We start from the raw sequence: 69444 nt of genomic DNA on the forward strand, positions 1-69444 counted from the left end.
ACCCACCAGTTGTTGGCTTATAGTCATTCTATGAGATGCTTGCCAGACTGGACACCCCTCCCTCACCCCCCTCACTTGCTCCTATTTTCCTATAACAGTTCGGGGCTGCTCCGCCTTCCCTTCCTGTCCTGCTGTTCAGGGTTGGGTTGGGGGAGAGCCCAAGCCCAAACTTGTAATAAAGAGTCCTTAATGCTACAACATGGGAGACTGCTCCTTGGTGGATTTTGAGGGGTTCTAGTACGCCTAGCTTCCGGAAGGTGAGTGAAGCAGCGGTCGCGCATTATACACGTCATTTCCGCCTAAAACCCGGATAAAGAAGTACACAGATTACTGTCACTGCTCGTAGCCGCGGCACTACAGACAGACATGGCCTTGCCACCTTTCTTCGCCCAGAGCCGTCAGGGACCGCCGCCACCGCAGCCACCGCCTTCCGCTCCATTCAGCTGTCCGCCCCCGCCGCTGCCCTCTCCGGTTTTCCCGCCACCTCTTCCCCAGCGACCCGGCCCCTTCCCGGGGGCATCCGCCCCCTTCCTCCAGCCTCCGCTAGCTCTGCAGCCCCGCGCCCCAGCCGAAGCCTCCCGCGGCGGCGGCGGCGGCGGCGGTGGCGGGGCCTTCTTCCCGGTGCCACCCCCACCATTGCCGCCGCCGCCGCAGTGCCGGCCCTTCCCGGGGCCCGACGTCGTCGAGCGTCCACGGCCACCGCCTCCAGGCCCGGGGCCGCCCTGGAGCCCGCGCTGGGCTGAAGCGCCACCGCCGCCCGATGTGCTCGGAGACGCGGCCCTGCAGCGCCTGCGCGATCGGCAGTGGCTGGAGGCGGTGTTCGGGAACCCCCGGCGGCCGGTCGGCCCCAGGACCCCGCGCACACCCGCTGGGCCCAGCCTGGGCGAAGTGCGCGCGCGGTTGCGTGCCGCTTTGCGCCTGGTGCGGCGGCTACGCAGCCTGGGACAGTCCCTGCGCGAGGCCGAGGCCGACGGGGCGGCCTGGGTCTCCCTGCACGCTCAGGCGGCGCCACTGCGAGCGGAGCTAGCCGAGCGGCTGCAGCCGCTGGCCCAGGCCGCCTATATGGGCGAGGCGCGACGGAGGCTGGAGAGGGTCCGGCGCCGCCGGCTGCGGCTTCGCGAGAGGGCCCGGGAACGTGAGGCTGAGCGGGAGGCGGAGGCCGCGCAGGCTACCGAACGGGAGCAGGAGATTGACCGCTGGAGGATGAAGTGCGTGCAGGAAGTGGAGGAAAAGAAGCGGGTGAGAACCACTATGCACTCAGTGGTTGAAGCAGTGGTGACTGGAATTCGAATCTGCGTGCTAGTTATCTTGGATGCTTATCCGTGAAAACTCATTGCTGTTTCTGTGTTGACAATGTGTGGTGCATAAAACTCTAGAACTTGGACTATAGAGTCCCTTGAACACACGACAAGTTCACACTGGTGCATTTCTGGGAGGACACGCCTCCTGTGTCCTGCTTCAAAGTTGGACTCACTTACTGATGTGCAGTACTAACCCGTCTTCCATATATCCTTTATACTGTCCTAAACCATGCAAATTTAGAGGACTTGGACCACACCTAGAGACCTTTACAACCTAATTGGCTGATGAGGTTGATAAGAGTTCTCTCCGGGATTCATTTGTTTCTTAGTTTGATACTACGAATCCCAGTGTATCCGGTGGTGTGGGTCTGTATAGTTAGGTGTTTCCAGGTACTTGACCGCTTATTCAAATGATTGAAATAAGGGCTCACACAAAATTGCAAAAATACCTAGAAAACTTTATTCAAAAACAATGCAATACCAAGTGCAGAGTAGAAAGAAAAACACTTAACAGATTGGCAGCCACAAGGCCCATACGATACTTCGGTTATTTTTGGAGAATGTGCATAACCCAGGCCCACTGGCTTCTCGGATTGCTATGCTATTCTGTCCATGTCTGCCTCACCCCAGTTCAGCATTCATATCTATAGTAGACACTACACTAGTGTCCCACACAATCCTGAGGAATTCATTACCCTAATTTTACAGATTGAGACTTAAAGCAGTTAACTTGACAGCAGTCACACAAGTTTGTACCAATATTACTTCAGATTTAATCCCAAATTGTCTGATTTCAAAGCTTGTCTGTCTCACGTTCTTCAGTAGAACCAGGGAGAAATTAGGATTTGCCAAGTGTTGGTTGAAGGCACCCTCATTTCCTTTGAATGCTGTTATTCAGATTTATTCATTTTGGTTTTTGTGATTGTTCTGCCTGTATGTTTGTATGTGTACCACATATGTGCCTACTGCCTGTGGGGTCAGAAGAGGACATTGGATCCCCAGGAACTAGGGTTACAGATGGTGGTGAACCACTGTATGGGAGCTGGGAATTCAACCTTGGTCCTTTGTAAGAGTTACAAGTGCTCAACTGCAGAGCCATCTCTCCAGCCCCACTACGGCTTTGTGTGTGTGTGTTAGTTTTTGAAAATATAATTACATAATCCCCCCCAATCCCTCCAGCCTCTCCAGTGCATCTCCCTTGTTCTTTCTCAAATTCATGGCCTCTTTTCTTTACTTATTATTACATATATACCTGAAATACTTATATGTGTATGATTTCAGGGCTGACCACTGATAATGAATTGAGGTGCTTGTCCCTGGAGAAAACAGTTTCTCTTGCTCTCAGCATTTCCCAGTTGCCTGTAGTTGTCTAGGGCTGAGGATCTTGGAGCTTCCCCCTCCGTGCTAGCGTGTTTTTAATGCTGTTCAGATCTTGTTGAAGCAGTGCCAAGGGTCTTTTTGCCCCTCCTACTTTGTACAGTCGGCTAACACTCGTCTTACTTAGGGTTTCTGGTGCTCTGATGAAATGTCATAAGCAAAAGCAACTTGAAGTTAAAGGGTTCGTCTCACTTCCACATCCCAGTGTATCATTAAAGCCACTAAGGGTGGGGACCTGGAGGCAGAGCTGTTGCAGAGGCCATGGAGAAATGCTGTGTGCTAGCTTGCTGCTCTCCATGGCTTGCTCAGATGCTTTTTTTTTTTTTTTTTTTTTTTTTTTTTTTTTTTTTTTTTTTCGAGCTGGGGACCCGAACTCAGGGCCTTGGGCATGCTAGGCAAGCGCTCTACCACTGAGCTAAATCCCCAACCCCGCTCAGATGCTTTCTTATATACCTAGGACCACCTGCCCAAGAGTAGCACCACCCACAATTGTACTGGGCCCTCCCACATCAGTCATTAATTAAGAAAATGCACCACAGGCTTGCCCAGTGGCCTGTCTGGTGGTGGTGCAGGGGATGGCTTGAGTTCACTCTTCCCAAAGGACTCCAGCTTGTGTTAAGTTGACATGAAACACAGCACAGTCCCCCTTTCCCCGGTGTGTACCACTGCCCTGGAGGCCAACAGAGCATTGCTGGGGAGGGTATTGAGAGTAAGATCTAGCACTGTGCTCTCAGGAATGTCAGCACAAGGAGGCAGTACTTTAGTCTGAAAAATTTTGAGTCACTTCAGCAAACATTAAATAAGGGTCCATTAGGTGTCAGGTCTAGTGTCTGATAACAGGAATAGAGAGTAAAATACAGCTCTTACCTTTGATCTTAGAGCCTTGTAAGGGATCGTGTCAGTACAGCATGGTGTGTGTTAATTTTTCAACTGAGAATGGTATAAGGAGCTCAAGGATGGCCATCTAGTTCATTGGAGGAAGGCTTCCCAGAGAATCCAGTGACATCTGAACAGCCTTAAAGCAGTAGTTCCAGCCAAGGGTAGTTTTCCTAGCAGAACACTGAAAGGGGCACGGTCATTGGCTGTGATGGTGGAATTGCAGGCACTTATATAAAGCAGATGGGAGAGAGAACTAGGCAAGCAAGCAAGGATATGGAAGGCAAATCCCAGGAAGATTGACCTCCCATGTGTGAAAGATGGTTGTGTGGAAGCCATCTTTGGGAGCAGTGGAGGACAAACTTTGAGTCTTATTCTGAGGTATTGTGGAGTCCTAGGCTTTTCCAGTTCCATTCCTTATCCTCCTTGGGAGCAAGATCTTTGAGGTCTGTTAATCTGCATTTCTAGAGTTCCAGCTTGACAAGGTAAATTAGATTCAGGCATTCCCTGACCATACCTTAGGAAACACTGAGAAACAAGAGCGCAGTACAGATACTGGTGCTGCTGAGAAGAGAGGTTCTCCTTAAAGAAGTTTATATGGAGCCGGGTGGGATGGCTCACATCTGTATCCCAGTATTCAGGAGGCTGAGGCAGGTGGAGTGCTGCAGTTTGAAGCCTGCTTGGTCTACAGAGTGAGACCATCTCTCAGAAATAAATAAAACAAAATCAGAAAAAGGGGAAGACATCTGTATGATCAGCTGGGAGAGATAGATCACACCTGTGGGAGGCTGAAGTAAGATACCTCTCTTTTAGTCCAATAAAAGGTTCTTTCTCTTACATTAATAGAATATACAGGAAGAACAGTTACAAAAACTATCAGGTAAAATTACATTCACAGTGTCTAGTTCATATGTATTTAGCAACCTTGGAGAAAGTACTCTCCTATCTATCCTGTCTTGCTGAGTTCAAAGTTCTGTACTTAAATCACTTTCTATCATGACTTGCATTTACTAACCTATAAATATCTTTTCAGACCTTGAAACATTTTATTGAATCCTTAACAACTTGAGCTTAGGTATGAGACTATAACTATCTAGTCTGCAACCCCGTAAGAGACCTGAGAAGGAATAAAAATTACCTGAGTAAATAGGAAATTAAAATCTGGAAGCAAGCAGCTTCCAAAACTATAGAAATGTCAGCTACAGCTGGCTGCCTGGACAAACACCCAAGGTTCTGCAGCAACATGGAAGTATCTGTCTTTGGCCTTCTGGCCCAGCATTGGACAGACTTTTCTGTGAAGCAAGAATTATGAAGGACTTGCCTACCTTGTCCTTGCAAAGTCTGGCAGTTGGCTTTTCCATGTCCCGCTTGCCCACAGCAGCATGCTGTCTGCAGTTGAGGCAAGGGCAGGTTCCTGCCCAGTGGCAGCTTATAACAACTGAAGCAAACTCCATAAGGAGGTTCTCTGATGCTCATCATCTTCTTTGAAGTAGTGCTGCCAGGAAGAATCATGTTTCAATGTCAGGAAAAGCCTTTTATTAATGAAGCCTCTTAAGTGCCATATTCTGTAGATCTCTGAGGTTTTATAAAGACTGTCTGTCTGTCTAATATATCTGAATAGGGAATGTTGCTTGTTTCTAGCTAGATACTGTCTGTTCAACTTTGAGGAAAAATCTGCAGAAGGCAAAAGAAAGCTTATTTCTGTAGTAAACCAAACTAGTACCTGACACAACTGTAAGTTTGGTTGACTACTAATTACCCTAAACAGTTTTCAGTAATAGCTTACAAAGGACTAGCACTTTACACTGCATTTCCAAATGACTTGCATAGGTATAGTACCTTTAATGAGTTGAAATATATTTACAATATTTGTAGCAAAAATAGCCTTAAATTTGTATCAATATACAAAATCCATACCAAATGTAAAATATTTTGTCTTGTTAATGTTCTTTAGTCTAAAGGTAGATTCAGTCATCTATCCATTTACCATTTCATTCCTATATATCCCCTTTTTTCTTTTTATCCCTTCTTCCTACCTCTTCTGCAAATCTAGATAGGAGAGAAAGGATAGAGGAAGGAAAAAGAAAGAGAAAGAGATCCTTGAATCTAACTTCCTTTACTCTGTTTCCTCCCTGCTAAGCATTAACAACTTGTGACAACTTCAATGACAGCAAACATCCATCAGACCAGGAACAGCCAAAGCCCACCCAGCCCATTGGCTCCACTGGGGAATGGAGCATTCTCTTAAAATTTCTTCCCGATGTCTGGGGGGCAGTGCTTCTTTGGGGGGACCCTAAGAAAATTGGGATATTGGCCAAGTCCTAAGAAAGCTGGCAGTAACGTTAGTTGTCCAGTCTCTGTGTGATGGGAAAGTGCAGGGCTTAACTGAAGTCCTGGCTAGATGATCTTAGCTGTTTTGAAATTGTTTTTGAGGTAGATATTTGAGGAAACAGCTATTGAAGCAGTCTGTGAGGTTGGATCACCCGGGCTACTTGTCTTCTTTGGTGTCTGGTCCATTTGCTCTGTAAACATATAAACTTTTAAAAGTAATAGACATTTCCACATTAACACATGTAAGGAATATGAAGTATGCACAACTCAGCTAAGATTGTTTCAGGAGAACGGCATTTGTCAAAACTTATAAGTCTGTTTGGACTATATAGCCAAACTGTAATATAAATTCTCATCTGTGTGGGCTGGAGAGATGGCCCAGGAGTTTAGAGCACTGACTGCTCTTCCAGAGGTCCTGAGTTCAATTCCCAGCAACCACATGGTGGCTCATAACCATCTGTAATGGAATCTGATGCCCTCTTCTGGCATGTCTGAAGACAGTGACAGTGTACTCACATAAAATAAATAAATAAATCTTTAAAAGAAAGAAAAAGAAAGGGTGACATGTAATAATAATTCCTGAGGACTCTCTAGTCAACAAGATTTATTGGCCATGTAGAGACATTTCTCAGCCAATCTCAGAGCTGTTCCCATTTAGAGGGATCAGCATTCACTACCTGTTTTGTTCTTCTTAGTTTCTTTCTTCATGCAATCAGAATTTTCAGGAGGTCTCCCCGAAATCTGATCTTTATTAATTTTGATAGAATCTATAGCTTTTCTTCTGCTGTTGAAACAAAAGACAAAACCTCTTCCCTAATGCAACACACTTCCATTCTGAGGTCATCACATATATAGATAGGCTGGCTTAATTCCTCAGTCTTTTCTTAAATCCAGTGTTTTTCAATAGCTGTGCTATGTGTCTCATTGACGTTGACATTTTTAAAATCCAATAGAGTGTCATTTAATCTATCTTTGGGAGACCCTATATCTTCTGTTTTATGAGCCTCTCCTTTAAAGCATAGCTAGATCCTTTTAACAGTTGCCTGTATGATTGTAAGCTATATCTGTAACATGTTTTATGCTATAATGTCTAAAAACGTTTTGCATTCTACTGGATACATATGTACATATTTTACATTTTCAAACTCTACAAAATGAAACACATAAGCTATTGTATGACATTGCCCTAAGGTGGCTTCAAACAGAATCTGTACTCTTAATTCAGAATGTGGCATCTCTATGAGTTGCCTTTCTAATTCTTCAGGCTTTTGTGGATTTTTCTCATCTTGAATTACATTACTGTAGGTTCCAGATTGGATACTTCTGATGATTCTTTATTCTGGTTTAAAGAATCCTCTAATCTCTGTTCTGTGGCCTATAACCTAGAATCCCATCTTTCAGTCTTTTTCTAAGTCTGCTTTATTCTGATCTTTCTTTCTTTCTTTTTTTTTTCCTTCGGAGCTGGGGACCAAACCCAGGGCCTTGCGCTTGCTAGGCAAGTGCTCTACCACTGAGCTAAATCTCCAGCCCCCTTTCTTTCCTTTTAAGATTTATTTTATGTACATGAGTACACTGCAGCTGTCTTCAGACACACCAGAAGAGGGCATTAGATCCCATTACAGATGCTTGTGAGTCACCATGTGGCTGCTGGGAATTGAACTCAGGACCTCTGGAAGAGCAGCCAGTGCTGTTAACCACTGAGCCATCTCTCCAGCCCTATTCTGATCTTTCTTAAAGAGCATATATAAAATTACAACCACACTGAACATAAGATTATTTATTTGAATGCTGATAATGGAAACAAACTGTGTGGGCTCCAGATAACCTCTTGTCACCGTGTTTTCCATTTTTTAACACAGAAAATATTTTCCTTTTAATCTCTTAACTCCTTCCTTCAGAAACTTCATTTTATTATTTTCAAACTTTTTTCTGTGATTGTTGGTGCCCCATTGCTTTTCTCCAGCACTTTTTAGCACAGTGTCAAATATACTTACCTGATCAGAGCCTTGACTGTGCTTGGGATTTTACCTTCTCTGTTTGGCCTGCTTCTGTACACCTATAGCGGTTCTCTGACCATTCTTAAAGGGTGCTAACCGACCGCACAGGAAGGGGCAGTTCCCCTGTGCCATGAGTCATTCACCATATTTTCAGCCTTCCACCTGGCTCTGGCCTCAGCATGGCATACGCTCCTGCGGTCATCTTGGGCCCATGTGCCACCATGGGTGGGCTGCTGTTTGCCAGCTCACACTAAGCCTGCCACGAATCACTGTGACTTTAGCTCCACACTCCCAACCCCACAACTGCAGTTGTCAGGAAGTTGTTGCCACCTGCAGCTTGAGAGCAGCTTGAGGCTCTGGGGAGTCCTTGCCTTTGGGGCCCTGCCCTGACCCTCTTGTTCCTGCTCCCTACCAGCAGCTGCTTTGATATGAAGGCCAGGATGAGGGGGGTAGGGGAGTGTGTGTCTTAACCGAACCCCCCCCTTCCCCCGCTTTGATATGAAGGTGGGGGGGTCTTAAAGGAGCCACCTGTTCCTGTGGAGTGCTCCTTCAGCCTCCACCCAGGCCTTCTCTCAACTCTTAAGCTTGGATTTCTAGCCCCATGCTGGGTACCAGATGTAAAACTAAGGGATTTTCTATGTGTGCCCTTGCTTTGAATAACGACTCTGAGACCTTTATAATTATTAAAAGCTTCAGGCACTTTAGCTGGACTGATTCCGATCTAAGCCACCTATGCTGACCTGACCTACTTCCCAGCTGGGTGGCTCATAACCTGCCACCTTGTTCTCTTTGGCCTCCTTCAGCCATGTCCCAGTGTAACTTCCCAGGCCCCACCTGAGACTCTCTCCCTTTCTCTGGGCTCAGAAGTCCTGTGCAGCTCATTCTGACCAGTGAGAAGATGGTGGAGAACAATTTTTTATAAAACACTGAGTCACGAGATACTTCATAATAGTGACAGTGCCGAAGTCCAGCCCAGCCCAGATCTGTAGGTAGAAATCAGCGTTAGAAAACACGGTGGACAAAACACCCTCCAGAAAAGGTAGGGAGCTCGGCTTGGGTTGCAGAGGGGTAGCCTCTGCAACAAAGCAGCAACATAGTTGAATGATTGATCAGCAAAGGGAAAGAAGTCCTTGAGCAGAGCCATTGTAGCATGCTAGCCTACGCAGTTGACGTATAAACTCAGTAGACTGTGGTGTGCATGGCTTGATCCCCTGAAATCTTGCCTCCAGGAAGGTCTAATCTCTCAGGTGGTTCCTAAGACAAGTTCTTGTGGGCTTTCCCTCAGGAACAAGAACTCAAAGCAGCTGCTGATGGGGTCTTAGCTGAAGTAAGGAAAAAGCAATCAGACACCAAAAGAATGGTGGACATTCTGCGTGCGTTGGAGAAATTGAGAAAGCTGAGAAAAGAAGCTGCAGCAAGGAAAGGTAAGTACGTCTGTGTTATCACCAGGCGATTGGTCGGCCTTCAGTGTAGTTCAGATTCCTGTGACTTCACTGTGGCTTTGCCAGGGCACGTGTATGTAAGGGGGAAGATTAGTATTTGCTGTTTGAAGTTCTTTATCTTATGAAGAACAAGACAGAAGGCCTTCCCCTCTTTGTTGTTGTTTGTTTGTTTGTTTGTTTTATGGTGATTTCAAGGTTCTAGCCTGGTCTGCTAAATGAACAGTATGCCACTCTTACTGAGACGGAAGCAGGAGGAACAGTGTTGATTGTTCAGTTTTAAGGGACTTACAGTCTGTCCTGGATGAGAGTTGATCAGTAAAGGGTCGGGGAGGTGATTAGTGTGTAAGAGTACCTGAGTACCTGCACTTGAATCCCCAATGCCCGTGCAAAAGGCCAGATGTAGTTATATATACCCGTAGTCCCAGAATGATAGGAGGGTGGATGGGGCTTGCTGGACGCCAGCCTAGCTCCGGGTTCAGGGGGAGATCCTGGTTCTTCTTTTTTTTTTTTTTTTTTTTTTTTCCGTTTTGAGACAGGTCTTATCTTTCTGTGTTGCCCTGGCTGACCTGGAACTCACTGTGTAGACTAGACTGGCCTTGAACTCATAGAGACTCTCCTGCCTCTGTTTTTCTCCTGGCTACTGGGAAGCCTAATTGTACCCCCAACCCCTCAATGACTTATTTATTTGTATATGTGAATTGGTGTTTTCCCTGCATGTATGTCTGTATTAGAGTGTTAAATCCTCTAGAACTGGAGTTACAAATGTTGTGTCCAGATTGTAAAAACCCCAAAGAGACCTCCAGAAATCACAGCACTGATATAAACATGAGGGTCTTTAGCCAAGCCTGAGCTTGGGCCACCAACCTTCCTGATGGAACAGGGGGAAGAGTGCCCCAATCTAAGTGAAGGGAGTTTATAAAGAAAAAAATGCAAGTGAGGGTTTCCAAGCCTTGGCATTACATGAGAGGGTAAAGGAATGCTGGTCTTTCAGCTAATTGGTTTGCAGCATCTGGTTAAACTACAAGGAGGGAGCCTACATCAAAAAGGAGCACCTTGACCTGGGAAGACTTAGGTTTCCTTAGCCCACTCTGTTGTTATCAGCCAGCTGCAGCTGTCAGAGACATTCATGCTTTTTCTCAGACTTCAAGGGAAGGGACCATGCCTCTCTAAGGGCAAGTTAACTTAAAATGGAGTCTTAAGAACAAAATGGAGTTTATTTTGCTACCTCAGTCCTTCACAAACAGTTGTGTACTGCCGTGTGGGTGCTGGGAATTGAATCTGGATCCTCTGGAAAAAGTAGCCAATGGTTTTTGTTTTGTTTTGTTTTGTTTTTTGTAGCCAATGTTCTTAACTGCTGAGCCATTTCTCCAGCACTGAGAGACCCTGTTTCAAGGGACAAAAATAAAGAGCGATAGAACAGGACCCCTGTTGTCCTCTGATGTCTCACACTCCACACTGGTGTGCATGGATGCATACCTGTGCACATGCCCCCACGTCTCACACACACACACACACACACACACACACACACACACACACACACACACACACACACACACACAAACACACAAAATGAGTTAGTTCATTAGCAAGTAGCGTGAGCTGGAATGAGATGAGTGAGGGCCAGAAAGACAAACGTTTGGGAATGTCAAAGTGAAGGTCAGTAAAGAAACCAAAGTAGGCTGGAGAGAGAAGGAAAAGGTAGCCTCCTAGAGGAGGTGCAAATTCTGCTTCTTCTGGAATGTGGCAGGTTGTCCTCCCTGAGAACGTAGGTCACTCTGTGAAGCACATGGCAAGCACTCGCTCCGCCTCCTACTGCCAGGAGTGTAAGAGCAAAGGACCACCCATCTGCTTGTCTTTGTCCAGGGGTCTGTCCTCCTGCGGCAGCAGATGAGACCTTTGAGCACCACCTTCAGCGGCTGAGGAAGCTCATTAAAAAGCGCTCTGAATTGTATGAAGCTGAAGAGAGAGCCCTCCGAGTTATGCTAGAAGGAGAACAGGAGGAAGAGAGGAGAAGAGAACTGGAAAAGAAACAGAGAAAAGAGAAAGAGAAACTTCTACTTCAGAAACGTGAGATCGAGTCCAAGTTATTCGGGGATCCAGGTAAGTTTATCTTTGCCAGTAGAGACGAGGAAAGATCTAAGTTGAGAGTTCTTTTTTGAAAGTAACCCAACTTAAGCCAGAAGGAAGACCTGACTACAAGTTGAGATTCTGAACTGTGTGGTGAAAGTCAGGGCTACAGAGATGAGGGTGATCTTATTGTCATAATCAGTGGCTCAGTCACCTTGCCTTGAGAGTGCACTCTTAACAGCAAGCAAACATGGTGACATGTTGTGCCTTTCTCTTTCAGATGAGTTCCCACTCGCTCACCTCTTGGAGCCGTTCCGTCAGTATTACCTCCAGGCTGAGCACTCCTTGCCTGCGCTCATTCAGATAAGGTCAGAAGGGAAGCCTCTGCTCTCCCTTTTTCTTGGGTACAGGAAGCTCTTAATGAAGAGCTTCTACCATTGAGGTCTGTTGCTGTCTCTATTTTTAAAAGTTCCTTTTGGGTATGCAGTATTGCCAGGTTTCAAGGGTGCCACCTGTATTTTTAAAGTCCTCATTAATTCTTGGAAGTCAGTGTCTCCATTTGAACGGGTAAAGAAACTGAAATGTGGCTGATTGCCCTGTAGATCATGTCCTTGAATTCAGAGATCTACTTGCCTCCACCTCGATGCTGGGATTTAAGGACTGCACCAGCATAGCTGGCCTTGTTTTCTTAATTCTCTTTTAGTGCTGAGTCAATCCAGGAAAAGAAACAATTTTTCCTGAATGGTTGCCCATGGAGGCGAAGGCCCATGCTGACCCCTGTGTGCCTGCAGTTTGAGCATAATGCTCTCAACTGAACTAGCTACTTAGGAGTTGGGTGATTCTCAACAGCTGCTTTTCCACATGCAGTCTTTTGAGAAGTCAATGACTGGATGTCCCATGCAGTGTAAACTTGTTGCCTAGAAGCATTTCTTTGTTTTTTAGGCTCCAACATCTTAGGGGTCTAGAAAAATGACTTGAAATACTAGAGACTTCTTCCACATTCCAGCAATTTCTAAATCTTGGGAAGGAGTTTTCTGGCATATCACATTTATTTTCAGGAAAGGTTTTAACTTCACTGCACAAGTTTTAACCTTTAAACATCTTATTGATGGTAGGTAGGTTCTGTCAAATTACTGTGAATATCGAGTCACAGAATATTGGACATAGCATTGCTCCTGATGGAGATAGGGCCAGGTAGACAACCAAGCATGATTCTCTCTTTTTTTTTTCTTTTGATGTGATTTGGGTGTTTTGAATGTGTGTATGTGTATCATGCCTGGTGCTCATGGAAGCCAGAAGAGGCTTCAGGTTCTCTGAACTGGATAGTTCAGATAGTTGTGAGCCACCATGCAGATGCTCAACACCAAGCCAGATCGTCTGTAGCAGTAGCTGGTATCGTAACCACCGAGCCATCCCTTGGCCTTTGTCTACTGTTATTAGCTGACGCTGCCTTGTTTCGCGTGTCAGCTTGAAGGTGCCTGATTTCATGGATGCTGTGGGTATGAGCATCACATTAGAGCCAACTGTACTATAATCTAAGTCTAACGGAGCTTGTCTAGAGTACAAACCTCACAACTCTCACATGCATGACACTGACACTTCACCAGCACACGTGGGTACCATTTAAAGAGTAAAGTCACCAGTAAGAAGCACGAAACTGAAGGGCATGGCGGAGAGCAGACAGGAAAGGATGCGGATTTACACCATAAGAGCTGAGAAGAAAGTAGAGGGCTTTCAGCTGAGAGTGTGTATTTTGGGGACAGATTTTTTTTCTCTCTCTACGTTTTTGGTTTTCCATGAAATGCCACATGGGATGATTTAAATTTGTTACTGTAGCCAAGTGTGCTGGCTCATGCCTGTAGCCCTGTACTTGGGAGGTGGAGGCAGGAGGATAAGGAGTTCAAGGCCAGCCCCAGCCCTGTCTCAGAAAGAGAGAGAAATTATGAACACAAAATACGCAAATACTGAGGATCAATGTGACCATTGGCATACTTTCTGTAAACCCACTCTTTAGCAAGTTGGTACATCTATCATTTCATATCCTAGATATGAAATATAGTTTCTGAATATTTTGCTTGGAGAAAACCAGAGACAAACATTGTTCTGTAACCTTCTTATTAAGGCATGATTGGGATCAGTACCTGGTGCCGTCTGATCATCCTAAAGGCAATTCCATTCCCCAAGGATGGGTCCTTCCTCCGCTCCCCAGCAACGACATCTGGGCAACTGCCGTTCAGCTGCATTAAGCCCTCCAGGAGTGTGGTCCAGCGGGCAAGCACTGTCTCTCTAGATATTGGAGATGCTGTCTTCTCAGCTGTAGTCTTCTGCACAGCTTAAACTCTATGCGGCATTGTTGTAGCTGGAAAGCCTGCTTCTTTTGTTCTCTGCCCTGGGCAGGGGTACCTCTGGAGCCAGGAGATTCATAAGGTTCTTCCAGAAAGGGCCTAGATGAACTGAGGTTATTAGCGTGGGCTGTGGCCCTGGCTCACTGAAATCTGCCTCTGTTTTGAGGGGCTTGGTTCAATGTGGCCTGCTCATTTGCTCCAGGTCTGTTGTATGCTGCTGGGTGAGGACAGGCAGCACACTTGGCTACTCCTCGAAGGTGTTCACTGAGTGGAGTTAGCAGCTCCTTATCTTCCCACACCAACTGACCTAGTTGTGTTAGTCCCAGTTTTGGTGCAGTGGGGGAAGCTACTACTGAGGACGATGGGGCAGTGGCTGCCAGGATCACTGATGGCATAGAACCGTTGTCCTGTGGAGAGCTTAGAAAACTTGAAGAGTACCAGAGCCAGGTTAGCTTGTGCTCTGACAGACAGTGCCTGTTCTCCTCATGAAAGTGCCAGTGCAAAAGTTCTGAGGGATCTAGTCGGTGAGGCCTCCAAGAATAGAAACTTTTTTCCCTGTGGGACTGTAATCTCTGTCACATGGTAGGGCTGGGTAGCTTAAGCTTCTAATAACATCCATGTAGTAAAAGTTGGGAAAAGAGAAACTATGAATAATAAATTTTATTTTTATATTAACAAGTGCTATTGTGCTTGGACATGATCAGTCATGTGTCATGTTATGGTTTTTGTTTTGCTTTATTCTGGGTTTTGTTATTTAATTTCCTAAAAGCTGAATAAATACCATTTTTGCTTTTTTGTTTGAGCCTTTGCTCCTGATTTATTCTCTCTCGAGTCATTTGACACATTTCATCTTCACATTGCTAAAGCATTTCACTCCAGAGTTTAATTTTAATACACAGGTATTTGCAGGAAAAATGAGTCTTCAACATAAAACTTTGTCTGCAGAATCTGACTCTGAATAGCAAGAAAGGTCACCCTCAGCTTTGGAGCTGATGTGGACTCGGGAGCCCGTGGGTGTGACACACGGACACCTTTGTCCTCTCTATAGTTTGCTCTGGTGGCTCTGCTTGTGCGTTACACTGTGCAGCTAGGGATTCGGGGCTGTCTTTCCCAGCATGTGTTAAGGTCTGATAAGAGTAACTTCACCTAACCCACAGCCTGTGCTCCTTTCCGTTTGAACTCTGCACTCCCTGCTGTGAGAAGAGCTGCCGGGAGGAGCAGAGTCTAAAGATGGAGTAGGAGTTTCCATGTCAGCCTTATCACTGGACACCAGCAATGATGGGTGGGAACTGGGGAGGCTCAGCCGCTGACTCAGAAAAGGAAGAGCCTTAGGTGGAGAAAAGCTGTTCTCTACGCTCGGTGCCAGCAGGACTTTTTTTTTTTTCTTTTTTCTCTTTTTTTTTCTGGAGCTGGGGACCGAACCCAGGGCCTTGCGCTTGCTAGGCAAGCGCTCTACCACTGAGCTAAATCCCCAACCCGCCAGCAAGACTTTTATACAGCAAGCATTATTTTTGTTCAGTTTCCGTTTTCCAGGTTTCCTTGTGTATTGCCTGCCTGTGAGATGCAATGGCACCAGCCACTGTTTCTTTCCAGGCTTAGAAAGATGCAGGTGAGTGCTTTACCCCTGACTACCCCAGCCTGGTTCTTAGTCTTTCCAGTCCACAGAGTTTGGATCAATAATTTGTTGAGCCTTCAGCCCTTTGCCAATTCATTTTTTGTTTTTTTCCACTTTTACCTAAATTCTCCTATCAAACGTGAATGAATAAAATAGAAAAATAAAATCCAAAGGTTAATCAGAAAGCTAATTTTTAACTTATCACATACTTTTTTTGTTGTTGTTTTTTGTTTTTTGTTTTTTTTTCGGAGCTGGGGACCGAACCCAGGGCCTTGCGCTTGCTAGGCAAGCGCTCTACCACTGAGCTAAATCCCCCAACCCCCGACTTATCACATTCTTTTTTTTTTTTTTTTTCTTTTTTTTTGGAGCTGGGGACCGAACCCAGGGCCTTGCGCTTCCTAGGCAAGCGCTCACCGCTGAGCTAAATCCCCAACCCGACTTATCACATTTTTTAATTTAAAAAAAAATATGTGACGTGTATGGATGCTTTGCCTGTATGTATGCCTTTGTACTACACGCATGCCTGGGCTCAACAGGCAAGAATAGAGAGCCAGCTCTCCTGGAGTTGGAGGAGGGTTCTGAGCCACCGTGTAGGTACTGGAGATCAAACCCCGCATGCTCTGGAAGAGCAGCCAGTGCTTACACCACTAAGCCACTGCTCCGGCCCTAGTTCAGTCATATTACATGAACAACATAAAACACATGCTCAGGACTTGTGTGAGACTCACAGGAAGAACTGGACAAATACAGGGAGAGTAGCAGGCCATTCGAGTAACACTAAGTATTTAGCTGGAGTACCCGAGCTTGTGCTGTCTGAGAATTAGATGCAATAAGCCAACCAGTTTAATCACTCTAAACCCTTCCCGGTCTGCGTCCATGTGACTTTACAAAGCTTAGCTGGGATTACTCCAGCTGTTGTACGGCTCACGTCTTCATATTCTGTCCCAGAGAAGCCCTCCTGGGAATCACAAGGTAAGTACAAATTATGTCTTCTTTCTAACTAGCTTCATTTTTTTTGAATGATACATTAAAAAAAAAAAAAACTTCTTTCAGCTGATTTATCATTCTGGTTCACTTTGTGAGTTAAGCTGAGTGAACTTTGTACTGTACGTTTGCGTATGTCTACACAGAAGTTCCCGATGTGCCACGCCTGGCTGCAGCTGAAGATTTTGTTTCCAAAGCAGATTCCATTTGCCTTTGGAATGCATTTGTTTATCATAATCTCTGAAGCCAAAAAAATGAGGTGTTTGAGGCAGATGGCGTTAGACTTGTAACTGCACGTCAGCAGACAGTTGTTGACCTTATTCATGTGAAGATGAGGAAGCCAGGATTTGAGCTGTGTCCTTTGGAAGATGGCTTTTTGTTTTCCATTTTTCTGGGTACTGTAATTTAGGTGCTAAGAGGATAAGGAGTGGACAGGATTCCTGGCTTCCTGGTATTATTGATGGTTCTCCATCTTACTCCCTCAGACTAGCCTTGACTTACCTCATAGCTTGGCAGATAGAGCTCTTCATTGTCACTATGATGGTGCTACAAAGGACATGCTGACACCTCCGTAGTCTCATCCCCCAGATATTTCATAAAAAGTGGATGCTAAAAAAATACCCCAAGACCCCACAAAGGACGTGGGTTAAAACGAAGATGCCCATTGATACAATTGTTTTGAGAACCTTGAAGGTTCTAAGTGGGAATTGTCTTCAGACATAGTACATTTAAATGAAATCGTATAAACTGTCCTGTAAGACAGACTGTCCTGTTACTGTCCTACCTGCATGTGTGTCCTGGTTCACTGAGTACCCTGGGGACAGAGAGGATGGGCAGGGGGAGGTAGAAATGTACATCAGTTAGCAGAATGCTTGCCTAGCATGCATGAAGTCCTTCAACACTTAGCACCCCATAAAACCAGATTCCCATGCTTAAGGGGTGAAGGCAGGAGTATCAGAAATTGAAGGCCTCCTCGGCTATTTAGAAATTCAAGGATGGTCCGGAGGAACTGCCTTTAACTTGATTCAGGAAGGTTCCTGGAGAAGGCTGCTGTAGGCAGGTGATGTTTCAGCTCTGGGGAAAATAAAAGCTTTTAAATAGTGTATGAGAAGAGGCCCAAACGGAGACAGTATCAGGAGTAGCTGGCAGGGATGCTGTCGGGGCCAAGGGACCACTGCAAATGGAGGGCATTCAGGCTGAGGCTACATGGCTAAGAATTGAGCTATTGCAAATCTCCAGAAGTTTAATTTTTATTTGGAAAGCATCTGAGGGCTATGAAAAGAGGAAGGATTGGAGCTTAATTTTGCAGCTTGAAATGATCCTGCTTCTGGGTGTGGAACAAAAATACAGTAATAGTAATAGCACACGAGAAGATGAACGGAAGTGAGTTGTCCCAGTGAGGTGCCACCAGCATGGTAGCCATGGACATAGGGTGACGGGCACAGACTCTTAAACTTCGAGGAGGATTTGAGATGGTAAGAGTTAAGTGTCTGCAGCCAGAATACAGCAAATACAGAGGCGTATGCCAGCAGGAAACCACTGAACTGAGAACAGGACCCCTGTTGAAGGAATCAGAGAAAGAACTGCAAGAGCTTGAAGGAGCTCAAGACCCCATATGTACAGCAATGCCAAGCAACCAGAGCTTCCAGGGACTAAGCCACTACCCAAAGACTATACATAGACTGACCCTGGACTCTGACCTCATAGGTAGCAATGAATATCCTAGTAAGAGCACCAGTGGAAGGGGAAGCCCTTGGGTCCTGCTAAGACTGAACCCCTAGTGAACTAGACTGTTGGGGAGAGGGGGCAGCAATGGGGGGGGTTGGGAGGGAACACCCCATAAGGAAGGGGGGAGGGGGGGATGTTGCCCGGAAACCAGGAAAGGGAATAACACTCGAAATGTATATAAGAAATGCTCAAGTTAATAATAATAATAAAAAAAAATATTTGTCTGAAAAAAAAAAAAAAAAAAGAGTTAAGTGTCTCAGTGAGTCGGCACCTGGATGGGTCATCATCACACCGTGAGACAAAGCTCTGGGGAAGGGGGTTTATTTGGGGGAAGAAAGGTGAAATTCACTCGAGTTAGAAGCACTTGGAGGAGCTTTAGAGGCAGGTGTTCGTGTTTGGTCTCAGAAGGGACAGAATGTGAGGGTTGTTGGCAGGTAATTGAAGCTCTAAGCAAGGATGCAGTCCTTTAGAAGACATCGGAGAGTCATTCCGTGAGACCCCATCCCAGTCCCCAGCCCCGTACCTAGGTGTTGCCCGGTGGACAGGCCTCAGCTGGGAATCTGAGAAGTGCTGGACTGTAGTTTTTGGAGTCACTGAAGCACGAATACCCCTGCTTTCCTTGTGCACCCCACCCCCACCTCCACCCTATCCCAATACCTCAGGGCTTTCTCTGCCACCTAGTGTTTGGAGTCAGAACTCAAAATTCAGAATCCTCCCCAGGAGGACCCCAGACTACCCAAGAGTCTTGCTGCAGACTGCACATAGCATTTACATATTTGTGACCCATCACCCCATCCTGCAGGGTCTTGTATCTGCTTCCTGTTCCTTCTCCGGACGCCTGCTCTTGATTATTTTCCAGCTCACAATTCATCCTCCTACCCTTTGATAGCCAGGCAAATCTGATCTGTTTCCTAAAGCTTTCCCAAGCCCCACAAGGACTAGGCCGCCCCTCCCTCCCAGAGGCACTCCTCGGTGCATCGTTAAATGTTCTAACTCCCTCTGAGTTCACCCTGGCCCCTTGCTGTTCTTCAGAAAGAGATAGATCCTCAGAATCTTCAAACTAGAAGCCCATTCAGGACTGTGCAGAAAACAGTTGTTAGGGATGCAGATGTCAAGTGGAAGATGAGGAGAGAGGGATTGTTTTGTCTGTATCTCAAGTGGACAAGATTTTACACTTGAGCCTCAATAGAAGCTGGACCCGTCTCTGTAATTCAAGATTTCAGTGATAGCTGAGACTGAAAGCTAAATCTGACGATAGTAAAACCTGTGGAATTTTCCTGAGCCTCCTGTAACACCCTTTGACCTCACTGGTCCCTGTAACAATGAGCCAATCAAGCAGATTGTGGTGGTTACCCCAAGATTTGCTTGATCTTGCTCATAGAGGGGCATGAGAGCCACCCGCTGAGGTGCAGGGATGTGAATTCCGGCACGATGCATTGAGTCCTAAAGGCAGGAAGACACTGATGAGAATGGACAGATGGGGGAGGAGATAGGGGAATTAAGGGCTTTAGCCACCTGCCATCACGTGACCTGTCTGCTCCCAGATTACCCACCCTAGCTCTCCACAAGGCTGTCCGGCTAGGAACAGGATGACCGCCCAGTGACCCCAAGCAGCAGGGTTTTGTGTTGTCCTGTTGGTGATGACAGATTAATGTGTGGAACCAGAGCCACACCCTGGTCCAGGCTCCTACTGTTTGCAAACTGTCAGGCTATATCTGATCAGGTTACTTTGTACTTACTTTGAGGTTAAATCCATGTGAAAGAGGTTGGGTTTTTTTTTGTTTGTTTGTTTTTGTTTTTATTTTTGGTTTTTTTTTTTTTTTTTTTTTTTTTTTAAAGGGGTTTTTTGTTTTTTTTTTTTTTCCTTTAATTTTTTTTAGGTTTTTTTTGTTTTTTTTTTTTTTTTTTTTTTTTTTTTTTTTTTTTTTTTTTTTTTTTTGTTTTTTTGTCGCTGTTTTGTTTTGCTTTTTTCCAAAACAGCGAACTTCTTGCATTACTAAACCAAGGGCGAATACTATACAATGCCATCCAAAAGCTAAGTGATATGTAGATGAGTTTTTAATTCTAGGATTTCAGCCTTGGTAGATACTATGGACCAGTACTGACCACTTCCTTACATGCATGGAGGACTAGGACTTCTAACTTTAATCCAGTTTATCAGTATTGTCTTCATCGCTAGTCTTTTTCTTTGTGTGTATTTATATACACGTGATACTGGACAATTGACCAAGGGCTTCCTGTCTGCTAAGCAAGCACTCTTCCACTGAGCTCTTGCACTCTATAGCCCCAGCCCTTCTCTTCCTTTATGTAGAATATCACTAAATTGCCCAGGCTACACTTAACCTCATTCTAAAGCCCAGGTAGGCATTGAACTTGTGATGCTCCTGCTTCTCTCAGACTTCTGAGTAGCTGGGATTATAGACCTATGCCACCCAGACCTCTGCATCCTTGGTCTTTTTGTAAACTTCTTTCCAAAGCAGCCCCAAACTCGCATTTGCATAACCACTCAGGATCTGCTGTTCCTGCACAAACCGGATGGAACCATGAACTCTGGAGACAGAGTCATCTGTGCTGCTCTCATCTACAAGGATTACACTCTCACCCCAATGTGCCCATCTACGAGGGTTGTGCTCTAACCCACACCATCCTGCATATGAACCTGGCTGTCTTAGACCTGAAAGATCACCCCATGAAGATCTTGACTGAGCATGGCTACAGCTTTTGCCACAGCCGAAGGGGAAGTTGTCCATGACATCGAGGAGAAGCCGGGCTATGTCATCCTGGACTTGGAACAAGAGCTGGCCATTGCTGCATCCTCCTCCTCCCTGGAGAAGAGCTACTAGCTACCCTACAACCAGGCCATCACTATTGGCAAAAAGCAGTTCCATTGCGTCCAGGCATTCTTCCAGCTTTCCTTCCTGGCTATGAAATCCGGCGATATCCAGAAAACTGTCATTTTCATGTACCCAGGCATCATCAGCAAGGTGCAGGAGATCACTGCTCTGGCTCCCAGCTCTGAGAAGATGGAGGTCATTGCTTCTCTGAGCACAGGTACCCTGGATTGGCAGCCGCATCCCGACCTTGCTGTTTACTGTCCAGCCAATGTGGATGGACAAGCCGAAGAACAATGAATCCAGCTGCTTCATCACCCACCGACAGTGCTTCTGGGTACAACTTTTCTCAACAAAACCTAACTTGTGCAGGCAAACAAAAGTAAGACAACATTGGCATGGCTTTGTGTTTTGTTTTAATTTTTGTTTTGTTTTGTTCTGGTGCTGTTGACTCAGGGTTTAAAATCTGCAACAGCGAAGGCGACCACAGTTGGTTGGCGTCCTCGAGGTTGTACTCTGTGGCTGAACATTGATTGTACATTTTTGTTTAATAATTCCAATGAGATGATTGTTACAGGAAGTCCTTCCCCCTACTCTAGAAAGGAAGATGGCTCAGTCCGTGCCGAGTTCATGAAAGGGAAGTGACAGTATTGCTTTTGCATAAATTATACTCATTGCAGATTTTTAAAAAATGTTTCTGCCTTAATACTTTTTAATTTTTGTTTTTATTTTCGAATATTCAGTCATCATGGCCTCCTTTTTTGTTCCCCAAGCTTGAGACATGTGAAGCCTTTGGTCTCCCTGGGCGTGGGCTGAGACGGTAACGCAGCCAAAGGCTGACCTGTGCTCAGTTTTCAGATCGGTTTAATAAAGTGAACGACTTACAAACACTCAGAAGAAGAAGGATCTGTTCTAGAATAGAAGGATGACCCACCTGCTCGGAGCCCTTGCTGCTCTTTGAATGGACCTGGGTTTAGTTCCCAGCACCTACACATGGTGGCTTACAACTGTGACTCAGTTCCAGGACATCTGATGTCCTCTCCTAGTCTCTAAAAGCACAGGGCACAACATGCAGGCAGGCAAAACATTCAAAATTTAAAAGAGAAATATTTGTTTATCCCAACACGATGGCACATACTCTTTAAGCTTCATTGTCTTGTCTTTGCCGTTTACATCTGGAACTGTAGGGTTGAAGTTAGCACATGAGGTGAGGGAGAAGCCAGTGATTCCCAGTCCTGAGGTTCTTTCCTGCTGAGCAAGGGACGCTACCATTACATATGTCTTCAGGCCCAAGACCGTTACTTTTTTCCCCCTCAAGGCGGATATTATGTTGACTCAGAACATTTATTGAAAAGTCTTTTCTACTGTTCTACAGAGCAAAATATCTCATTAGTCAAGGGTCTGTATTGTGTGGTCTGTCTCTGCACTATTCACTCTTCTGCTCCCTGTGAAGGGACTTGGGTCACCTGCCACCCACGGTCGGTCGGTCGGTTGGTTGGGGGATATTAGTGTTTGCTTGTTTGTTGTTTTGGTTCGTTTGCTTGTTTTTTAGCTTTTGAAAAAAGGGTCTTACTATGTAGCCCTGACTGCTTGGCCCTCACTACATAGAAGGGGCTAGCTTGGACTCACAGATACTCTCCAAATTCTGTCCCCCAGTGGTAGAGTTCGGGTTCTCCATCTGTCTCTCTTGGTATGCCTCTTTCCCACATCTCTGCCTGGTGCTAGGGAGATGGCTCGGTGCTTACAAGCACTTTCTGTGCGTACAGAGGCCAACAGTTAGGCTCCAAACCCCATGTCGAGCAGCTCTCAACTGCCTGCATCTCCACCCCCAGGCGATCCAGCACTCTCTGGGAACCTGTGCACAGGATCCCGGGAATCAGCTGCATTCATGCAGACACACATACAAGGTAAAAGAAACTGTCCTGGCTTTTCTTGGTTCTTTGTATCCCATTTAATTTTAGAATTAGCATGCCAAGTTACACCAAAACTGTGATAGAATTTTGATCCTTGGGATCCATACATTAGTTTGCAGAGAATTATGTATTGAAGTTTATCATTTTCGACCAGGGTATGTTCCTCCATTTAATCTAATAACTTTTGGTTTTCTATGCAGAAGCCTTACACATACTGTGTTAGATTAAGTCCTGTTGGTGGCTATAATATCAGTAAATACCAGTTGTCTATTTTTTAATAAGTCACTCTTATTTATTTATTTATTTATTTATTTAGGTTTTTCAAGGCAGGGTTTCTCTGTGTAACAGCCCTGGCTGGCCAGGAACTCTCTTTGTAGACCAGGCTGCCCGTGAACTCACAGAGATGTCTGCCTCCCCCTGGCAGTGCCGGGATTAGAGGTGTGGGCCACTAGGCCCTGCTTCTTTAATTACATTTAAAAAAGGCTTTTACATGGCTTGTTGTTTGCATATAGGGAAAAGTTACTTTGTATGTCGACTGTGTATCCAGTGTCCTTTCCAAATCGTGTTACTAATTTGAAGAGTTCTGTTCATAGATTCCTTTGGACTTGGCTCTAATAACTGTGTCATCTACAAATAACAGTTGTTTTCCTTCTTTCCAATCTGTTTCTGTATTAGCTTTCTCCCTTCTTGCACAAGCTAGCATCTGGTGTCATGCTAAACAGAAGAGCTGGTGGTCTGATACCCTTGCTTCACCGCCAGCCCTAAGAACATCTTTCATTATTTCCTGGAATGGAGCGTTTGCTGTGATTGGTTAGATTCCTCAGTTGAGGAAGTTGCCTTTTAGCCTATAGAGATGTATACTTTGTTGTTGTTGTTGTTCTTTAAAAATCTATTATTTCATTATTGTATATATGTGCACGTGCATATACATTGTAGCATTTAGGTGGAGGTTGGGGGACAACTTGCAGAAGAACGCCCCAGGTTTGAATTACCAAACCAGGAAAATAATTGAAAAATAATCTCGTAATGTTTTAAGTAAGTTTATAGTTTTCTATTGGGGCCTATTCATAGCTATCTTGGGGTGCATGCAGCCTGTGGGCCCGGCTTGGACATGCCTGATAATGTAACTTAGACATAAAACAGCTCTGGGTTGTACTCATTTCTTCTCTGAACAACACTGGCTGCTACATCTTTTCCTTCCAGCTGTGAGGGCCACCGCATAGGAGTGTGTGGCCGGAGCCCAGTTCTGAGGACCCGACACCCTCTCCCTGCCATCTGGCTACTTGTGCAGCCCTTCTGAGACTGTTCCACCATTCTCTGGCAGAATGAATGCCCTCGATGGTGTCCCCTTCAAGGTGCCCAAGGGCTTTGTGATGGACACAGAGCCCCACCCTGTGCCTGAGCTCAGTGTCCGGGACTGTAGAGAACTCCTGCTGGGCACGATGGTAAGTGGATTTGAGTGTCTAACTTTGTCCTTGGATCTGATGTCTGAGGCTGAGCCCCTGAGGCCTGTCTCTTGATTGTAAAGGGAAGCTTGGGTTGCTTTCCAATAGTCTGGGCAGTTTGAATATAAGTCACAAAGTTCCGTGGAGAAGGCTGGTGTCTGGGCGATGAGGTTGTTTACCCAGGTCAGCTGAGAGCTGTGAGAGCCGCCTGTGGAAACTGCTTGTCACGGCCAGCATACTCCAGTTCGTCCTCTCTCCTCATCAGCTGTTAGAGTCCCTCTTGGTAAGACTATCCCCAGAATCCTCTGTTAAAAGTACAAACAGCTAGCTGGGTGCACACCTTTAATCCTAGCACTCGGGAGGCAGAGGCAGGTAGAGCCTGGTCTACAGATCAAGTTCCAGGACAGCCAGGGCTACCTAGAAAGACCCTATCCAAAAACAGTGCAAGTAGCTCTGAGGGCACATCAGGGCGGGTTAGGAGTCCACAGACGGAGCAAGCATACTGCTGGAGGCTCAAAAGAGTCTCGTGCTCTGCCGAGTTGGTACCACAGGCAACCTCAGGACAAAAACGACTTAGCTTTCCATGGAGTCAAGTCTAGGGGAGAGATATGTTGTATTTTTACTAAAACACGGGGCTGCAGCTGCGGCTAAAGTGGAATAGTTACCCATAGTATCACAGGGTAGACACAGATTTTAAAAATTAAGATTCCCAGGAACTTTGAAGCTGTCTGGTGCTCCCGTGCGTGGTAGCATGTGCTACTCAATCCAAGCACCGAGGAGGCTGAGGCCGGAAGAGCCTGGGTTCCCATGCAGCCTGGGCTACGTAGTGAACACACGTCAAAAACAAAACAGTAATAAAAAGCGCTTACCAGGTTTGCTCATGAGAAACCTGAAGTCCAGAGAATGAAGATTTATTCAGTAATTGCTGGTGGTTTTTGTCTGTTTGTTTTTGGAGGTTTGTTTTGTTTTGTTGTTGTTGTTGTAGACAGGACTTTGGGTTGCCTAGATGGTCTTAAGTCACTGTGTGGTCAAGAAGAATCTTGAATTCCCTGGTTTCCTGCCTCTACTTCTCAAGGGCTGAGCTCACAGGTGTGCATAGCCTTACCCAGTCTGTGTGGTGCTGGGGTTGGAACCCAGAGCTTTCTGTATGCTAAGCAAGCCCTCTGCTGTCGAAACTAAACCCCCAGGCGGATGCAAGAGTGTTTTGAGGTAGCTGTTGCTCAGTGACATGTTGGATGATGAATGGTTTTATGTGTGTGTGTGTTCAATTTTCTGTGCATGGGTGTTCTGCCTGCATGGTATGTATGTGTGAGGGTGTCAGATACCCTGGAACTGGAGTTACAGAAAGTTGTGAGCTGACATATGGGTGCTGGGAATTAAACCAGGGTCCTTTGGAAGAGCAACCAGTGATCTTAACCGCTGAACCATCTCTCCAGCCCCGAGTGGAGGATTTTTAAATATTAGCATTTACCCTGATTACTTTATTAATTCATCACTCGATTTGTCCATCATGCCAAGGTTTACCACTAATTTGTTATGATGTCTATTGGCCCCAGAATTATCTCTAAGGGAAGATGGGAGTGGTCTCTGAGGATACCTAAAGTTTAGAGCCAGGAAATTTCCCCAACTGACAATTGAAGAGGGTCCCCAAGCTATGCCGCATGGCTGTGGCTTGCCACAGCTGAGCCTCATGTCGTGCATTCTCTGCAGTATGACTTCAGCCTGGAAAAGAAGGCTCTCTTCTGGGTGGAAGCAGCCGTCCGAGGATCTTGCCCCCATCAGTGCAATGACCTGGGGATTGCATCAGCCCCTCCAGCCTGGTTCCTGCTGGTGAATCCAAACTACGGTCAGGTGCCTGAACCTGCTGAAATCAGAGACCCAGAGACTGGACAGCAAGAATCTCCTGAGGAGGAGGACGAGGAGGAGGAAGAAACAGAAGAGAAGAGGGACGAGGAAGAGGCCTCCTCTACCAGCGAGGAAGGGATGGACTCCAGCAGCCCTCAGCCCGGTTCCCCTACAAGCCATCGTCGCTGCTCCCTGGATGTGCTGCGAAACATGAGGTCTGAGCTGGCTGATGCCAGGCGACGGCTCTCGGAGAGCAGACTAGCCACATGTCCTCGAGCCCTCCTGCACCGCTTCCGAGCCCACCGCACGCTGAGCCTGAGCGCCAGCCCAGCTCCAACCCCTGGCCCAGCACCGCAGCCCCCCAACGTCTCCGAGCTGCCCCCACGACCCTCCACTGCCGGCGCCATGCCTCCATTGCGGAGCCACAAGCCTACAGTAGCTGTAAGAACTCACCTCCAAGGCCACAGGCCCCAAGCCAAGTTAAGGGTCCCCAGTCTAGGACCCGTCCTTCCTCCCTACAGTGCTCCCAACCTGCTCTCACACGGCCCTGTCGTCCTTCCAGCAGCCTAGTATATTCTACCCAGAGGCTCACCCTTCTCTTGATTTCACACAGGGGCACACATCACAACGATTAATAACCTCCATCTTTCTCTTGCAATGTAATATGAATTCTTTTAGTTGAAGGGTGGGATAACACTATTTTTGTTTCCTGCACCTAGCAGTAGACCCCACAGACAGGGGGCGCTCAATGAATGCCTGTTGAAGACTCAGATCTAAGGTTTCTTGCTGAGAAGCCTGGAGAAGCTGGAGGCTCAGTCAAGAAAGATTCAGTTGCTTCCCACCAGACACCCATAGGACAAAGAGGATTGGTCAAAAGGATGTGGAGAGAGGCCCAGGCTTGGCTATGAGATCAGTTTTTGACAGACAGGGCTGAAGACAGACAGAGCTAGGAAGACCAGGGTAGAGGGAGTACATAGTTAGTTCCCAGGAAAGAAGTGAGCCCAGAATCCAGAGAAACCTAAGCGTGGGCAGCTCAGGTGTGCCCAGTTTTTTTTTTCTGTTTGTTTGTTTGTTTTACACAGTTAGGCTTGTAGTACTCAATATTAGTTTCACATGTTGCCCCAACCTTATTCTAACTAGCACTTTTTTTCTTTTCTTTTTCTTTTTTTTTTTTTTTCGGGGCTGGGGACCAAACCCAGGGCCTTGCGCTTGCTAGGCAAGTGCTTTACCACTGAGCTAAATCCCCAACCCCAGGTGTGCCCAATTTTGTATATATATTTTTCTTTTAAGTGAAATCCCGCTCCACTCCCACCCCAATGAGTACATTTCAGAGTCTGCAAGCCCTGGCACCGGGAAGATTGAGGTAGACCCAGACTGGCAGCAGAATGTGGTGGCTCTGACACAGCTTTGTGCCCCACAGTTAGAAACTGCATTGCTACAGAGTAAGACCAAGGAGAAATTAAACCCAAAAGACAGAGTCTGGGAAGTCTGGCTGAGTAGCTAGACCACCCTGTGCCACCCTCTCTACTTATATATGGGTCAGTGTGACAAAGGAGGGCTTTGAGAGCTGGACAGACGCCAGGTATTGATACCAGAATGGCTCTTTCTGATTATGATCAACTTAATTAGCAGAACATGGTGGTAGACACTTGTAATCGGAGCAACTCGGGAGACTGAAGCCTGAGGATTGCCAGTGTGAGGCCAGCCTTCGCTATGTGGCTACTTTAAGGCTACATAGTTATAAAACAAGACATTGTCTAAAACAGTTAACTTGAGGAACACTGGTGGGGCAGAGCTGGGGCAGGAGGATGAGGCATAAGGAAACCCAGGCAGACTTCAGCTAAGTCTTTCAAAGACAAGTGATGGCACCACTCAGATCTGAGTGCTCCCCAACTTACAGTGGAAAGGAGGGGGTCATCGCAGAGCATCCCCTGTGATGTGGTAGCAGTGGGAAGTTCATAGCCTCAAGCATGCACCAGGACCCCAAGGGCAAGGTTGTTGCAGTTTGTTGCAGTTTCCTCTCCAACCCGAATCGGCCCGTACAAAGAAAAACGCAACTCAATTAATATGAAAACAATCTAGCATCTAGATTAGGCAGATCCACCCTACACTGTCCTATTCCTAGCTCCCAAATCCCTCATCCCTTGCACCTTTTATTTGCCAGGTCTCCAGCTTCTCCTTATCCCACTACAACTCTCTCCTCGCTTCTTTCCTTTCTCTCCCCTGACTCCTCCCCTCTCGCTCCCGACTCCTCCCTCCGCCCAAATCTCGAGCTCTTGCTTTTATTTTACAAATTCAGAAAGAACTCCAAGGCAAACCACAACACAAGGTTTTCCCTCAGGGGAGGGGAGAGGTCTGATGGTGTGCCACCAATGACCTGCTAGTTTGATTCTTAGTCATGATGCCAGTCAAACACAGGAACTCTTCAAGCTACCTTTGGTAGTGTAGCATTTGCCTAAGAACTCTACATGCCAAGTTCTGTCATTGGGCCTAGCTTAACCAAACTGCAAGAGAGTGTGGCTAGGGAGACAGTTCCTCTCACTAAGTTACTGGATATGGCGGCCTCAAGGTGGGTTCATATCACAAATGGGTACTGGGTTGGATCACTGACTTCTCTGGACCTGGCTTCAATCTGTAAATTCTGTAATTGCATATTCTCCCCCTCCCCCAGACAGGATCTTATGTAGCCCAGGTTGACCTCAAACTTGCTGTATAATGGTAGCTGAGGATAACTTTGAACTTTTTATCCTCTTGCATCTGGGGTTACAGGTATACACTGCCAAGCTCTGTGTACTGAACCCAGGACCTTGTGAGTTCTAGGCAAGCATGCTACCCATTGAGCTATACACTTTGTCTGTCTTTTGGTCTTTCTTCCTCATCTGGCCTCTCACTATGCTACTGAGGCTCAACTTGAATTCCCGAGTCAAGCAATCCCCCTGCTTCAGCTCCCAAGTAGCTATGACTACAGGCGTGTGCCACCACACCCCGACTACCTATCGTATTTCATTGGCAGCGTTGCAAGGCCGAAGGGAAACAGTAGTTCTTGCTGACAGCTTCTGCATACTGGGCCCTCTGCTAATTAATCACCATGCTCACGCTCTGATTTATGCCTCCTAACAGTCTGACGAGGTAGTTCTAAGATGGCTCTGTTGACATCTGAGAAAGGGAACAGAAAATGAGAACCAGGGCCTGCAGGACCCAACGCTCTCCACAGTGGGTAGAAAGTGGGACGCCATCTTCAGATGTTCGGCCACACTGTGACCTCCTGTGCTTACTGACATGCCATCCCGTCTGTATTTCAGTCCCTCAGCCCATACACCTGCTTGCCACCTCTTAGGGAGACACCCCAGCCCCTCGCCTCCTGTAGACTGCATCGTGATTCAGCACCTGACCTGCTGTCTGCCCTGACCAAAGAGGAGCAAGACCTCATCGGGCCAGTGGTCGCCTTGGGCTATCCCCTGGGAAGGGCCATCGTGGCACTGCAGAAGACAGGGAGGCAGAGCCTGAGCCAGGTGAGTGGGCCCAGGGCGGAGGGGCTGCGTGCTACAGCCAGGAAAGGTGACCGTGTCCTCTCTTGCAGTGCTGGAGGTCAGCACATGGCCTTGCGCGTAGTAGGCCAACTCTCCACCACTGATCCAGAGGCTCTGCCCTGCTTCCATCTCTTTAGAGGTAGAACCTCAACTTGGCCCAAATTGCCAAGCTAGTGATCGAATTTTTAGGCCTCATTGTTCTCTCCTCCACAGGACTTCCCCAGAAATCCCTATGGCTGTTTAAGGCTCTCCATAGTCAAACCCCTATCCTAGTCCATCCAAATGGAGCCTGAAGCTTTAGGCAGTCAAGACCTCTCTAGAACTGTCCAATAGGACAATCTCTGAGAGAATGTGTGTGTGTGTGTGTGTGTGTGTGTGTGTGTAAAGGCCATACATAAATAAGTCAGCCTCAGGTATCTTCCTCAGATACTGTCACGTCCTTTTAGATAGTCTCTTACCTCTATGTGATATTTGCTGACTCAGTTAGGACGGCTGCCTCAGTCCAGTGATTGGTGATACTTGCCAACCAGGCCACATTTCTTCAGAAAACTAGGCCAGTTCGTTCCAAGAGTATAAGAGCAACGCTTCAAGGTCACCTGGGCCCAGCCTTCAAATTGTTCAGTTATTTCCACCTCATAGACCAGTCCAGACTTAAAGGGTAGAAGAGGACTCTGCCTTGTGGTTGGAAAGTTTACAAAAGAACCCTAACCATTGTCAGCCTACCACAGAGAAGGTTTCCTGAGTAGTTCCACACACCGAGGTGGACTTCAAGGCTAGGGGAGCTCTGACTCTGAGATAACCAGGGCTTCTGTTACAGAACAATACAAGGTGCTACCTAACCAGCCTAGAGTGGGAGGGATGAGAGGCAGGCTCCTGGGACTCAGGAAAGAAAAAGAAAACTGGGGGCCAATTAGGGGTACATTGAAGCCTAGGTCAGAACTTTGATACATGACCCAATACACAAAAGGGTCTTGTGAGAGGACTGTGACCAGGGATGGGCCGTGTCGGTGAATGCCACTCCCTTAACCCACACCCCTCCCAGTGTGCCAGCTCCACTCTACACCATTTTCTAAACATCGGGATTCTTTGTAGTTGGGAAGCTGACCCCAAGACAGGTAACGATTCCTCAACTCCTTCTGTAATGGAGAATTAGTTAATTGGTTTCCGGCGTGTTGTACACACGCATTGCACCCACCCAAGAGCTCTGGATTCACAAATGAAACACACACACACACACACACACACACACACACACACACACACACACGCGCGCGCGCGCGCGCACACACACGCACACACACACAGGCCAGCTAATTTTGATATGCCTTGACTAGTTCGATGGCTGGGTACTTCTAAACCTCTCCAGCGCTAGCACACACTTCCCTCTGGTATCCCTGAGTTACCATCTTTTAAAATCTACATTTCAGGGGCTGGGATTTAGCTCAGCGGTAGAGCGCCACCTAGGAAGCGCAAGGCCCTGGGTTGGTCCCCAGCTCCGAAAAAAAAAAAAAGAACCAAAAAAAAAAAAAAAAAAATCTACATTTCATGTCTGCTGCCCCAGACTTAATCAGGAAAGTGATTAAGAGCCACTTTCCCAGATTCTTACATGATGGTGGGCGTTTAAGTCTGCTCTCTTTTCTTCCCCATCACAGGAATTATCCTCTCTTCTTCCTTTCTCCCTTGGTTCATTGCCTACCCCCCCACCCCCCCCCTCTCTCCACCCCCACCCCCGCCCCTGCACTCCATCCCCACCCCTGAGAAAGTCCTCCTCTGTCTCCCTGCCCAGCCATTGGCTGTATGACAATTCTTTATTACCAATCAAAGCCAGCGGGGGTGGGGGGGCAGGGGAGGGTGAGGTAAGGGATCCTCAGGTCTGGAGCTGAATAAAGACAAAGCATTAGAACCAATTTGGATCGACACCCCCACCCCCCTGCCTCTTGAAAGATGTTTTGGTTAGTAAGTCCCTTCTGTCCTAGATAAATAACAGATGGCCCACAAGAGAGGACATTGGCTTATGGGGACTTAGAGAAATGTGGAAACAAGTGTAGGCATTGCTCACTCTCCCTCCCTCCCTCCCTCCCTCCCTCCCCCCTTCCCTCCCTTCCCAGCCTTGATGTGTCCTGTGCTGCCTGGAGGACAGGCATGAGTGACACAGGAGGCTGTTCATGGGCCAAGTGCAGGTCCGCTAAGGGACACTAGATAAACCAGGCTCCCTTTGAGGGTTTCTTTGAGGAGTATATGTTTGGAATCAGTAACTCCTGGGACTTTATCCTGGGGCCTGAGGTGATGTCCTTATCCACCTTGAGCCTGAGGCAAGCCTGGGAGCTTCTATAGTCCCACAGGCCCGGAAGCCGACCAACTGAGCAGTACAAGGTACAAACGCAGTTCCCCAGGCCTGGTTCCCAAGGAACCATCAGTGGATCTGCAGATGGTCCTGACAAGGAGTTTGGCATGGCATATGGGGAGTCAGCTCTTTGGTGAGCCTGTGACTTGCAGACTTGGCTGCTCATTAGAATCTCCTGGAAGGGCAGCCGTAAGACTCAGCAGATGGAAGAGAAACCCGGAGAACCTGGGCTGGTAAAGGTGGACGGAGAATTGACTCAGAAGTTGCCCCCTGGTGTCCACACATAGTGTACATGTGCTCTTCCCCTCCACCACACATCATCCAGACACAATTAATAATAAATAAAGCATTTTTGAGACAGGGTCTCTTGGCTGGTAAAAACTTGCTATGTTGACCAGGCTGGCCCCGGAACTCAGAGATCCTTCCGCCTCTGTTTCCCAGTGCTAGGATTAAAAGCATGGGCTACATACACAGCTCTGAGTAAATGCTTTTTAAAGTTAAAATCACCCAGAGAATTGGGCTGGGTGGTGGTGGTGAACACATTTAATCCCAGCACGCAGGAGGCACAGGCAGGTCTCAGTTCGAGGCCAGCCTGGTCTACAGAGTAAGTTCCAGGATAGCCAGGGAGACAGAGAGAAACCTTGTTTCAAATGAAATAAAACAAATAAACAAACCACCTGGAGAGACATAAGATTGTCCCCCAAGTCCAGGCTCTGTCCCAAACCAGTCACGAAGCTCTCTGCTGGTGAGACCCTATCAGCAGTGTTCAAAGCTCCCTGAGTAGTTGTGACAAGCACCAAGGCTGAGAACGTGTGCTGTGAAGGAGCATTCGCCATCTGTCCCCTGTCCCCCTCCCTGTCTGGAGGTGACAGTTTCTCCCTAATCCCTGTCTACTGTCATGCCAGCTCAGATCCCCTCCTGCAGCCCGAGGCAGCTGGTCAGAGTGACAGAGAGGCTCTGAGAGTTCAGTGATATGGAGCCTCGCTCTAAGGCTCTCTGACAAGCCCTCGGCTCTGCCGGTCCCTCCGTGCCCTCAGCTGTGAGGGATGGGGGTGTATGGCTTTCACATGCGCTCAGAGCCAGGTCTGGGCGTCCCACAGTGCCTCTCTCAGGAGATCAGGCTCCCTTCGTGCTTCCCCAGCCATTTGGCCTCCAGGTCCGGGCTGCCTGCTCTTAGCCGCTGCTTGCTGAAGCTCCCTGTGCTGGGAAGACCAAGAGCTCCAAGAGTTTGAAAACCACATGGCTAGACAGTCTGTGCCCCAGCCGGCTCTGAAGGTCAGCAGAAACCCGACCTACTCCTTCCCAGCCACACGCATGGTTCTCACAGCCTAGAGCCTTGGGCTGGCACCTGTCCCCTGATGTGAATTGCCCAGCCCTGGCATAGCCTCCCGTGTCTGGTTTATCTCCTCCGCTAAGCTGTGAGTTCCTTGACTGTTGTTCTTAATTCGTTTTATGAACATGGTGCATTCTTTGTGCTCCTTTGCCTCCCCTGCTGGTGCAGTGCTGACTGACTAACCTCCCACTGTGGGACGGAAGTGACTGGACATAAATACAGGATGAAGCAGTGTGAGTGGCACTGGGTGGGCGGAGCCTAAGAGCCCCAGGGATGGCCCAGTAAAGACAGAGTTTGCAGAGGCCTCCTGGGAGGAGAACAGGGCCGGCCTTGGATGGGGAGTTGGACAGAGGCCTGGAGAAAATGAGGAAGCTGAGACTGTGAGCAGGCCAGAGTAGGGTGAAAGGGGGCACATTTGTTTGGGAGACAGGGTTTCATATGGCCAGGCTGGCTTCAAACTCACTATGTAGCTAAGAGTGATCTTTAACTTAAATTATTAGTGTGTGTGTATGTTGTATTTGTGTAAACGTGTGTGCAAACGCAGACACTAATGAGTGCATGAGAGACCAGAGAAAATGTCCTGGTCTGTCATTCTCTGCTCCATTCCCTTGAGACAAGATCTCCCACTGAACCCAGGGCTAGGCTGGCAGCCTCCCAGCCCCCGGCATTCTGCTTCTGCCTCTACAATGCTGGTATGTGGCAACATCCAGATTTTTATGCAGGGTTGGGGGGGCTGGGCACTTGAACTTGGGTCCTCACATTATGATACAAGCCCTCTGACCCACGGAGCCAGCTCCTCAGCCTTGACCTTGAACTTCTGAACCTCCCCAGTGCACCATCGTCCCCAGTTACATGCTGGTGACTGGACCTCATACACAATAGGCAAGCACTCCACCAACGTAACTACCTTAAGGCAACGCTTAGTTTTTCATTGTCTGTGTTTTGAGTCAGGTCATGCTATATTACTGGCGAGCCTCAAGCTTCCAGTAGGAAGGCTAGCCTGGATCTAATGAGCCTCAGGTGATGCTACTTACCCTGAAGGCAAGAGAAGCCCTGCCCCCATGATGGAATCAGGGGGTGATTAGAACAGGTTTTCGGGGAGAAGTGCTCCAGGAGAAACTTCCTGGTGCTTCCCTCCCCAGCTCTAGTGCAGACTGTGGCCCGGGGTGTGGGGGGCTGAGGAGGGTGCATAGAGATAGGCGAGGAGGTTCTTTTTGCATTTAGGCGCTCCTCTGAGAAGATAGCTAAGCTGATGTTAGGACATGTGGTGGCTGAGGTGAGGTTGAGTTACTTGCTTAAAGCCTGTCCCGGACCCCACTTAGGCTCTGTGAACATATGAACAGCCCTTTTCTTGGATTCTCTCCCTCAACTTGGAACATTTATTGAGGACCTGCTGTCACTCTGCTGGTTCTCAAAGGAAGCCTGTTCTGAGTCTGTTGGCTTCCTCTTACCTGTGACGGGTTGTCCAGTCTGCATGGCCTTAGTGAGACCCTCAGGTGGTTCCCCAGCATACCCCTGACACTCCTCTTACTGTCTCTCTGCCTCTGCCTTCTTTGGCCCAGTTTCTCGGCTACCTCAGTGCCTGTGAAAGGCTGCTGCGGCAGGGCTACGATGAGGCGCTGGTGGACGAGGCCATGGAGATGTTCCAGTTCTCTGAGCATCAGGTCAGCTGGGCCTCCCGCTTGGTCTCTAGGGAATGGAAGCATGGGGTGCAGGGGTGCAGTGCCCCCAGAGCAGCGTGTGGACTGGTCAGAAGAGAACGGGCCTGCTCACACTGGGGAGAAAGTACTGACTTAGAGAAGCACCTTCTTTCTCCATGTCCCCAGAGGAAGATGCCAGGCAGTGGCCAGCGTCAGGCTTCCTTAGTGAAGGGAGTGCAGTTTTCTGGGATGGTTGGAGGGTCTGTAGGCACCGGAGACGGGGATACTCAGGACTGAGGCCCAGTGATAAAGTACCCTTTGTGCCTCCTCTTCAGGCAGGGGAGTTCCTGCGGCTCTGGCAGCAGTTCAGTGACATGGGCTTCCAGCAAGACCGGATCAAGGAGGTGCTGTTGGTCCACGGCAACCAGCGTGAACAAGCCCTGGAGGAGCTGGTAGCCTGTGCCCAGTGACAAACCAGGACGCTGTTTGATGCATGACTGACAGTGGGGTCAGTCCTGCCACCCATCCCAGCTGTATCATCAAAAGATAATGCTGGGTTTGGGGATTTAGCTCAGTGGTAGAGCGCTTGCCTAGCAAGCACAAGGCCCTGGGTTCAGTCCCCAACTCCAAAAAAAAAAAAAAAAGAAAAGAAAAAAAAAAAAAGATAATGCTGGTGGTGGTGGCACACACCTTTAGTCCTAGCACTGGAGCTGCAGAGGCAGGTGGATCTCTGAGTTCAAGGCCATCCTGGTCTACACAGTGAGTTCCAGGACAGCCAGGGTTGCATAGAGAAACCCTGTCTTAAGAAAACCAAACACAGTAATCATAATAAATGAAATAAAATAAAATAAACAAAACCTAACAAGACCAAACTCAGGTGTGGTGTCACATGCCTTTAATCCCATCACTGGGGGAGGGGGCAGATTCAGACAGATTCTTGAGTTCAAGTTTAGCCTGGTCTATAGAATTACAGGAGAGCCATCGCTACACAGAGAAAACTTATCTTGAAAAACAAAGCAAAAGCAGCAACGTTAGCAGCAAAACTGCTAGGTCTAACAAAGCATCGCATGCTCACCATGCAGCTCAGAGAGGCCTAGGTACCCGTAGATCTCAAACAGCAGCCTCCCACTTTCTAGAGGCAGCGGGGAGAGTGTGGTGGGGTTGAGAAGGTTGAAGTTGCTTCTAGCCTGCGTTTAAGAGACCTCCAGGGACTAAGGGGACCAACCTGTGGAGTGGCCTGTGTGACTCAGGCAAGCAGAGGTCAGAGGCCAAAGGGCTAGTGCCCTGCCTCTGACCCAAAGTTCTTGGGTTCATTCTCTCTCATTTTCTTTGGTCTGTAAATCAAGCTGGAGCCCGGGTCTGTGGAAAACCCAAGGAGAGTGCCCTTGTCTGTCAGGGCTTCACTGCCCTGTTCAGCTGTGAACTGGGGACCTCTGTAAGCTGAACAGCGAGTTAGGGACAGTTACCCAGGTCTCCTGAGGACAGCAGAGCCCTTTGCCCATCACCCCACCACGGACCCCAAACGACAGAACCGAGTGACTGTCGGTTGGAACCTCTCAACCTGTGGGTCGGAAATGTCTGGTTTTCTCATTTATTCCCACAGCTACAGAAGGAAACACAGCAGCATCTGTATCCAAACTCAGAACCCCTGAGCAATCCTCTCCCCCAGGGACCACGCCTCTCTGATCAGCAGTTAAAACATCCAAAATAAAGGATTATGGGAGGACCAGTTGGGAAATGGTGACTGCATGACTCATATTAAGGGTCAGGATATCAGCAGATGACACACACAGGCTACCTGAAGTTAGACCACTACAGGGGAGACCACGGAGGTGCTGTAGTCTAAGCCCCAGGCAAAGCCAAGCCAGGCCCAAAAAGCAGATCCAGTCTTGCTACCCGTGACCCCGCTGTCCTCTTAGATGTCTTCTCCTTTTTTGGTCCCCTCTAAGTTTCCTTGGAGATGCATGCCACTGGGGTGAAGAAGGAAGGATCCCAGTTGGACAGGACAGTTGTCTTAAAAGCCACTTCAGGCTGAACTCTCAAGCTCATTGTGTCCTCAGGGAACAAAATGCAAGACGTCCTCTGTCCATCTTACCCTTGGCCACTTCCTCTGAAGCACCCTGATGATTATCCTGGGCCCATGATCCAGGATGATCTGCCTTCTCACGGTGCCTCATCCAATCCACATGCAAAGTCTGTTCCACACGGGAAATGACAGGTTCACAGGTGCTGGGAATTAGGACAGAATCCCTTCGGGGGGTCATGATTCATGCTTCACGGCGAAGTGCTTTCCCCATACAATCTGATGAATGGTTACAAACTGCTTATATCATACACGGGACATTACTATTTTAGAAAGGAATGAGAGCAAGGAAGGGTTTCTGTGTGGCCATGAGTTCCTAGTCCCCCTGGCTGATGTGCAGATAGGGCAGGCCCTCCCAGAGGCCAGTGCCTAGGCAAGGCTGGGCTGCCAAGGCACAGCTCCCCTCCCTCCTTTGTCCAGCGACCGAGTCTGCCTCCTGCAGCTGTCGAGCTTCTCCTGTGGTGGGAGGAGTGCTGGCCAAGGTGCTGCCACAGTCTTCTCTCAGCCTTGACCTTTGCATACAGGGGACAGTAGAGAAGCACACCCACTAGATCTTATTTGGTGGAGAACTCAGCCCTGAATCTCTTCCAGAACCTTCCCCATCTGTCAGCCCTTCCCTTCATTCCCTGAGTCCAAATCTGCCATTAGCCCCTCCCCCATCCTTGTCTGCCTGCTGTTAGAGAAGTCTCGCTGATCACACAGAGAGCACATGGCCCTTTGCTGGCCTTAGACCATGATGATCCCAGATTTTCAACCCTGACCATGAGTCCTACCGTAAGGAGGATCTGGGCCTCAGGGGCTCAGGGGAGTCTTTCCTAATGAGGGAGGACCACCTTGGGGACAGTAACATCTCCTTCGGCCCCTAGGGGCCAATCCTTTGTTCTTATGTGTGTTATGTCACAGGAACACGTGGACAAACAGGACTCTCTTAGAGGATAGTCCCCGTCCTGTCCCCACTCCATCTCATTCCCCCATTTCATCCCCCTTCTACCCCTCCCAGCTACCACCTGTGTTCCAGGAGCTGCTGTCCAGGTCATGAGTCAAAACTGCCACCAAAGAACAACTCATTTGGTTCTGTGGCTATGTCTAGGGTATGGCCCAGTTGGTTGAATGCTTGCCTAACATGCACAAAACTTTGGATCCAAACTCCAGTACCACATAAACCAGGATCAGGGTTTCATACTGGCGATGCCAGCACCGGGGAGGCAGAGGCAAGAGAATCAGAAATCATTCTTAGCTACAGCTAGACTTTGAGGTCAATGTGGGCTACATCAGACCTTGGGTGTTTCGTTTGCTTGCTTGCTTTTTTTTTTTTTTTTTTAAATACATTCACTGATTCTCCCAATATACATAACCTTATTGCCAGGCATACCAGCTGGGCATAGGTCAGGGGGAAAGTGGACGGAAAAAACAAAACCAAAAACAGGAAATGGTCTCAGTCCTTCAATGAGCTGCCAGAGTTGGGCTGGCTTGAAGGCTGGTGTAATACAGGTTGCTGCCTGGGCAGATGATGGGAGTGAAAGGCGGGGGGTGAGGGTGGTGAGGAGCAGGGGTTCCTGGGGCTGCATTTGGCCGGCTTCCCCCGTAGAATGAGTCCTAGCCAAGAATGCCTGCTGGTTCCATACCCTGCCCAGTGGTGGGGCACCCACCCCCCAGCCTCCAAGACTGCTGCCACTGCTGGTGGCCCTCCCTCCTACCCACTCTCCTCCTGAACCTGTCCTTATAAGGCCACCCATTCAGGAGAGGCAAGCTCTGTGTCCCCTGGGCAATTGCCCACGTGGCGTCATCTGATGTTTCTCTGCTCAAGATTTTTAACCTATGACTTGGTTTATTTTGTCACTAAGAAAATGTTTCCAGGTTGAACAGAGACATTCACTTGGTTCCAGATGAGGATACAAAGATAGAAGCTAGGGTCCTGGGGAGCTGGGGGACCTGGGACAAGCCCCAGGGCATGGCTTAGCCTAATTCCACGTTCCCTTAGTAGCTAGGCAGTTCCAAGAACTTAAGCAAGCTCTGTGCTTAGGTAACTCCCAAGCACTTGGGGAAGCAGCCCCTCCCCTTGCTGTGAGCCATCTTAGCGCATTGTCAAGGTGACCTGTCCTCCCTTGACCAGGAGTGGACACATGTCACTGCTTGGAGCCAGCTTACTCTGGCATGTACTATTGGATCCTTGAGAGCCCCCCTTCTGGTCCTGGCCTTGGAGAAGTGAGATCTGCTCCTCACGCAGAGCCTGTGCCACTGAATGCTGCCTTTGCCCATCCCAGGGAGCTCTGAGTAAACCCAAGGCCTTCCAGTCTGGTCCTTAACTAGCTGAGCTCCCTAACTTCTGCTACACAGCTAAGCTCTCTGCTGGATGTGGTAAACACACAGACACACAGACACACAGACACACACACACACACAGACACAGACACACACACACACACACACACACACACGCAGCAAGACAGACACACACACACACACACACACAGTCTGAGTACTCTAGGGGCAGTTCTGAGCTATTTTTGGGTAGGGGGTGGGGGATTTAAGGAGGAAGTTTCAGGGTAAGAGGCTGATGCTAAAGGTTGTATTTTGAGCTTCTCAGGGATGCAGGGCCTCAGGAACAGGTCAGAGGTACAGCATATTCTTGGTATCTGTACCAGGGCAAGCCCTCTGCACAACCCAGCTAAGGGGACCCCTCCTGGGGAGCACTGTCCCAGTCCCCTCAATGGTGAGGGATCTGGGTTTGTGTTCTAGAGACAATGCCCTGATGGGAGGAATGATGGCCGATGCTTCCCAGGTCAAGAGCCCCTCCCAAGTTACAGCCAGACTAGCTGCTTGCTAATGCTGAGATAACCCACAGCCCTTCCTTGAGGTAGAAAGCTTTCTAGTTCATTAACATGAGCCAGGCACTACTGGTCTGACATTCTTTCTGTGTTCCTTATAGCCCTTGAGTTTAGGCATTGTTACTGTGCCCACTACCAGAGGCCCACCTGATGTTCAGAGGCTAAACAGCTGTCTAGAGGCACCCAATCAGAAGGCCCTAGGAATGGTTTTGAATCCAGAAAGTCTGGGCTAGCAGCTAGAGCATTCCTGCTACTCTGCTTACTCTCCTCCCTGTGGGCCTGTGCACAGCTCCCTCCCTGACCCCATCACAAAATGCACAGCAAAATGCTTATCACGGATGGCACTTCCTAGTTCACAATAGGGGCCTCCCAAGCTCTTCTTGTGGGCCGGGAAGAAGTCCGTTGTTAAACTTGGCTACCTTCAGACCTAGCCAGGAGAAGAGGGCCAGGCCTAAGCTAGAAGTTGGAGCTACTGGCCTGCTGGATTCCTTACCCAGCAGTCATGGCCAAGAGCTCTCATGTCTTGCTCCCATTCCTAGTTTTGCCACACAGAGGTTCTTAAAGATCATTGTTTCCTCTCAAAGTGGCTTGGGGAGGCAAGGCTCCAGCTTCCCGTCATGGAAACACCACCCCTACCTGGAAGGCATTTCTCTGGTTCCAGTCACTGTACAACCAGATCAATCTTTGAGATGGACACTTACCAATGTGCTTTACTGTGCCCGAACTTAACTGCCGGGTGACTGGTGCCCGGATTGCTGAGGGCCAGAGGGGACAGGCACGCAGCCAGCAGGCTCTTGCCAGGAAAATGGCTTACTCAAACTGCATCGTTAGAAGAAACCTGATGACAGAGGCTGTTTATGAAGGGTGAAGGTCCACCCCAGGGGCAGTATGTGGCAGTGAGGGGGCACTCTCTCCACCCCTACACCTACCTGCACATGCAGGTGGGTACCCCAACCTGAAGCCTGAAAGGACTACCTGGAAATGGCCGCCTGACAGGGGGGCTGTTGTTCAGAACAATGGGGAAGAAAGCCAGAATAAAACTGCTAGAGGAAGGAGCTGGGGCAGAGTTTTTGACTCATGCTTTCCCTCCCCCTCCCTGGCCCCGCCCCTGCCCCCCTCTGTGGAAGCACCCAAGTCACAGGAGCCCAGTGATGTGAGCCAAACAGGGGTCTCAAGGATTTTCACGGATCTCAGCTCGTCATGTTCATGGCCTTATAAACGAGCTGCAGCTCCTGTCTCTTGAAAATGAGAAACAAGTTGTCCAGCTGCACGGTCAGACTGTGCCTCATCCATGCTCACAGCCCAGGTGCTTGGCACGGCGGCCCGCAGGACGCAGGACGCAGGACGCAGGACGCAGGACACAGAACTATGGCAAACGCCTTCAGTTCATCCTTATTTCCACCCCTTCTTTGGAAAGAAACCAGGTTTAGACTGGGCTGGGGGTACATGCCGAGGCCAAGGCTGGAGGATCCTGAGTCTGCAAAGCCAAGGCCAGCCTGGACAACATAAGATCTTACCTCAATAAGTACGCAGTTGGGGGACACACTGCAATCTCAACTCCAGAAGTGGAGGATAAGACATACAGAAATTCAAGGTCACTTTGGCTTCATAACAAGTTCAAGGACAGCCTGGGCCACAGGAGACCCTGTTTCTAAACAAACAAACAACAAACCCAGCCAGAGTGTGCATACACACACAAATAAAAATAAAAATAGATCTTAAAAAAATCAAGATAGTATTGGAGAGATGGCTCATTAAAGAGCACTGACTGCTCTTCCAGAGGACCTGGGTTCAATTCCCAGCAACCACATGGTGGCTCACAACCATCTGTAGTTCCACTTCCAGGGGATCTGACACTCTTTCCTGCTCTTTCTTGGCATCAGGCTCACACATACACAGAGTTACACAGGCAGGTAAAACATTTATACAAATAAACTAAAACTAAACTAAAATGTTTAAAAGATACACTTCCCACACACCACACACACACCACACCACATTACACACCACATACACACACACATTACACACCACACACACACCCCCCCACAAATACACACAAACAAACCTACCAAACACACACACCACACACACCACATACAAACACACACACACACCACACACACACCACACACACCACATACACACACACACACACACCATATATACACACATTACACACATACACACACACCACACCACACACACACACACCCCACACACACACACACACACACCCCCACACCACACACACACACACACACCCACACCACACACACACACATACACACACACATATACACACACACACACACCACATACACCACACACACACACACACACACACACACACACACACACACACACACACACACACACACATCTTTAATCCAAGCACCCTAGAAGCAGATGCATCTAGATATAATTGAGTTTGAAGAACAGACTGGTCCATATAGTGAATTCCAGGTCAGTTAAGACTACAACATGAGACCCTGTCATTTAGACAAACAAATAACAAAGCAGTTGGAGTCGACATTTGACTCTAAAACCAGCTGGCTGGCAGAAGCAGGCCTGTCCCTCTACAGAGTGAGTCACATGAAATCCTCTCTCACAGTGCCTTGTTTTTGCCTCAGCAACTATACAGTAAAAACATCTACCTCTGTGTGTGTGTGTGTGTGTGTGTGTTTGTGTTGTGTGTGTGTTTGTGTGTGTGTGTGCATGCACTCACACAGTATATGTGTGGGTATACTTGGTATATGTGTATAGTATATCTGTGTGGTATGGTATGTGTGTGTGTGGTGTGTATGTGTGTATGTGTGTGTGTATGTAGTGTGTATATGTGATGGTGTGTGTGTGTATATGTGTATGTGTGTGTGTGGTATGTGTGGCATGTGTGGCATGTATGTGGTGTGTGATGCGTATGTCTGTGTGTGCATGCACTCACATGCTGTATGTGTGTATGTGTGTGTACTTGGTGTGTGTGTGGTATGTGTGATATGTATGTGTATGTGTGTCGGTGTTGGTGTGTGTGCATGGTATGTGTGGTGTATGGTATGAGTGTGCATGTGGTGTATGTGTGTGTGTGTGTGTGTGTGTGTGTGTGTGTGTGTGTGTGTCCTATTCATTTTGTTTTTTGCAACAAGGTCTCTCATTGGGACCTGTGAGACACACACACACACCACTCACCACACACCACACACACACTCATACCACACACCACATACATACACCAATTACATACACACACACATACACTGTGTGAATGCACGCACACACATAGACATACACACCACACACTACATACATACCACACAGTTAAGTGAAGCTGGCTGACCAGGGAGCCCCAGAGACTTAACTGTTGTGTTTATAAGAAGATAAAGAGAGGGGGGATATATTTTGGTGGATGTATAGTCAAGTATGGGGGAAGGGGTGCCTCCGTGGGGCCCATGCTGAGGCACCCCCTCCCCCCTGAGGGACCAGTTTCATCATGGTATAGTATACAATAAAGTTTATTCAGGGCATGGGGAGGGGAGTTGAGAGAGTAGGAGAGGCAGAGGGAGGGGAGTTGAGAGAGTAGGAAAGGCAGAGAGAGAGAGAAGAGAGTCTGGCCATGAGCACATGGACAGAGAAGGGGTAAGGGAATGGGGAGAGAGGGGTGAAGGGGCAAAGAGGTAGGGGGAGCAAGAAGGCAAGAGCAAGAGAATTGGGGGCAAGCAGCCCCTTTTATAGTGAGTCAGGCATACCTGGCTGTTGCCAGGTAACTGTGGGGCGGAGCTTAGACAAAATGCTAACATTAACTACATCTGCTTTCTCAGCACTTGAATTACAAGCCCATGTTACTGTGCTTGGCTTTTGTTGTTGTTTTGTCTTTTGGTATCCCAGGTTGGCCTCAAACCCACTATGTAGCCCAGGCTGGTCTTGAACTCCTGATCCTCTTGCTTATGTAGGTTCTAGGAATGTAGGAACTAGAAATCAAAGTCAGGTCCTTGTGCTTACAGGGAAACACTTTAATGACTGGACTCTCCTCAACTTCCCCTTACCTTTCTTAGCCGCTGAGATGCCAGAACCAGGGGTACGTGGCTTTTTTTTTTTTTTTTTTTTTTTTTTTTTGTTTCCTGACAGCGAAGGCATCACTGGACAGTGCTTCGATGAGACTCCCCTACTGAGGTCCTGTGTCCATGATCCCCAGGCTCAGAGGTAGCTGTCTCCTGACAGCTGGGTCTCACACCAGCACAGTTAATTTGCTGCTGCTTCTGAGGACTGACAGCAACTTGAACAAAGCAATTAGGATGAAAAAGGGGCCCAGCAGCTTGGGGCCAGAGGAAAATAAACAGACTGGTCCTGTGTGTACTCCACTGCCAAGAGGAGCAATCCTTCACCGGTGATTAGCTTTTCCAACCACGGCCTCCTCCCCTCCCAGGGAGAAAGGGGTGTGGCTGCTGTTTCAGATCCCACTTCTCCCAGGGTGTACAGGTCACCCTTGCCTCAGGAAGTCTTCTCTGCCTTCACAACCCCCGGCAACCCTTACTTACCAGAAACTCCTCTAAAGTCTGAGGCTTGCTACTTACCGCTCCAGGAGTTTTTTCTATTGGTCTAATGACTCATCTGGTTGTTCTGTTAGGAGACATTAAACCCTCCCCATTCGTCTAACAGATGGCATACATCTTTGCTACGTTGTAGACACTGTTCCTGGTACTAGTGATACATCAGTGAATGACATAAACAAAAGTTTCTGCCCGTGGGCTGGGAACATAGCCCAGGGGTAAGGTAGCTAGCGTAGCCTAGCATGCAGGAAGCACTGGGCTCCAACCCTAGCAGCATGGGTTAAGATCCCTGCTCTCATAGAGTTCAAATTTTAGCAGGGAGGGGGAAAAACCAGGTGAAAATCTAGCAGAGAAGATGTTGTTAAACCCAATAGAGGAAAACAAACAGTAGCTGGAGAGAGAGAACTCAGCAGTTAAGAGAACTTATTGCTTTTGCAGAGGATCACATTTTGGGGTGTGTGTGTGTGTGTGTGTGTGTGTGTGTGTGTGTGTGTGTGTGTTAGTCAGTGTTCTATTATTGTGAAGAGACACCATGACCACGGAAACTCTTATAAAAGAAAGCATTTAATTGGGGCTGGCTTACAGTTTTAAAGGTTTAATCCATTATGATTATGGTGTGAGCACGGTGGCATGCACACAGTGGGAAGTGTTGGAGAATTAGCTAGAGTTCTATATCTGGACCTGCAGGCAGCAGGAAGAGGGAGGGCCAATGGGCCTAGCTTGGAAAGCCGACCCCAAGCAACATACTTCCTCCAACACCCACTCCCAGGGCTACATCCACTTCAACGGGGTACTCCCTGATGACCAACCATTCAGTATATATGAGTCTATGAGGGCTACTCTGATCCAAACCACCGTAGTGTGCCTGCGCGCATGTGTGTGTACAAGAGAGTGTTTGTGTGCATGTGGGCTAAGTGTGCTTACACACATTCAAGTGTGCACATGCACTTGCTGGTGGGCCAGAAGACAGTTATTTCTCAAACACCATCTGTATACCTTTTGTTTATTTATTTTCCTGAGAAAGGGTCTCTCCTTAGCCTGGAACTCACCAGCGTGGCAAGGCTGGCTGACCAGGGAGTTCCAGGGACTTCGACATCCTTGCTAGTGTTGGGACTATAGGCCTATGTTTCCACATCCATATTTTTAAGGTAGATGCTGGGGGTTAAACTTAAGTCCCTATGCTTCTCAGGCAAACATTTTACCAAGTGAGCTGTATACAGTCCCTCTCATTACCTTTCTTTCTTGCTAGATTTTTTTTTTTTTAACATTGGTGCTTGAGACTAAATTTAGGGCCATCCATGCAAAGCAAGCACTTTACCAACTGGGCTATTCCTTAGTTTCGCTTGAAATTCTTTTATTTTTATTTTTTTAAAGGATTTATTTATTTATTATATATAAGTACACTGTAGCTGTCTTCAGACACACCAGAGGAGGGCATCAGATCTCATTACAGATGGTTGTGAGCCACCATGTGGTTGCTGGGTTTTGAACTCAGGACCTCTGGAAGAGCAGTCAGTGCTCTTAACCGCTGAGCCATCTCTCCAGCCCTTATTTTTATTTTTGAGACAGTGTCCATGTAGCCATGGCTGTCCAGGAACTTGTTATGTAGAGCTCTATCCACCTGCCCCTGCCTCCTGAGTGCCGGGATTAAAGGTGTGCATCACCACCCTCTTGCTTAAAATTCTCAAATACTTAAATAAGTCAATTTTGGGAAAACTGTACACACATCAGATGCTCATGACTACAGATAAAGACACTTCGGAAAGAAGGTGCCGCTCTTGATGAACGACCATTAAAGTGCAGAGAGAAAGTATAGCAGGCCCATCAGAGCCAAACCTAGAGTTCACTGAGTTGCGAAAGAGCCCAGGAGCTGACAGACCTTAATGTTACAGATGGCATGTGTTCAGTATTGGTCAGGAGGTGTGATCAAAGAGGCAGTGCTCTGGCTGCTAGGGAAAACGTTCCATCACCTGGAATTAGAGCAAAAGGACAGTGGGCCTTGAACAGCGTCACTCTGGGGCAGGGCTGCCTAGAATTCATACGATACCAATGTCAGAGTTTATTGTTGCGATTCATCAGACTAGACTATTACAAGGCTAGAAGATTCCACACTCCTAAAGGCAACTTATTTCAAGTTTGGGATACACATCAGGGAAGAGGTAGTAAGCGACGGCCCAACACCAGGCTCCGTGCCCAGGAAGTACCATGCCAATGCTGTGTTCCCCACTTCTGAAGCCAGGGTTTTCTATGAGCCTTGAGTCCTGGAGGATGGAGACTATGCCTGACCACCGAGAGACATCTGCCTGGGACATGGCCAGGCTGCAGGGCTGAAGCAGGTATCTGTAACAGAAGCTGGGTCTGGGTATTGTTTTTAAGATAAGAGCTGTTGGGGTTGGGGATTTAGCTGGTGGTAGAGCGCTTGCCTAGGAAGCGCAAGGCCCTGGGTTCGGTCCCCAGCTCTGAAAAAAAAACCAAAAAAAAAAAAAAAAAAAAAAAAGATAAGAGCTGTTTAACAGCACGTGTCAGTAGCAGACCCCTAACTAGTGGTTCTTGTAAGACATCATTTCGTTCTGCAGGCAAGGAGGTGCTTGGAGCTCCGTTAAAAGTATTGGACCTCTGCCCTCTGCGCCTACTATCTGCCCACAGGTACGGCTGCATATCCAACCCAGCATGTCACAGAGATCAATGAGCGGGGCTGGCAGCCAGGCCAGGAAAACAAGAGCTGGCTCAGCCAATCCTGCAGAGAGGAGGTGGGTATACAACTGACAAACGGGAAGAGAGAAAGCACTCTAGGCTCAGGGAATGGCCACAGCAAAGGTTACAAGAGAGACAGAGCCTATGACATGCCTAGGAAGGAAGGCCCTGAGAGATCAGCAGGGCCAGACCTCATTCACCTTAAGTAACCTGAAGTCAGGAGATTAACAGTCTACTGTTATAGCGACAACAAAAAAGATAGGTCAAGGATTTACCCCTGAGTACTCCCTTTCCACTCCAGTCCTGAAACTACTGTAGGGAACCCTTGCAGCCTCAGCTGAGTTTCATTTGCTACAATTCAGTCCAACTCACTGCCAGAATGCCTTCGTCTTCACTAAAGGCTGGAGCTTACTGAGACCCTGTCTGGTCCAGTCTTCTCCTCGTTCCTCTTGGAACGCTCAGACTTTGTGATCTGAAGCTGCTCTTCCAGGCTGACTGCTTCAGTGTGGTTTTTTTTGTTTTTGTTTTTGTTTTTCATTTTTCAAAGATTTATTTATTATATATACGTATATTGTAGCTGTCTTCAGACACACCAGAAGAGCACATCAGATCCCATTACAGATGGTTGTGAGCCACCATGTGGTTGCTGGGATTTGAACTTGGGGCCTCTGGAAGGGCAGTCAGAGCCATCTCTCCCCCGCTTCTGTGTTCTTATTGCACAGTGTGTTGCTTGCTTTCTAAAATCAGCATGTTGCTGTCAGTTTGTGGGTGGAGGCAAATTATGTGTAGACCTGTTTTATCATTCTGGCCATTATATTAAGAAAGCCGATATTGTCTCCAAGCTTTCTGTGTCCCAGCTGACAACTACAGCCGAACACTGTATTGACACTCTGTGCCTGCTAATTAGCAGTTTGGTTTAACATCACTTAACCCACTTCTAGCTATAGCTTGGATTCACCCACAAGTCTGGACTGTCCAAATCATAACCCCACCCTTTTCCTTGAGATTGTGACCCACCAGCTCAAGTGTTTTGAGGACCCAGGCACTTGCGTGGCTCAGGGCTTCGGGGACATCCGCACTACCAGAAAGCAAACCTGAGTGTCTTAACAGAGAAAAAGGAGTTCCCAAGAACTCCCCAGTCCAGGCTCGCATAGCCAAGGCTCATGGAGACTCGTGTGCTTCTGAAGTCACTCCAAGCTCACAACTCTGGCAGCGCGGTGGCCACAGGCCCAGTAGTGCCAGGAGGCAGCCGCAGAAGAAAGGTCTGTAAAGAGCCAGGCCGAGGAAACCCAGCCTTTTCCCTGAGCAGCCTCCAGGTGCCATCTTCAATGGCATAGACCAACGTGGATACACGGTTGACAGTATAAACGGTGTCCCCACGCACTACAGACGTGAAGAGCGCTCCTTTGCTGTTGACAAATTGGCCAGGTAGCGATGTCCACTGGCCGGTGACCAGGTTGAGGCAGTCGATGGCACAGTGCAGGAAATCATCGGAAGGTCCGTTTCGTACTACATAGAGACTGTCGCGATGGGCCACCATAAAGTGACCGTAGCTCTGCGAACGACACAGTTCAGCCACCGGCAACCACTTGTCCATCTGCACCACATACTCCACCACGGCAGTGACATCTGCCGGCCTCCACAGGCACACGAAGAGGCGGCCACGCGCGTGGGCGCAGGGAACCCCTGTAGCTGGCTGTGGCAAGTCCGCCACGAAGCTCCAGCAACCTGTAGCCGGATCATAACACTCCACGGAGCTCATGGGTGTCTTCTGGAATTCGCCACCAATGGCATAGAGGCGGCCTTCGAAGCCAGCCAGCGCCAAGTCATAGCGGGGTTGGTGCGGGCTGGGGAATTCGCACCAAGTGCCACCTTCCGGGTCATAGCAGAAGCTCAGCTCCACTACTTCCTTGCTGGCGCCACACACGCCCCCCACTATGTAGAGCTTGTTGCCCAGGGTGGCCACGCCCGCCAGCAGCGTGCTGGCCTCCAGAGGCAGCGCGGCCAGCGTGCGCCACGCGTCCTCCTCCTCGTCCAGGAAGCACATGGTGCGCGACGCGTCCTCTAGGAAGCCGGGTGTGGGTGTGTGCGTGCTCACCGCCACATATGTGCTGGGTCGCAGAGCCGCCACGTAGGCTCGGGCCTCGGGCAGCTCCAGCTCTGCCACCAGCTCGTGTGATCCGTCGCGGATGAAGAGCGCAGCGCTATGGAGCACGTCGCGCAGGCCGAAGGCGGCGGCCGCATCGCACAGCAGCGAGCAGTTGTCCGACGTGACGCTGTGCTCCAGGAAGCGCGCGAGCGCGGGCGCCTGCAGGAACGCGGCGCACTCCACCGCCTGCAGCAGCTCATCGTCCGCCACCAGCGCCGGCCGCTCTCCGCGCAGCACCCGCAGCGCGGTGCCAAAACCCGCGGCGCTCAGTGCGCCCAAACGCACCTCGGCCGCGCGCGCCTCCCGCATGCCAGAGCGGAAAAGCCCGCGGAAGAAGCCGCAGTGCTCCACCAGCAGCGACTGCTCGGCCTGGAAGAGTTGGCCGTCCACCCACACCTGCACCGGGACCTCGGGGCCTGGAGGCATGATGAGCCAGAGGGGCGGAGGCTGCTGTCGCTGGGGGGCCTAGATTTGCCTGGGGCCACTGACTCGGGGCTACCCCGGGGCGGGGAGGAAAAAAAAACTTCCCTGGGGGTTATAAATACCTTCCTGGCTAAAGATAGGACCTGCTCATGTGATGTGTCGGGCAAGCTTGGGTAGCCTCTGAGCCCAGAGGGCATCTGGACACCTGTGTGGTCATTCAGTTCTGTGAAGAGACTAGTGACAGGGCCCAAGAGATGGTTCAACAGGTTCTTGCCTAGAAGCCGGGTTGGCCTGGGTTCAACCTGGAACCTACATAAAGGTGGAAGGAGAAAACCCACTCCACGGAGTTGTCCTCTGACCTCTGTGTTCACGCTGTGGCATCATCCCACCTCCACAGAGACTCAGATAACTTTTTTTAAAAAAAGAAATAAATAGTGACAACACTAACTATGTGCTGAATACCCACTGCATGCTGGGCTCTGCCAAGCCTGCTTATAAAGATATCCTGTTTAACTGACACCATACCAAGCTGCACAGCCCTTATACAATATATGTACCTCAGCTGCTCCCACATCTTTAAAATAGGGTAAATAGAAACATTTATATACAGTATTAGGACAAATCCCCATAAGGAGTTCTGAATGAGGCCTGGAGAGATTATATGAGTAGTCTAAGGTCTCTCAGATGAGAGGAGAGGAGTAGGGAAAGCAGGTTGAAGGGAGAGACCAAAGCGGAACAGATTGAATGGTCAGGCCAGGGCTCTATGATATGTCTCTGCTCATGCTTGCCGGTGAACCCAACCAATAACCCACTCACGTTTAGCCTGCATGTACATAAGCGCACAGGCATGCCGTGCTCTTGGGTGCTGGAAGACGATTTCAGATCCCTTGGAAATGGAATTACAGTTGAGAGTCACCATGTGGGTGTGGATGATGGGAATGAAGCCCTGCCCTCTGAGGAGGAGCCAGGGTTTGCTCTCAATGTTGAGTGGTCTCCGGAGCACCATCTCAACCTCTTTTGGGGCCCTTTCCTTCCAGGTAACAGAGCATCCAGTAAGTAAGCTCCTTTGGGAGGAAGCTGCCCTTCTCTTGGAGTGGAAATGGGAAGCTGGTGTCTGGTTTTCACTTGCCTGACCCCTCTGTGGCTGTCACTGTGGGTGAAGAAAAGTGCAGGTGCGGGAGGATAGTCCACCTGTGGGTGGGAAAGCCTCCTGCATGCAGTAACAGCTCTGCTTCAATTGCACCGTGAAAAGTGCTTTGCCTCCCAGTCCTCGCGGCATTCGTGAGTAGTTACTATACGGCCCTCCCCCAGTATCCTTGGGGAATAGACAATCTCCACGTACGTTTCACAGCAACACTATGAGCTGGATTTCTCCGCTAGACAGGGTCTGACATATCCTAGTCTGGCTTCAAATTTGCCGTGCAGGAAGGGTTCTGTCTCCCAAGTTCATGTGCCACTATGTCCCGTTTATGCGGTGCTAGGGTTGAACCCGGAGCTCTGTGCATGCTAAACAAGGGCTCTGCTTATGGAACCCACTGAAGCCCTGAACTACATGCTGCTAACACCTCCATTTGATAGGTACAGAGACTAACCTAAGGGAGGGTTTAGCTCATGACCAGCAGGTGGCAGATTAAGGACCCGAATGCAGCCAGTTTGTGTATGTGCCCTTAAACATGCTGCCGCGTTCTCTTCTGTGCAGAGTTTAGGGCAGTGGAAGGAACCTTGGGTTTATGAATTCCTAAGAAGACCTGGATGAAGTGTGGGAAAGAGCCTTGCCCAGGATCTTGCAGTTTGGGACAGACAGCCCCAGGCTGTCCTGCAGTCCCGTCCAAGGCACTTTTCCAACTGTGCACGGCTTTCCTGGTTGGCTCAGTCCCAAGATGTGAGTAGGAAAGGAGTTCGATGATGACCTTGTCCTTCCACTTCACTCTGAAGGGAAGGAAAATGAGGACCAGGACCAGGTGGTGTATCTGTTTGGGAGATGTTCTCCTTGGTCCTCATTTGGGAGGGTGGAGCAGGTATCCATTGCCAGAGAGGCAGTAGGAGGGGGGGTAGGAGAACCCTCCTCCCCTTTAGGACACAGACATAGACCCTACAGATGTATTTGTCAACCCACAGCAAATGTGCCTCCCTTAAGGCACTCCCTAGTTCACCCCATCAAAACAGGCCTGGGATGTGGGGACCACTAGTGTAAGCCTGGGAAGCCAGAGGCCTGAAGACACTGCCAGAAATATCTCAGATGCTCTGCCCCAGGGACCAGGCAGGAAGAGGGGAAGGAGGTGGGGGTGGGGTGGGCAGAAATCCCACGAGTACTATCCCAGGCCCTCTGCCAGTTTCTCTCCTTCCTTGAGCCCAGACATTGGCTGGAAGGACCCAGAATGTTCCAGGCATTAGGTATGGTGATCCTTTCTTGGGGGCAAGTGGATGCTGTAGTGTCAGATCTTTACCTGTATCCTTGCTAGGCCTTAGTGACAGGGAGAGTGTCTGGGAGGCTTCCAGATGAAGGGGGCTTTTCCTCAGTGTGGACTTGACAGAACTGTCTACCGGCCCATAGGCTACTCCCTCCCTAGACAGGCATCATCTCTCTACCTGCCTAACCTTGCTTGCCTCAGAAGGCAGACTGTCAGGACAGGGCTGCTACACAGTTGTCATCTGTTAGCCTGTTCCTGACACCTAACAGAAGCCAGACAGAGCCAAATGGAACCACCTAAGAGCAGGAGGCAAAAATCACAAGACTCTTCTAGACTGAAGTTTATCCTCCAATCCATACCCCCACCCCCAAGTCAAGACCTCTTGAGTGAGTAGGGGCTCACACACGCACCCTGTTTCCACCTTCCATGGCCTGATGATGATGAGGGGTCCACACAGGGTAGTGATCATGGCTCTGCCTCTGAGCCCAGGCTTTGCCCTTTGGTCCCACCCTCAGGGCCCCAGCCAGTGGTGTGTGCAGCTGTGGGTTTCCTCCTCCCAGATCCTGAGTGGCCCTCTGGGAGATGGAGAGGACAAGGAACCGTCTTGGCTGTGGGCAGCCCACAGAGTTCCCAGGCCCTGCCTGACCCCTGCCTGACCTCTAACAAACCCCCCTCTCCACTTTGCACTCCCCACACTGAGAGAGATGGGGGTGGGGACAAAAGGCAGGCAGGCACTGGGCTCTGAGCCTTGGAGGGAGCACAGACCCAAGCCTTATTCATAGCTGCAGCTACATGGTCAGCACCCAGTAGGGGCTTTCTCTCTGTGTTTTTAATTAAAAAAAAAACTTTTAAACGATGTTTTTATTCAATTTTTATGTGTATGAGCGTTTTGCCTGGATGTATGTATGTGTGCCACGTGAATGCCTGGTGCCTGCAGAGGCCAGGTGTCATGAATGGTCGTGAGCCACCAGGTAGGTGATGGGAACTAAAACTGGATCTTCTCCAAGAGCAATACGTGGGTCATCTCTCCAGCAGGATCTACTCAGTGGACCTGATCCCCAACCTGTTGGAATCCCTAGTGAGCGGAGGGAAATCCAGCTTCTGTCCCAGAAGAACACTGCCTGATGGAGGAGACATAACTCTTGTCTTTGGAGAAACGACCCTCCGGTCTGATGGTGGAGCCTCTTTCCAGTCACAGCGAAGACAGTACACACCACAGGGAATCCCTCGCAGCTCCCGGAGTTGGGAAAAGGATGCTTGCCTGGGCTTTGATGCGACGGACGCGACCACCACTTTGCTAAAGCTATGCAGCCTCTCCAGGCCTCGATTTCACACCCGTGAGGTGGGATTTGCAAATGATTTCTAAGGTTCTACTTGGTTTCAATATTGTGATAGGTCATGGAGCAGCAATAGAAGGCACGTTGTGCTGTGACCCAGGAGAAGATGTAATAGAGTTTCCAAATCTTAGCTTTATGTGCAATTGCTTGTGGGTGTCCTGGCGTCAGGAAAGACAAGCCCTACATTCCTTCTCTGTTCATTCCCTACCCGCTCTGTACATCTATTGAACACTGACTGCAAGCTCAGCAGTTGTGACTGGGCCCAGCAACACAGCCTCCACATCTGGGGTGTCTGAAGTCCTCTATAAGAGCTTCGGTTGAGGGGCTAGACAAGAAGAGTTGAGCTTATTACCCAAACGGAATAACCTCTCTCTTGAGCGAACTGCCTCCTTTCCTTTTGAGACAGGCTCTGACATAGTGTAGGCTCCTCCTGCTCCCCTGATCTTGAAGGAGAGAGAGCGAACTTGAACTTCTGATCCTCTTGCCTCCAACTCAGATCAGCTGGAATTAGAGAGGCCTGTACCATCAGTCACTAGAGTTTATTTGGTGTTGGGTGGGGATCGGTTCCAGTGCTTTGTGTGAACTGAGCCCCAGCCCAAGAATGACTAAGCAACTCCCCCCACCTCACACAAACTCAGAAGTGGCAAAACTCTCCTCCACCTTGCTCTCCCCAGCACTCCTGCAATGAGACAAGTTTTTTTCTCCAGGGACCCAGTCTGGAATGTCTGCACAAGGTTGTAGCCAGCCCGGGGAATGTGGCTACAACTTGGCTTCTAACTTTTCAACTCCTACAATTCAGAGGAAACCCCTTGTGTTCCTCTGTTCAAGCAAGTCTGGCCTGAGGTATAATGTAAACAAATCCCTCTGATACCTGGAAAGCTTTATAACAGCTGGTTTACTGTGAATCCCTCAACAGCTAGACCAAGTCAGAATTCACATCCTGTCCAGAAAAAGGGTTTTTGTTGTTGTTGTTGTTGTTGTTGTTGTTGTTGCTTAGGAGGGACACTGGACCCTCTGCCTGCTGGCCAGGTTTCCATGGTTTTTTGGTTTGTTTGTTTGTTTTTTCTGGTTAGTGTAACAGGGCCCCCCAGAACTTAGTAGGCCCTCAGACCTTAACAGGACTGACTCCACAATGGAAGAACCATTCGGGCCACAACATGCAGTACACACACAGCACCATCTGCCAAAACAAAAACGAAGCCCTGATCCATCAAAGGCCATCGCTCTGGGAAAGCCTCTAACGGCTTTTCCGGCTTTTCCGGCTTCTGTAGCTCTGACTCTGGCTAACATAACCGTTCTTGTTACCGCAGATGTGTCAACCTAAGAAAGGATTTTGTGCTTCAAAGCTCACCCCGAGAAGGGCCCAAGGCTACCCTGGGATCCCAAACACCCGGTGTAATTGCCGGCTAACTAATGAAGACTTTATACTGACCTAGCATAAAGCGGGTGAGCGGGCAGTCAGCTTACCATTGTGGGACAGGAATGGGCTGGAGCTAGTATGCCCTTCTCCACCCTAGAACGAGTGTTTTCCAGAATACAGGCCTTCAGGGTGCTAGAATTTACTCAGGCCTGCCAAAATCACATCCCAAAATTTTGTATTTACTTACCCATCAGTATTTATAGATAGGGACACCAAACCCCAAAGAAGTGGGTGATTTACCTAAAGTTATCTCAACAACTAAGTTCTTGTGCCCTATCTCCAGCATAACCAGATCTCCCTGAGACCCCAGGAAATGAGCTTCTCCATCGCCCTCACCACCAAGCTCAGAATGACTGTCCACTCCAGAACACAGAAGACATATTCAACTTTTTACTTCTGCCAGGGAGAAAAAGTAATCCAGGATGGATTAGATTCTGGAAGCCAAACCTGTATAAAGTAATTGTTTTATGTTCTAGTGGCAGTTATCAATTATACATAATAATGGGTTTTGATGTGACATTTTCCACACATTCATCTAATGTGTTTTGATCATATTTACTGCTCCATACTCCCTCTCATGTCCTACCACTCACTTATCCTCTTCTTCTTCCCAATTACTTTCCTTTCAATTGTCATGTCTTTTGATGGACTTTTGGCGCCCCAATCAATGAGTTCAGTTAGGATTACTTACAGAGCGTGGGTGAGGTGTCTTATGTCTGGTTTGAGACCTTTTCATGTAACTCAAGCTATCCTGGAATTCACTAGGTAGCCCAGGCTGTCCTCCAGTGTGCCACTGCTGCAACCCTCCCTCAGCTTCCCAAATCTTGGCTGGGTCATGAAGTCTTAGCAAGGGGCACAATTCCTTTGTCCCAAGAGCCTGAGTTCTGCTGTGATGCTATTTGGAGTCGCCCATGCAAAACACAGAAGTGGAGCTCTGAGGTTGAGCTGGTTGTAGTCTAAAGCAAAAGTGACAGAGACCAAACAGGAGCCAGGGAGCACAATCCTGGGTGTTCTGGCCAGGCAGGGAGGGCTCAGCGGCTTTTAAAAGGTGTTTGGAGCGCGGAGGCCACGCCCCGTCCACGCCCCTCCTCCAGCGGGCGGGCTCGGATGGGTCGGCCTGGAGGGTGACTAGGGGCGTGCAACTAGCAGACCATCGGGCCCGGAGACCGGCGTGGCCATCTGCAGTTTCGCCATGTCGTCGGTGTTCGGCAAGCCCCGAGCTGGCAGTGGGCCCCACAGCGTGCCTCTGGAGGTTAACCTGGCTATCCTTGGGCGCCGCGGAGCGGGCAAGTCTGGTGAGTGGTGTGGAGCGTGGAGGATGAGGGCAGCTTCATCCCCCAGCTCCCAGGGAGTTGCTTCCCCACACTCTCCCCTAACCCCTCGGTGGTTGGGTGATTCCCCTGACTTTGCTTTTTGCCTCAGTTTCTCTGTTGTGGGCTCTCACTCCTGCCTTTTGTTTATCTTTAGCTGCTTGCCTGGCTCTTCCTCTGTCTCTGTTCTCAGTGCCTGTGACTCCTGTCCCCCCACAAAACTCTCTCTTTGTGTTTCTCTTAGGTCTTCCACTCATCTCCATCCCTGGGACCAGCAACAAAATCTCGTCAGCTGACACTAACGAGACCTGTTGGCGCTGGTCTCCAGCCCTGGGTCCCCTTTGAATTTAGTGGCATCCTTGCTATTCCTTGATCTGTGCTGTCCACCCCCTCAACACCCCCTCCGAGGAACTTAGTAGAAGTCAGTAGAGATTAGAACTTCTCAGGCTCAGGCCACTCCTACACTGCCAACCCTTGGAACTCTGAAACAGACTATTCTTATCAAATGTGTTTGTTTCAAGTCAGACCCCTCTTGACTTTCTGGAAAAAGACTATAGTCCCAGGTGCCAGGGACTTGTCCTTGGGAAACCTGAATCTTGGGCTACTACTGAGATAGTTTCTGTCATCATCTTCATCACTTCTAAAAGCCATCACAGAGACCCCAAAGGGAGTGTTTGCCCTGCTCTCTGACACTTAAAGACCCTGTCAGCTGAAGATGGGTAGCCAGAAGGGACTCTCCTAGCTGCCCTGTTCCAGCCCACAGTGAATAGCCACCAGGCCTGTGAGCTAGAGTTTTCCTTCTCCTCCTTTCTCTGAGACTCCCTGGGGAAGTTTGAAGCCAGCACTCCTGACTTAGAAGGGGGACCCAGAACATGGTTTTCCTTTAAAAACCAGCCTGTTCCCAGTGACTCTGCCAACGGTCAGTCAGCTAGTGATTTACATGGTTAAAGGATTCCCTTTTTTTTTTTTTTTTTTTTTTGATGCCAGGCTGTCCTAGAACTTTTTATGAAGCCAAAGATGGCCCTGTATTCCTGAGTCTTCTGCCTTCTTCTTCCAAGTGCTCGGTTTGTAAATGTGCACCACCATTCCTGGCACTGGCAAAACTGGGGATGGAACCCAGGGCTTCGTGCATGGTAGGCAGCTAGGTAACATCTTCAGCACCAGAAAATTTAAAAATACGTATTCTTTGGCTAGCAGTTTGCCAACTGGCAGTGTTAGGAATCCTTCAAAAGAATCTTACGTTTATTTTTGAGCCTAGCAAGAGTCCAGCATAATATAGTTGGCTGACCCTTGCCTTTATGTGCTGAGCTCTGAGCAGAAGCAATCCTGTTAGTGCAGCCTACAAGGGAAAAAGAACTACTTTTCCAGTCTTACATTTTCAAGAGCTAACTAAGAGGGGCATGGAAGTCCCACTGAGAGCCAAAGCCCAAGGCGTAGAGGACGTAGACTGGAGTGTGTTTACTTGGGACACACTCTGTCCTGGACCTTGCTTGGAAACTCATGTTCTGGGGTGGAGGTGGGGGTTGTGTGTGTGTGTGTGTGGGGGTACGTCAGACTCTTCCCAGCCATAGCCGGTCCTTTCTTCACTTACTGTAGTGGTCTTCAACCTTCCCCAATGCTGCAGCCCTTTAATATGACTCCCAACCATAAAATTACTTTCGTTACTACTTCATAACTGTAATGTTGCTACTGCTATGGATCATAATGTAAATTATGTGTGTTTTCTGTGAAAGGGTTGCTTCACTTCCAAAGGGGTTTGTGACCCACAGGTTGAGAACTGCTGGCTTTACTGTCTCTGGCCTGTAGGCAAAGCTAGAATAAATGCCTCCATTCTAAAAAGTCAGTGTGACCCGTCCAGGGGTGGGAGATGTGTCCCTTGAGTTGGGGGGACTCACCAGACCTCCGGATCACTAGATGTAGGGTCTTGACCCTGGGGTTGGCTGTTCACAGATACTCTTAGACATGCCTCTTGCTGACTTTCATGCTCATAGAAGTTTTTAGAAACTAATCCCAGGGGTGCATGCAGTTAGTGGGGCTTGGCACCCTATCCCTATGCCTTCTGAGCCAATTCCTCTGCTCTGTAGCCCGGGGCCTTTGGAGAGCCAAGCTTGGTGTCAGCAGAGACCACAGGGGTCAGTTATGCCTCCATAAAGTGAGAGTGACAGTGACCTCGGGGCTGGCTATAGATGCGGCAGTGGCCTGAGCCTCCCTCTTTCTTCTTGCAGCCCTGACTGTGAAGTTTCTCACCAAGAGGTTTATCAGCGAATATGATCCCAATTTGGGTAAGAAGCAACTCTTCTCTTGGCTTCCTGCTGCCTGGGCCCCACCTGGATGGTCCCCCGAGAGCTCCCCATGGGTGGGCCCTGAGCCGCACTGTGGATCTTAGAGTAGAAGAGGAAGATCCCCGGGATGAGTCGGTGCACATAAGACAACCGTGGGGGGTAGGGGGGCTGACCCAACTCAAGGAAATGAGACTGTCCTAAAATATGTGGTACAAAGAGACTTTAGAAGAATGTTTTTCTTAAATAGCAGAATGTCCACATCCAAATAGGCACAGTTACCCAAAGTGTTCACTCAGTGTTCTCCCCGAGACAGCCAGACATGCTATTTAAGGGATTCTCTATTGGTGGTGGACATTCTTTGAACCAGGAAGCATTTGTTTTGTTTTAGGTTTTTAAATTTATTGTACTTTATGGATATAAGTCTTTTGCCTGCATGAATATCTGTGCACCATGGGTGTGATTGGTACCAATGGAGTTGCGAAGAGGGTGCTGGATTCCCTGGAACTGATGATTGTGAACCACCATGTGGGTGCTGGGATCGCGACCTGGGTCTTCTGCAAGAGACAAATGTTCTCAACCACTGAACCATTGCTCCATCCCTTCCCATGCTTCGTTATATGAAGCTAAATTTGTATGCTGGCTCCGACGTTCATTGGCTGGGTAACTTAAGCTCTCTGAGCTACTATTTCCTCTTCCACCAGAGGAGTCTAAGCATAGCTAAACCAGAGAATTGCTGCTAGGATTAAAGAAATGGTGCATGTTAGGCTAGTGCTTGACCCAGTAGACTCTTGGAGAACGTTTACTTCTTCTCAAATGGCTTCCTATGCATACTCCCCCGAGCCCCCCACATTCATCAGACCTGGGCTGTGAAACTTATTTTTTCTTTCTTTCTTTCTTTCTTTCTTTCTTTCTTTCTTTCTTTCTTTCTTTCTTTCTTTCTTTCTTTCTTTCTTTCTTCCGGAGCTGAGGAGTGAACCCAGGGTCTTGCACTTTCTAGGCAAGCGCTCTACCACTGAGCTAAATCCCTAACCCTGTGAAACTTATTTTTAACAGAAGGATCGTCCCTCAAAATAAACCCTTACATGGGACCCTAATACCCAAGACAATGAAAATTAGAATCTGATCAGCACTGAAGAAGTCACTTCTAGTTCGTGTTTATAACACTTCTATTTGTAAACTGTCTACCGAGAACAAGGTGTCTGAATGAGTTTAGCTTTTCAAGAACGATGTTGAGTTGTTTTCCCATTCATTAAAATCAAATAAAGTGGGGCTGGAGAGATGGCTCAGTGGTTAAGAGTACTGGCTGCACTTCCAGAGGTCCTGAGTTCAATTCCCAGCAACCACATGGTGGCTCACAACCATCTGTAATGGGATCCGATGCCCTCTTCTGGTGTGTCTGAAGACAGTGACAGTGTACTCATATACATAAAATAAATCTTAAAGAATAACAAAAAACAAAAAAACAAATAAAATGTTGGTGCCCCAAGGGCCCCCTCTTACAAGGATGCACAGGACTCTGGGTCACAAGATAAGACCCCCTTCTGCAGCACTGCCCCCAAGAGGCTCACAGTTTACGCTCGATTGGAATACAGAGGAGGAGGAGAGCGCTCAGGAGATAACGGCTTCCATGTTTCTTTTGAGATTGGTTGTCATGTAGCTCAAGCCTTTAAACCGTCAGTGTGACCAAGGATGACCTTGAGCTTCTGATCCTCCTTCATCCACCTAAGTGCTGGGATCATAGGTGTGTGCCACCATGCCGGGTTTATTCTGTGCTGCTGATTGAACCCAGGGCTTTGTGCAGGCTCGGCTAATGTTCCAGCCGCTGAGCTGCAGCACCAGGCCCTGTGTTTACCTTTTTTTTCTCACCATCCATTTCTAGCATTTCCTCTTCCCTGCTCTCCATCTGTCCCCTTCCCCGGGATCCCACCAGACGATTCCAGTACAGTGGTGATTTGAGCTTCCTGGTTGAGCAATTTTGGAATTCTGAGCTGATAATGGAACGTGTGGTCAGACTGTCTGAGGTGGGGGGGCAGACAGCAGCCTATAATGTTTAACCACCTCAGTCTTTGGCCTCTTGTTCTCCCGAGTGCCTGTTACATTGAAACTAGTTGTTCTTAGTTCAGACACCCTGGTAGGCCAGACTGGGAGACCTAAGCCTCTCCTATAGAGAGAAGTCTGGACATACAAGAGGAAGGCGTGCCTCAGGCACAGGTGGCTAATACAGCTCTTTTCCAGGGTCTCCTAGGAGCCTGAGCACATGTGAGACTTTTTTTTTTTTTTTTTTGTTCTTTTTTTCGGAGCTGGGGACCGAACCCAGGGCCTTGCGCTTCCTAGGTAAGCGCTCTACCACTGAGCTAAATCCCCAGCCCCGAGACTCTTTGAGGTAGAAAGCCATCCCTATCTTCGGCCTGATGTGTGGTATTAGTTGTAGCTTCGACTGTCTGTCCTGTGGGATTGAATTGTTTTTGAATTCCGTTTCAAGAATTATTATTGGCTTAGCTGCAGAGGCACAAACATTTAATTCCTGCACTCAGAAGGCAGAGGGAAGTGGATCTCTGTGAGTTCAAAGCCAACCTGGTCTACAGAATGAGTTCCAGGACAATGAGGGCTACACAGGGAAACCCTGTCTCGAACAAACAAACAAATCACAAACAAACAAGAATTATTATCACTTCCATTTTTTTCAGAAAGAAACTGAGTCAGAGAGGTCTCAGTGAGTCTCCTAACTGGGCTCTCTGAGCTTCATTTTCCCCATATGGAGGCTGAGGCTGGATTGTCTGTGTTGGAGTTGTGTCTTGTAGGCAGTGACTGGAGCTGCTAGGAGCCAGATAGAAGGCATTTGCCTGGGTTCTGTCCTGGTGGGCAAGGGCTCCAATGAATATTCTTTCCCGATTCCTCTAGGGGACAATGTCAACTCCTTACCTCATTTGCCTTCATCCCGTTCCTGCAAAGACAAGGATGCTCATCTCGTCTGAGGTGCCACCTGATGTACAATCATACAGACCTTCTCTGGTGCCTTTCGTAAAATTACTATTTCAAAGACACCGAAGTGCCCAGAGTCAAGATAGGCTCTATACCACTATGCCTGGGTGAGAAGCTGCCATTCTAGCTCCCGAGGCTTTATCCAACTTGCATATCTGTACTAGAATTCCTACTAAATAGAATGCTTCATGGAGGACCAGCAGATCCATCATTAGTCAGGGAGCAAGGGAGTCCCAGTGGGAAGGCAGTCCAGAAGGCCCAAGTTCAAGTCCCCCCATTCCTGGAGTTAAATGACCCTAATATGTTTGCCATGCATACTAGGCAAGCCTTCTAACCATTGAGTTGTATCCCCTCCCCCCAACCCCAGTCTTACCACAGCGTCTCACTACATTGCTCAGACTTACCTTGAACTCACTCTGTAGCCCAGGCAAGGATTGACCTTGCAATCCTCCTGCCTCAGCCTCCCAAAACAACCTGGTCATCTTTCTACAGTGGAGCTAACAGACGATCGATCTGCTAGCCTCTTGGGTAACAGGAAAACCGGGACAACTAAGGCCAGAGTAACACTTGTCACTGGGCTGAGCAGGACTTTGCCTGTTTGGGGGTCAGTGCCTAAAAGGCAAGTCTGGCAGGAAAATAAGAAGTATGAACACAAGATAGGCATCCAGCAACAGCTCTTCTTGGGCCAAATATAGTTAAACATTTGGAGCATATTTTCCACTATTTTTTTTCCTTCTTCTTCTTTGGATAAGAGCAGCTATTTATCCAAGTCCCCAAAGCAGGCTGGGGACGAGAAGCTGTCTGTGACTCAAGTTGGATGTTAGTGGACCTGGCATGTGTCCAGTCCCGCTTGCCTGCCAGCGACCATCAGAGAGAAGTGTGTGACTGCATTCCCCACGGGGTAAGGGTGCTGTTCTCGGAGTGGCCACTGCCAGGAAGGCAGAGAACACCTCAGATTTGCCCAGGAGTCACCCAGGGAAAGGTGGGGACTTAGGGTACACACGTACATGTGCCAGAAGCACAGGGACTGTGGGGATGAGGGAAGCAACTGTCAGCGAGCCAGTGATGGTTTCTGTATGGCTGACCACACTCTGATTTCTTGGGTTTAAAGTCATAAGAGCCAAAGAAAGAAAAAAACACAAACTGCTGAAATCCAAATAAGGTTGGTAAATTAGCTCATAATGCAGGACCCGCATCAACTTCCTGGTTTGTCGATTATGCTGTGGTTGTCCAAGGTGTTCATGTTGAGGGGAGCAGATAAAGAACATCCAGAAACCGTGTGAGTTTGTAACTTCCGTTTGAGTTTAAAATGACTTCTCTATAAAATAAATGGGTTGCAAGGGCTGCAGATATCAGTCAGTAAAGTGCTTGCCATGCAAGCACAAGGGCCTGAATTCGGACTCCCAGCACCCATGTCAAAAGCGAGGACTGGTGGCATGCATCTGGGGGAGCAGAGACAGCTCGATCCCTGGAACTCAGTGGCCAGCCAGCCGGCGACAAATTGGTGAGCTTCAGATCAGACTCAGTGAACAATCATGGCTCAAACAGAGAGGTGGAGGGGCTGAAGGGATGACTGGTTAAGAGCGGCTCGTCCTTCCAGAGGACGAAGGTCCTGTTTCTAGTGCCCATAGTGGATGCTCACAGCTACCTGACACTCTAGTGCCGGGGAACTGAGTGCTCTCTTCTGGTCTCTTTGGGCACCAGCACACAGACAAGCACACACATAAACATAAGCGTAAAACCTCTTTTAAAAATAATAAAGTGGAAAGAGGGTGAAGGAGACACCGATGTCAAACTCTGACCTCCACAGGGACATGTACACGTGGACATGTACACCTAGATACACCACATCCTCACCCAAATTAATAAAAACAGAAGGAGAAGATAATTACCTGGGAATGCGGATCTGTCCCGTAGCTGAGGTTGGATTTTGGGGAGATGTTCAGTGTATGTCCATGCTGTGTACTGTGTATGTACATGCTGTGTGTGTGTGCTATGAATGTGCCCTGTGAGTGTTATGTGTGCTGTGTGTGTGTGTGCTGTGTATGTACATGCTGTGTATGTGTGTGCTGTGTGTTTGTGTATGTGTGCAGTATATGTGTGCACTGTGAGTATATGTGTATACTGTGTATGTACATGCTGTGTGTGTGCCGTGAATATGTGTACTGTGTATGTGTGTGTGTATGTGCAGTATATGTACATGTTGTGTGCTGTGTGTTTGTGTATGTGTGTACTATGTATATACATACAGAGTGCTGTGTGTGCTGTGTATGTGTGTGCTGTGTGTGTGCGTGTGGTGTATGTGTGTGCTGTGTATGTACATTCCGTGTGTGTGCTGTAAATATGTGTGCTGTGTATGTGGGTGCTATGTGTTTACAGTCTATGTGTGTGTAGTGTGTGTGCAGTATATGTGTGCACTGTGTGTTGTGTGTGCTGTATGTGTGTGCTATGTGTAAGTTTACATATCTGTATGCACGCAGAGACCAGAAGGCATCAAACACCTCGCTCTGCCACTTTCTACTTTATTCCTTGAAGGGTCTTCACGAGCCCAGGCATAAGCTGACAGCCAGCAATCCACAGTAATTCTCCTGGGGCTTTTCTAGGGCTACGGGCATGTGCACATCTATGATTGGCTTTTTACCCGGGGGCTGGGGACTTGAACTCAAGCCCTCATACTTCTTTGGCAATCACCCTTCCCCACTGAGCTTTCTCCCATTTCCCTGAAGTTGGTCTGGATTCTACATTTGATAAGGATGACTTACAGAGCCTTGGAGCTTCTGAGTGAGGTCTGGCTGCCCTCTCTATCATATCAGAAGCTTCGCTTTGCCCTTGTCTCCTACTGAGGGAAGAAGTCTTTGGGGATTCCCTGTGGGCCGGGTACTGTGCTGGGAAGGGAAAATCAGAATTCTTGGAGGAAATTCCAAGCCTCAGCTGCTTAGTCTGTCTATGGGCCACACGCCGCACCACAGGCTTTGTACATGGATCCAGATCAGCCCATCCCCCAGGGCATGGTGTATAGTTGCCTCTGATGCTTTTTTTTTTTTTTTTTTTTTTTTTTTTTTTTTTTTTTGTTCTTTTTTTTTTTCGGAGCTGGGGACCGAACCCAGGGCCTTGCGCTTCCTAGGCAAGCGCTCTACCACTGAGCTAAATCCCCAACCCCGCCTCTGATGCTTCTAACCTGACAAATGAAGAGGGACAGTAGCCTGGTTACGGCTCTCAAGGGCCAGTCAAGGCTACACAGGAGTCCAGCCCAGGAGGAAGCTGGGACATTGGCCGTGTCCTTTATTGTGTGGCTTGCCGTGCCGCTCACCTGGCTGACCATCTGTGTTGCAGAGGACATCTACAGCTCCGAGGAGACTGTGGACCACCAACCTGTGCACCTGAGGGTCATGGACACTGCAGACCTGGTAACATTACTGCCCTGCCCCCGCTCCCCCATCCCCAGAGAGACCAGACCATCAGTGCAGCCCCTCCAGGACCTGACCTCACGAGGCCATCTGGACCCCTTTAGGCTCCAGTTTTTTCTGTGTGTCCCTGAAGGGGACTCTGACTTTTCTGGGCCTGAATCTTTCATTTGTCAAATGAAAGAAGCGTGATCGCTGGCATCTGCCCAGGTATCTTAAGCTTTCTGAGCTTACACAGGTACATGCCTATCAATGCAAGGACTCCTACAGAGAGCCTGTGAACCCATCTCCCCGACGTATATCTCCATGTCCTCATACCCACGGCTGGAGTCACTTCTCAGAGGCCAAAGGGGCAGTGTGGACCTGACCTAAAACCAGCAGTACTCAGAGACAACAGGTCCTTGGAGGGCCATGCCAGAATCTTTGACTGGGTGCCCGAGGGGCCAAGGTCTCCAAGTCTCTGGCTGGGTGGTGGGAGGGAGGTTTGTGAGACAATGTCTCTTTTCACACCAAGCCAAATCAGCACTGAAGTGCTCCTTTGAAAAGGGATCTGCTGGGGAACAATATACAAAGACTCCCGAGGTGGAAAGGGCAGCCCAGGTGAAGGCCTTTCCCCCCAAGTTCTTCTGCCTCTCAGTTAGGGTCCTCTCCCTTACTCCAGGACACCCCCAGGAACTGCGAGCGCTACCTGAACTGGGCCCATGCCTTCCTGGTGGTGTATAGTGTGGATAGTCGTGAGAGTTTCGAAGGCAGCAGCAGCTACCTAGAGCTGCTGGCCTTGCATGCCAAGGAGACACAGCGTGGCTACCCTGCCCTGCTGTTGGGCAACAAGCTCGACATGGCCCAGTACAGGTGAGTACGGGCATCTTAGCCCTCTCCTCTAGAGCTAGCTAGGGATGCAGGGTGGCATCCTGCTGCCAGGAACAACGATGCTCTTAACTCCAGGTAAAAGAGACCTGGGAGAAGGGACTGGGAGTTTGTCTTCTAAGCAGCCAATGACAGGAAGGCCAAGACACCTGGACTACTTCAAACATTGGCTGGACCCCCCCCCCCCAAAAGGCAAAACAAGCACTTCTTCCTTTCAGGCGTCTCAGTGGTCTCTTGCATCAGTTTTCCCTGAGGCTGTGTGACATTCTGGTTGCCCTCCCAGCAGCGGACTAGTCATTTAGTGACTAACTCTAGTCCCAAGGAGAGGGTCTAATTTGCTCCTGGGATCAGGTGACTGCTGTGGTCCCAGCATCCCTTGCCTTGTCCAGGCATAGATTCCAGGTTTGTTACCACAGTTGGCTGCTAAAGGCAGGCCTCTCTTAGAAAGGGTTGGATTTGAACCAGAGGTCACAGACTGGGCCAGAGGGCAGGTCACCACAGAATGCTGCAGCCGTATTTTGCTTGGCTGGCATTATGTTTTAAATGACTTAGACTCGGAATGCTCTAAGGTGGGGCCTGATCCTTTCAGCTGACCGCAGGCCCTGCCACTCCTTGTGGCTTCTACCTCCACCCTCTCCACACATCCAAGTCACCAGCCTGGCCTTAAGGTCCTTGACACGGAGGCCCAAGCTTGAGCAATCCCACTGAAACTCTCCAGTGTGGACATTGCCCCTTGTGTCCAGCACACCTGCTGGGTGTGGCACCTTCCACTTGTCCCCTCCTGATCTTAACCTGTTCTTGCTCTCCCAGGCCCCGGAGGCCCAGGGACTGATGTTGGGGTTTTTTTTTTAGAATAGGTCACACAGGCAGAGGGAGGAAAGAGTTGTGGATTCTTGAAAGGTAACCATGGTGGTATGGGGACCTTCTGCATGGGTGGTCCAACCTTCAGCCCAGGAAAAATTGCATCATGGGGAATTAGGGAAGTTGTACAGTGGGTGAGTCACTGAAGGTGGTCTTCCTTGGGGAATTAGGGAAGTTGTACAGTGGGTAAGTCGCTGAAGGTGGTCTTTGCAGTTGAGTACAGCACTAACAGGTTAGGGTTCCATGGCACAGTATGTCTCCCAACCCCTTGCTCCTGCCAAGTCAGCCTTGGCCCAGAGGCTTCTCCCTACTGTTTCTTACCCTGGCATCTCCTCCCATCTTGGGCTGTGCCATGGTCCTAAGGGAAGGTGGCTGGGACAACTCATCGACGGGTGGTGGTGAGCAGGATTCAGCCGAGGTGCAGCCTTGGCTTCAAGACCCGAGGAGTCCTTGTCCCTCCCCTCTTTTCTCCACCTCCACTTCCATGAGTTCCACCTGCAAACATTTATCCAGTCTTCATGGGAGGCAGAGGGCCACATGGGAGCGAGGACATCCCTCGGGGATATGGCACCCTCATCGCTGTTCTCTGCTGGCCCTCGGCTGGACAAGCAGACAAATCCTATGAGCCCCAAGAGTCTGTCTGTCCGCATGATCGGAGGGGTGCCACCCCCTTCATGGCAAACAACTGCTCTTCACTACTAGTAGTCCCTCAAGCTGAGGGTGGCCATGTCCTGAGGAGGAGATGGGCAGTGCCTTCTTCGGCTGGCCACAGGCAGGGTCTAGCATGGAAGGATTTGGCTCTGCCATTCTCTCTTCCTCATATTCATTCCTAAATTCCAGCTTTGGCAGTCGAGGGCTGAGTCTGTACCGGGTACTGCGCTAAGCACTCCACGCATGTTGTCTTAGCCCTAACAGCCTCTGAAGAGGTGGGTGCATGATCCCGTTGTATTGATGAGCAAACAGACTCAGAGGCTGAAGATGAGTCCAGACCACTGGGTGGGGCGATAGGTGTGGGGCCCTCTCTGCCTGACTTGCAATGACGCTCTCCTGACTGCCTCACCCTGCTTCCTCTCCAGGCAGGTCACCAAGGCCGAGGGTGCGGCTTTGGCAGGCAGATTCGGGTGCCTGTTTTTTGAGGTCTCTGCCTGCCTGGACTTTGAGCATGTGCAGCACGTCTTCCATGAGGCTGTGCGTGAGGTGCGACGAGAGCTGGAGAAGAGTCCCCTGGCCCGGCCCCTCTTCATCTCTGAGGAGAAAGCCCTGTCCCACCAGACTCCACTCACAGCCCGGCACGGACTGGCCAGCTGCACTTTTAACACTCTCTCCACTGCCAGCTTGAAGGAGCTGCCCACCGTGGCCCAGGCCAAGTTGGTCACTGTGAAGTCATCTCGTGCCCAGAGTAAGCGCAAGGCACCCACCTTGACTCTACTGAAGGGCTTCAAGATCTTCTGAGGACTCTTCTGCAGGAACCTTAGGCTCAGCTGAGGCTTGGGGCTGCAAGAAATGGGCTGGATTGCACTCTGGTGAACCAATGGCCCTTACCCTCTGGTAGATAGCAGATTCCACCTCCAGCACCAAGCAGGGTCCCTACGTGCTCACTGTGCGAGCCAGAGGGACAGGCAGGGATGCTGCTCCTGACTGCCTCACCCTGCTTCCTCACTAGGCAAGGGCCTGGGCTCCATGGTGACCTCTGCATCCGTCACCCTGGAGGGAAGCTACCCCTGTTACAGACAGGAGACCTGGAGTCAGCTGCAAGCAGAAAGGATCTGCAGTACAAATCCTTTGTCGTGACTCTCCCGCTCCAAACACTGCCAGACCAGCTGCAGCCCCTGTTCAAAGAGGCTTTGTCTATGGGAAGGCTTGCTAACAGTTTACAGGATGGCTGGCCCAGAGGTCCTACCATTACCTGGTGGTAGAAAGAGGTAGGCCAGCTGTTCAGAGGCCCAAAGTTTATCCAAGAAAATTCTAGTTAAAATAATCCTATGCGAAAGCTTGGATAGGGCAAAGAAATTTTGACAGGAGCCCTTCAGCACTTGCCTCTAAATGAAGGGTACAGAGAGGGACTGTGGGTTGTCCAGGCTAGAGAGCCTCCAACATTTCCTTCACCAGCATTTGGGGGCTATTTTGACTGCTTTGTTGGTAGACCCCTAGGACCATCCTTCTTGAGCTTAATGACCAAGGCTGCAGAAAGTCATCCCACCAAGTGACAGTCCTCAGAGAGTCCACAGATGGCAGGATCAGACACCTTCTGGTGGGAACCATAGGCCTGCCCACTGTTAAGTAGGTGCAGTCTGGTTTGGTTGGACCTAGGACCTTCAGCAACAGGGTTGTTCAAAGCCTATTTTGGCAAGGTAGATCCCAAAGCATTTGGGATTAATATGGAGGAATTTTACATAAACTACTTGGTATTTCACCAAGGCCCAGGTGTGAGAAGTCTGTCACAGGCAGGGGCTCCAGGTGTCTCTTACTGTTTACCACAAACTCTGGAAGAGCAGGCTCAGGAGTGGGACATGAGAAGGCCTAGGCTGGGCACGCTACGAAGCCATCTCCTTTGGCTCCCAGACAGTAGCCCAGGGGCTGAATGGAGAATGTCTCAAACCCTGTCTTCAGCTCTAGTCTGTAGCTGGAGAAGATGAGGTCAGAGGGAGACCCTGATCTACTCACGCGCACATGCTGCAAGTCCTGGCCCTTTGTCCTGACCAAAGACCAGCTCTGAATTTTATACTTTTTTTTTTTTTTTTTAAGATAGGGTCTCTTTATTATGTAGGTCTGGCTGTCCTGGAATTCACTATGTAAACCAGGCTAGAGTTGAACTCACAGAGATCCACCTGCCTCAGCCTTCTGAGTGCTGGAATTAAAGGCTTCCACCTCACATGGCTTTGTACTTTCGACGCAAGCCCCC

At 48.9% G+C, this 69444-nt stretch overlaps 4 protein-coding genes across 4 annotated transcripts in view; 3 read left to right on the forward strand and 1 right to left on the reverse strand.

Moving 5' to 3' along the window:
* Positions 1-306: 306 nt before the first annotated feature.
* On the forward strand, positions 307-14541 carry Pdcd7 (programmed cell death 7). Its single transcript, XM_032909865.1, has 5 exons — positions 307-1239; positions 9168-9306; positions 11191-11427; positions 11675-11762; positions 13517-14541. Exons 1-5 carry the CDS (start codon positions 367-369, stop codon positions 13638-13640), a joined length of 1461 nt encoding a protein of 486 aa, XP_032765756.1. The 5' UTR covers positions 307-366; the 3' UTR covers positions 13641-14541.
* Positions 14542-23245: 8704 nt separating this feature from the next.
* Positions 23246-35496, forward strand: Ubap1l (ubiquitin associated protein 1 like). Its single transcript, XM_032910580.1, has 5 exons — positions 23246-24255; positions 25966-26541; positions 29403-29612; positions 34870-34971; positions 35283-35496. Exons 1-5 carry the CDS (start codon positions 24136-24138, stop codon positions 35415-35417), a joined length of 1143 nt encoding a protein of 380 aa, XP_032766471.1. The 5' UTR covers positions 23246-24135; the 3' UTR covers positions 35418-35496.
* Positions 35497-48294: 12798 nt separating this feature from the next.
* Positions 48295-49671, reverse strand: Kbtbd13 (kelch repeat and BTB domain containing 13). The gene has a single exon (XM_032911414.1). The coding sequence runs from the start codon at positions 49669-49671 to the stop codon at positions 48295-48297; it is 1377 nt and encodes a 458-aa protein (XP_032767305.1).
* Positions 49672-55930: 6259 nt separating this feature from the next.
* The window catches only part of Rasl12 (RAS like family 12), a 13618-nt gene continuing 104 nt past the window's right edge, over positions 55931-69444 (forward strand). The window contains exons 1-5 of the mRNA XM_032910260.1: positions 55931-56131; positions 58372-58428; positions 64744-64817; positions 65476-65666; positions 67619-69444. The exon at positions 67619-69444 is cut by the window's right edge and continues 104 nt beyond it. Coding sequence (XP_032766151.1) covers positions 56029-56131; positions 58372-58428; positions 64744-64817; positions 65476-65666; positions 67619-67994 — 801 coding nt within the window. The 5' untranslated portion in view covers positions 55931-56028 and the 3' untranslated portion in view covers positions 67995-69444. The remainder of the gene's footprint in view (positions 56132-58371; positions 58429-64743; positions 64818-65475; positions 65667-67618) is intronic.

This window comes from Rattus rattus, chromosome 8 (assembly GCF_011064425.1).
Source record: "Rattus rattus isolate New Zealand chromosome 8, Rrattus_CSIRO_v1, whole genome shotgun sequence".
NCBI classification, from domain to species: domain Eukaryota; kingdom Metazoa; phylum Chordata; class Mammalia; order Rodentia; family Muridae; genus Rattus; species Rattus rattus.

What these genes read in the sequence shown, in the direction of transcription:
- Pdcd7 (XM_032909865.1), top strand. Translation starts at nt 367, where the DNA reads ATGGCCTTGCCACCTTTCTTCGCCCAGAGCCGTCAGGGACCGCCGCCA. An exon ending in AAGTGGAGGAAAAGAAGCGG is followed by an intron (nt 1,240 to 9,167) that starts GTGAGAACCACT and finishes GCTTTCCCTCAG; the next exon opens with GAACAAGAACTCAAAGCAGC. An exon ending in AGAAGCTGCAGCAAGGAAAG is followed by an intron (nt 9,307 to 11,190) that starts GTAAGTACGTCT and finishes GTCTTTGTCCAG; the next exon opens with GGGTCTGTCCTCCTGCGGCA.
- Kbtbd13 (XM_032911414.1), bottom strand. Translation starts at nt 49,671, where the DNA reads ATGCCTCCAGGCCCCGAGGTCCCGGTGCAGGTGTGGGTGGACGGCCAA.
- Ubap1l (XM_032910580.1), top strand. Translation starts at nt 24,136, where the DNA reads ATGAATGCCCTCGATGGTGTCCCCTTCAAGGTGCCCAAGGGCTTTGTG. An exon ending in AACTCCTGCTGGGCACGATG is followed by an intron (nt 24,256 to 25,965) that starts GTAAGTGGATTT and finishes CATTCTCTGCAG; the next exon opens with TATGACTTCAGCCTGGAAAA. An exon ending in GCCACAAGCCTACAGTAGCT is followed by an intron (nt 26,542 to 29,402) that starts GTAAGAACTCAC and finishes TCTGTATTTCAG; the next exon opens with TCCCTCAGCCCATACACCTG.